The sequence below is a fragment of the Lindgomyces ingoldianus genome (genome assembly GCF_010093535.1).
Source record: "Lindgomyces ingoldianus strain ATCC 200398 unplaced genomic scaffold BDR25scaffold_6, whole genome shotgun sequence".
Lineage (NCBI taxonomy): Eukaryota > Fungi > Ascomycota > Dothideomycetes > Pleosporales > Lindgomycetaceae > Lindgomyces > Lindgomyces ingoldianus.
In genome coordinates, this window is record NW_022985167.1 from 985,325 (window position 1) to 1,049,716 (window position 64,392).

The window sequence follows — 64,392 nt, forward strand, 5'->3', positions numbered from 1 at the left end:
ACTTAAAACTCTCTTTACAACGCGCTGCAGCTATTTATAATGTCTCTTACATAACACTAAGTAATTAACGCGCTAGACAGCCTTTAGAAGCAGAATGCTAGCCTAAATTAAGAAATCTAACTAAGCTTAAAAAAAAGTAGTTATTAAGTACATACTTAAGCTTATTACACACAGATTTCTTTTTAAGCTTATAGCTATAGCTAATATAGCTAATTTCTTACACGCAGAGTGTAATCTAGGCTAGGTTAGCTTAAACTAGCCTAGTATATAGGTTAAGCACTACTCTAAGTTTATAATAAAGTTTAATTATAAGTATAATTATAAAAAAGTGCTTTATAAAAATCTAGAAGTTATTTAAGGCTAGTTTTGCCTAGTAGCTAACATAAAAGCTAAGTACAGTATCTAGGATAAAGACATGTATAACTTTAATAAGTTAAGCTTTATAATAAGCTAGATATTAACTAGAGTAGTTATTATAGCTTTAAAGAGATAAAAATAGCTAAAGGTAATATAGTAAAGTAATAAGAAGTAAATAATAGTTATCTAAGGCATTAACATAATAAAGTAGGCTATTTTACTTTTTATTATTTTTAAGAGCTGCTATTACTTTTTTGCTTAGTATAAAAAAAATTTACTTTAAAACTAAGTTATTACAGTCTCTAAGAACAGCTAGATAATAAAATAAGCTTAGGCTGCAGTAGTTAAAGCACTTTAATAAGCATATAAAAAAAAGGTTATAAGTGCTTATTAGCTTTTTATTATTAATAGCTATAAAAGCTATAACTTACTTAATTTTTAGTAATACTATAAAAAAAAATTATTACTATTTATATGCTTTTACACTTATTACACCTTTTATAGCTTCTTAATATAGGTTGTTTTGCCTCTTTAAAAAAGGCATATAAGTGCTAAGCTAAAGATCTTATGTATAACTAAATTACTTATATTATAAAACTTAAGTTCCTACTATACTTTATACACGCCTATAATGTAGTAATTACTTTTAGTAATATCTAAGAAGAGTTTTAAAGCGCTAGTTTAGTCTTATTTAACTTAGAATAAGTTAAAATAGCCCTTAATATCTAGTTATGTACTTTATTACTACTACTACTTATTAATAATAAGCCCTAGCAGTTATAAACTCTAAGTAATACCTTTAAATTTAAGTTATAATTAATGCTTGTAAAGGTAAAAATTTAGAAGCATATAAATAGCTTACTAATGTTTATAGTAAAAGCTTTTAAAAAAGGTTTAAAAGGGGCAGCAATTATTGCGCATAAGCTAGTGTTAGTGTAAAAGAAGATTATAAAGCTTTAAACAGTAAATAAGGCTGCCACATAATGTAGATTATATAAAAGAAAGTAGATTTAGGCAAAAAAGACTTTAATAGTTAAGGATAGAGCTTGTCTAACTGCTCTAAAGGAGTTTAAAGCGCGTAGTAATAGGAAGAAGCTAAAGACGCAGGTGCGTGCTAAAGGAGGTAAGCTAAGTTAAAGGCAATATAAGCAGTGTAATTAGACTAGGCATAACTTGCGTATGTGTAAGAAAGTAGTAGAAGTAGACTTTAAATAATATCTTATGTTGTATTGCTCTATACAGGGCTAAAGTAGGCTGTTTTGCGCTAGAATAGGGTGGTTTTAGTAGGGGCTTGGCAAAAGTAGCCGGCTAACCTGTTAGGTACGTTATTACACTTTACATAATAAAAAATATAACCTTATATAAATATAGTTTAATACTACTAGAGTATAGTTTACTAACACATGTGTAGGTTCTTTTTTATTATAAAGAGAAATTCTTAGTCCTTTAAAGCTATCTTAATCTATAGGTAGCAGCCTAAAATATAAAAAGTAAAAAAAAGAAAAAAAAAGCCTTTAAAGCTATTTTAAAGTTTACTTAAAACTTAGCATAAGTAGCGTAGGTTATAAAAAGCTAGAAGGCTAAGCTTTTTATAGCTAGTGTCTAAGTAGCCTTATTCTACTAAAACACTAAGTTACTTTATTAAGTTTTAGCTTTAAAGGCTTTAGTGTTTAACCTTTAGGTAGACATTACAGCGCTCTTAAGTAGCTAAAGATAAAGTAAAGAAGGTTTAAAAAAGGTCTAGAAAAGAAAAAAAAAGAAAAGAAAAGTAAAAAAGAAAGTAAAAAAAAGTTTAAAAGTGTCTAATAGCTTACTATTAAACCTTCCTAGCATAATGTCTATAAAGTTATAATACTATTATGTATAACTATAAATTTACTTTTTACTTTTATACTTTATTATTTACTAAGTAATCTATGCCTTTTACACTAGCTTTAAAAGCCTTAATTTACTTATATAAAGCTTTTAAAAGTCTTAGCTAATTTAAATACTTATTATAAAAAGCCTTTAGTTTATAAGAAGAACTTATAAAATTTAAAGCTTTATACTAAACTAGATTAAAGTTATGTTTTACTTATTTTACCTAGTACTTAAGTATTTTTTAGTAAAGCTTACTAGTAAGTATTTTTTTTACTTTTTACTTCTTTACTTTATTAATAGTAATGCTAAGGGGTTTTAAAGGTTTTTATTTTAAAAGTAGATTTTAAAGGTCTTTATAAAGTATATTTAGTATAAAGATGTTATATATCTTTAACTTTAAAAGTAGCTTTAAGTAGTATAAGTTTTTAACTTATTTAAGTACCTTAAAAAAGCTTTTTTATTATTTAAATAGTTTTTAGCTAAGTTTTTAAACAGCTAGGTTTTTAGTGTCTAGGTAGACTATATTACTAACCTTCTAGTTAACTAGCTAGTAGTAGCAGTTAACTATAGTTTACATCTAATCCTAGGCCTTTTTTATATAAAACTTAGCTAACGCCTAGGCTGCGTGCATATAAGTTGCTAATGCTAGAGCATTTTTATAATTTAGCTTATTTATAGCTATAATAAGTTTTATAAAATGTTTCTAGTTCTATCTTTAACATAGTTTAGAGCTATATAAAACTTAATATAAAAACATTTTAATTATTATATAAAGTAAGGTTATCTAAGCCTAATTAATTAAAGGTAGTAAGAAACTCTAGTTATTTTAGTAAAAAAATATAAAAAGCTTTAGTCTTTAATTAATATACTTATTTATAATTTTTATTTAGCTATTTATTTTTTTATAATAAGTAGTAAAAAGCTTAACTTTTATACTTAAAATTTAATAAAATTTAAACTAGAAACTAAATATAAACTAAGGTCTCTAGTTAAAAATAATAGTTTTAGATGTGTAGCTAAAATAGTATACTTATTAAATAAATAACGTACCTAACGGGTTGGCCGGCCACACAGGTTGGCCGGCCACTTTTGCCAAGCCCCCACTAAAACCACCCTATTCTCTCGCAAAACAGCCCACTTTAGCCCTATATAAAGTAATACAACACAAGATATTATTTAAAGTCTACTTCTACTACTTGCTTACACATACACAAGTTATACCTAGTCTAATTACACTGCTTACATTGCCTTTAACTTAGCTTATCTTCTTTAGCGCACACCTGCGTCTTTAGCTTCTTCCTATTACTACACGCTCTAAACTCCTTTAGAGCAGTTAGACAAGCCCTATCCTTAACTATTAAAGTCCTTTTTACCTAAATCTGCTTCCTTTTATGCAATCTATGTTATGTAGCAGCCTTATTTGCTGCTTAAAGCTCTATAATTTTATAGCCTACCCTATTACATTAATACCCTAAATAACTATTGTCTACTTTTTATTACCTTACTATATTACCTTTAGCTGTCTTTATCTCTTTAAAGCTGTAACAACTGCTCTAGTTAATATCTAGCCTATTATAAAGCCTAACTTGTTAAAGTTATACCTGTCTTTATCCTAGATACTGTACTTAGCTTTTATGTTAGCTACTAAGTAAAACTAGCCCTAGATAACCTCTAGATCTTTATAGAGCGCTCTCTTATAATTATACTTATAATTAAACTTTATTATAAACTTAGGGCAGTGCTTAACCTACATACTAGTCTAGTTTAAGCTAACCTAGCCTAGATTGCGCTCTACAGGCAAGGAATTAGCTATATTAGCTACAGCTGTAAGCCTAGGGGGAAATCTGCGCGTAATAAGCTTAAGTATGTACTTAACAACTACCTCCTTTTTAAGCTTAGTTAGATTCCTTAATTTAGGCTAGCATTCTGCTTGTAAAGGCTGTCTAGCGCGTTAATTGCTTAGTGTTGTGTAAGAGACATTATAGATAGCTGCAGCGCGTTGCAAGGAGAGTTTTAAGTCTTATTTAAGAGCCTAAAGAGCAAGCTATATCTAACGTTTTTTAGAAGATTTAATCTAGTGTTGTTGTTAAGGCATTATGTAGATAGGTAGAGGTTGGTGGGGGCTTGGCAAAAGTGGCCGGCCAACCCGTGTGGCCGGCCAACCCGTTAGGTACGTTAAGGTAGCTATTTTTTAGGTGTTAATTATTTTATAGTAGGGAATAAGAATAGCTTATTTAAACATGTAATTAATTATAACTATAATCTAGTTATAACTAAACTTATTTTTAAAAAATCCTTAAAATTAATACATAAATGCTACATTAGCTAATTAAAAATTAAAAGAGAGTAAATAAACCTTAAAGTTTAAGTCTATTTTAGATAAGCTTTATAATAAAAAAGGTAATTTTATATATATTATTTATAAGTAGCCTCTATGCCCTTTTAGTAGTACTTTTAGAACAGTAACTAATAAGTCTTAGTAGCACTAAAGTGTGCTAAAGATACTTAATTATAGACTTTTTAGATAAGTTAGGTACACAGCAGTAAGTCTACTAAAACACATAAATAGTTAGTATAAAGAAGTAGTCTATTTTCTATCTAATAATAGCAAAGTAAAAGTTTTTACTTTTATATAAAAAAAGCTTAATTTTCTTAAAGTAATATATTAATTAATTTTAAAAAATTTAAAGACATAACTTAGTCTAGTCTTTTTATAATATTTAGTAAAGTTACTTAAGTTATTATTTAAGTAATATAGTACTAGGCTAATTCCTTATTAATTTAAAAGTAGAGTTAGTGTAGTCTAAGTAAGACTTTTAACTAGTTATTAGTTTAAGCTACTTTTAAATTTTCTATGTCTTATTTATAATAGCTAAAGATGTCTGCCCTAGTATTATTTTTACTAGAGGTGTACTTAATTTAGAAGTAATACTAAGCTAACTTTTTAGCCTAACAGACCTAATAAGCATTTAGCACTTTAGTTATTATAAAATACTTTAATAACTAATAATTAGCATATACTAAAGTGCTTATTATTACTAATATAAGCTTAGCCCTTTATTATTTAAACATAGTAATAATTATAAATAGCTTCTTATTAACGTACTTCACAGGCGAGTTGCTCACACACCTAAGTTGCTTACTTTTGCTAAGACCCTACTAAACTACCCTTCCTACACTAATGCATTCCCCACAACACTACTTAGACGCGCTAAAAGAATGTTAGATACAGCTTACGCTCTAAGCTTTTAAATAAAACATAAAACTTTTAAAGAAATGTGCTGTAGCTATGTGCAGAGTCTTATAAAAGATAATAAATAACTATAGCGCTAGATAACCTTTACAAGCTAATTCTACAGCTAAATTATAAAGGCTAGGTAATAAAAAGAAGCAGGTAATTATTAAGACTATACTTAAGCTATATGCGCAAGAAATTTCCCCTTAGATAGCATTTATAGCTAATATAGCTAATTCTTTACGCGCTAAGTGTAATCTAGGCTATATTTACATAAACTAGCCTAGTATGTTTATAAAGCGTTATTTAAAGCTTAAAGTAAAGTTTTAAGTGTAAGTATAGTTAAGAGATGTTTAGCTAATTATAAACTCTATCTTGCTAAAGTTATACATGTTATTATTCTAAATGCTATACTTAGCTTTAATATTCTCTATAAGGCTAAACCTGCTCTAAATTACCCTAGAACTCTTATAAAGAGCTCTCTTATAGTTATACTTACGCTTAAATGTTACTTTAAGCTCTAAATAACACTTTATAAATGTACTAGGCTAGTTTATGTAAACATAGCCTAGATTACGCTTAGTGCGCAAAGAATTAGCTATATTAGCTATAAATGCTATCTAAGGGGAAATTCCTTACGCATATAGCTTAAGTATAGTCTTAACAATTACCTGCTTCTTTTTATTGCCTAGCCTTTATAATTTAGCTGTAGAATTAGCTTATAAAGGTTATCTAGTGCTATAGTTATTTATTATCTTTTATAAAACTCTGCACATAGCTACAGCACATTTTTTTAAGAGTTTTATGTCTTATTTAAAAGCTTAGAGTGTAAGCTGTATCTAACATTTTTTTAGCGCGTTTAAGTAGTGTTGTGGGGAATGCATTAGTGTAGGAAGAGTAGTTTAGTGGGGTCTTAGCAAAAGTAAGCAACTTAGGTGTGTGAGCAACTTGCCTGTAAAGTACGTTATATATTTCTTAGTTTAGCTTTAAACTAGATAAGACTTTACTATAAAATAAAACAAAGCACTAATTTCTATTAGCATGTTTCTAAGATAAGACTTCTGCTACTACTTTATTAAAAGCATTAGTTTTAATTTTAGTTTATAACATAAAGTTAAAATAGTAAAGTGTAGGTATTTTTAGTAGCTTAAACTTTAGCTTTTTAAAAGCTATATTACACTCTAAAGTCTATATAAAAAAGGTAGTAAAACTTTAAAGCATAATAATTAGTTTTACTATATAAAAGAATTTTAAAACAAATTATTAATAGAATTTAGTAAAGCCTAGAAAAGATTTTACACTTGTTATAGTAGTAAGCGCTTACTAGTTATGTAACACCTCTACCTTTTATAAGTTAACCTTTAGTCCTTTATTTAAAAGTATATAGCTAAGATACTTTAGTTAAGTAATATAAAATTTACTTTTTTAATTTTCACTTATAATTTTACTTACTAGAGCCTCTCTAAAACTTTTTTAATATAAAAAATATAAGTTACTTTATTTTTAAAGTAGATAAGAATGTTATTTAAATAAGTAATATAAAAGTTGTTTAAGTAGTTAATTAATATATTATTTATATAGCACTAGTAAGTTACTAGGCTATTACATAATCTAAAAAGTAAGACTTTACATTTATATGTTTTATATTATATCTAAAAGGTTATACACTTTTTAGAGCTTAGGTCTATTCTAATCTTATTAAAGGCTGCGCAAATATTAAACTTAGTAAAGATAGCTGCCTTTATAAGTCTTAATAGAAGTTTGTTTATGCATAGTATTAGATACACATTTTTACAGGTAATAGCATTAAGTTTGTAGTAATTAACATAAATACATAAGTCACTATTTAGTTTTTGTATATAAAGAATAGAAAATATAAAAGGGCTCTAACTTTACTTAATAAAGCTATATTTTAGATTATTTATAACATACTTTTTTATTACCTCTAGTTTCTTAACATTTTGTTTATACAAGGGGCTATAACTGTTAGAGAGAGGTTCTATAAGAACAATCTTATAGTTATATAAGCAATGTGCTAGTAATTAGTAGGCTGCAGTGTAGCTAAATATGTCTTAGTACTAACAGTATTTAGATAGTAATTAGAGGTTTACTAATACTTTAGTTTTATATTTATTATCTAATAGTAAAGCTTACTTATCTTTAATTAAATGCTTAATTTTATAAATAAAAGTTAAAAAAAACTTTTTTTTTCTTTTTATATTAAAATAAAAAGCATTTACTAAGATAAAAGTAATAATAAAAAATAAATATTCTTTAGACTTATTCTAGATCTCTTAATAAATAAGTAGATTAATAATTTAAGTGTCTTTAAACTATAAGTAATAGAAGATTAGTATAATTTTAGTAGCCTTAGTAAACCCTTAATGCAGTTAATTGTTAAGCTGCCTAACTACTAAATATAGTCCTTTTTTTATAGTGTGTTGCATTATCTAATATCTAACTCTACTTCTTTGTTGCGTGGAGGCTAGTTTAATTACATAAGTAAAGGCAGTAAAAGTTTATAAGTAGTAAAATACTTACTAGGCTATATAATCTAATTTTTTTTATATCTAGTTAAAGTTTAAAACAACATAGCTATTTAATACTAATAATATAATTTTATAAGCTAAAGTTTATAATTATAAAAGGGTAGTTTTAGATGCTTCTACTATTAATTTGCATATGTAGGCAGATATACTAGTAGACAGGAACTTAGATTTAGTCTTAAATGTAATAAGGTAGGCGCCCCGCCTGCTAAGCTAATACTATACAACTTTCCCTACTGTACTAAAAGGTACGCACAAGAATACTTAAGCTAAGTATTCTCGCATAGTATAATATATATATAGGTAATGCTAGGGTAAGCACTAGCACTAGCGGTTGTCTCTAGCCTAGCCTAAACCTCTATAAGTAAGAGAAGGCTATGTAGTTAACTGTGCTAACCTTGTTACATTAAAAGCCCTTAACTATAACTTTAAAAGGTAAACATTAGATAAAAATATAAAAGCATTAAAATAAAAACTTAGTAGTTATTAAGTTAATAAATAAAAAACTATGTACACTAGTATTAACTAAAAGATTTAATTAAACTCTAATGCTTTTTAAGCATAAAATAGTAAGAACTTAAAAATGTTTTTTTTTAAATAAGTATAATAAGTTAATATTTACTAAGTTATACTTATTTAAGCCTAAAATAAAAAGTTTTTTTTAAGTGTTTTTATTTCTTATTTAAAAAAAATTTAAGTTATAATTATTTATATTTATAAACTTTTTTTTAAATTTTTATTACTTTACCTTAATTTTTTATACTTTAAGAATAAAATAATTACTAGTAAAATATTTTAGTTTACTATAATTATAATAGTTACTAGAAGTTATTTATCTTTTAAAGGCAAGTGTCTAGCTAGGTTAATAGTAGGTAGCTGGGGTGGATTAGAGTACTAACATAGGTGCAGGTTAGAGTGCACTAGAATATTATACTGCCTTAGATGTATTACTAGAAACCTTCTAAAATTAATCTATAATAAGTTTAATATTAGAATATTAGGTATAGTTAATAGTTTACTTTAAAATAGTAAAAGTGTTTTTTCTTTTTATATTATAAGCTATTAAGTAGGCTACTATTAACTTAAAGAAGCCTTTTTAAGTGTGTTTAAAACTTAAGTTTAGTACTTTTAAGCTAGGTAGTATTTTCTTTTATAAGTAAAAGTGTCCGTACGCAGCAGCAGCGTCGCGGCCTGGATACAAACGATCGCGCACAAGCAGGATCACGTATCTATGTCACATAATGCTTGTGCGCGAACCTCTGTGCGCAAACATCTAGATATCCCTCTTTTCCTCTATATAAAAGAAAGACAAGAGTAATAGAACTAGAAACATGTTGCCCTTACTTTACCTACTTTATACACTGTGCACACTGTACACTACTCTTACTCTTGCTACTTAAGTGCTTATACTATAAGTAGCTAGCTATTAGAGCCTATTTAACACTAATTAGTAGTTAATTTAATTAACTATAAATTAGTAAGAGTAACAATAGAGTACCTACGCCTTATAAGGTACTTTATTTTATTACCTATTTCTTAGAAAAAGTAACAGCAGAGTACTTACACCTTATAAGGTACTTTATTTAGTTACTTATCTTTTAGGATAGCAGATTAATCCTTTACATTATACAGCAAGCTCTGCTACTGTACAAAGTAAAAAGAAGATAGTGTAAGACGCACACTAAAGCTACTAAAGCTGCACAACTTAGCAGCTAGATAATAGCACATTAATCCTTTACATTATACAGCAAGCTCTGCTACTGTATAAAGTAAGAAGGAGATAGTGTAAGGCGCACACTAAAACTATTAAGGCTGCACAACCTAGCAGCTAGATAATAGTAGTACCTGCATAATCTACTGCACAAGCAATTAACTCTACGCCTTATAAGGCACTTTGTTTTATTACTTATCTTTTAAGAAAAGTAATAATAAAGCACTTACGCTTTATAAAGTACTTTATTTAGTTACTTATCCCTTAGAATAGCAGATTAATCCTTTACATTATACAGCAAGCTCTGCTACTGTACAAAGTAAGAAGGAGATAGTGTAAGGCGCACACTAAAGCTATTAAAGCTGTATAACCTAGCAGCTAGATAATAGCAGTACCTGCGCAATCTACTAGAAAAGCAATTAACTATACTATTATAATAAAATTCTATTAGCAACTAATAACTTTATATAATAATAAAAAGAATAAGAAATAATTTTTATTATATAAATAACTTATAAAGGACATAAGAATATTAAAGATAACACTATAAAACAAGACTAGCCTAGAGTACTAGAATAATAAGATTAACATGTTAAAGGCTTTAATAAGCTTATAAACTTAATTATATATAAGTTACATAATTACTAATCTACACATAATAACTTAAAAAAGCACTACTCTTTTAAGTGCGTACATAAAGAATTTTAAAAAATAGATACTATAAAACTTTTTAGCACTTAGCTGCGTGTTTAAAAAGAAGCTTATATAAGTACTAAAAGATAAAGAAATTACACTACAGCTAAGCACTAAAGGTACTTAAGCCTAGAAGCTGTATAATATAGCATAAAAAAAGTAATTATACTAGAAAGGCTTTATATGTAACTTTTATTACTATATAAAGCTCTACATAGAAGTAGACTAAACATAATGCTGCTATTAACACTAAATATACTAGCATTACCTGCTTCTACACCTTAGCTAGCACTACACTAATTACTGTATAAACAATACATGCTATCCTACCTAACGCCTGCTCCACACTCTTAATTGTACACACTACTGCCTGCAGTAGTGTATGCACTACTAATACTACCTACATAATCTATACTACATTATAACCTGTATAAACTTCTACTTTAAAAGAAAACTGCTAAAGAAAAACTTTTAGTAAATAAAATTATATAATTTTAAAAAGCATAAAAAAAAATAATAACTATATAAGTTAACTATATAACATCTTTATAAATAAAATAAAAATTATTATTAATTTATATTAACAGCTAGATATATAAAAAACTTAGTATATAAACATCTTTCTAGATATCTTAGAAGGTTAAGTAAATATATACTATATATATAACATAGGCCTTAGATATAACTAAAAGCATTTATACAACACCTTAAGTAGTTACTTTAACACTAATGTAAACTATAGCTAGTACTAGACAAACTAGATAATAATAACTTTTATATAATACTAATAAAAAAACTTTAATAAAAGTTTATATAAAGTTTTTAAAATAATAATTAATAAGCTTATACTTACATAAAGGGCACTAAGAATAGAATTCTAAGGAGATGTTCTACTGCACACTACTGTTATATAAGCTTATTAAGAATAACTAGAACTAGAACATGCTATGTTTACTATTAAGCCTTTATGTAAAGCCTTATTTAGCAACTTATAGGCATTACTCTAAGTTACTATAAACTAAAAGGCAAACTAATACCTCTAGGAACTGCTTAATGCATACTACATAGACTGCTAATATAACTCTGTATAACAAAAAAAAAGCTTTTCTCTATGTAGAAAAAGACAACATAAAAGACAACATAAAAGATCTCTATCTAGGTTTAGGCCATAATCTAGAGACAACTGCATGTAGACAAAAAAGTGCTTTATCTACTATAAAAAAAATGTTAGTTATTAAACTACTCTTATAATAACTATACATAAGCAAAGAACTAGTACATTACCTTATATAAAGATTTTTATAATAAGACTTTATTATATAAAGCTATTACCTTATACATCTAAAACTTTAAAGGTTACTTTAAAGAAAAGAATAATTTGCACAATGCAAAGAAAATAAAATAAAAAAGTAAGAATGCTAAAAAAGCTATTAACTACCTTACCTCTACTACTTATCTACACTATGTAATAGAAGAGGACATCTACAGCATTAAACCTAAAGAATATGCTAAGCAGTTTATCCTTAATAACTAATACTATATAGTATACTAAGGTAAACTATAAAACATAAGCGCAGTAAAGATCTCTACTATTAGCAAGTCTTAACTTAAGGTGTATATATAAGAGAACCTATGTACAGAAATTAATTAGACACTTAGCTAAATAAATATTAGCTTTAAAGGCTAGACACTAAAAAGATTAATTAGTACTATATAAATTTAGAACCTAATTAGTCTAGTTATATACTACATTTTAGAGACTCTAACACTATTTCTACTATTACTAGTAGATGCTAACTAACTTAGAGCATACTTTAATAATATTTTAAATGTTATTATATATAAAGACAAAAGTACTGTCTTTATTATATAAAAATAAAGACACTTTTTTTTTAATATTAGTAAGAAAGAATCTATGTCTTTCTTTACTAAATTAAAACTTTACTGCCTCTACTGCTAATTTAGACACCCCTATATAAAGAAACTCTAGAAGATGCTAACTAGCGCTAGCTACAACATTAATGCTGCAGTGCTAGAAGAAATTAAGAAGTTCTGCCACCTCTACTAATTATACAACTAGGCTCTATAAAGATTTAAGTTTATAATTAAAAATAACACTTACTTTAACTATAAAGTTATTATTAATGTTATATAAATTAATAATAAAGATGTTTTACATGTTATTAATGTAAACACATTATTTTAGGCTGCTACATTTCTAAAATTTATGTCTACATAAGATACCTAAGATGCACTATGTAAATGCTAGATTAACACTTATTAAGGACCTTTAAACTATATTATGCATAACCCTAGTACAAACTTTACTTTAAAAGATTTTTAAGCTTATGTAAAGATTATAGAAGCTACATGTAAGCAGATGCCTATAAAAGCATATTAAGTAGTTAGAAAGGTTAAACGTGTGCACACACCTCTCTAACAAGCGTTTAACATTCTAAAGACTAAGCTAGGTAACTGTACAGATAATAAGGCTATTCTATAGATAGTAGTTAAGGCTCTAAACAACACAGCTAGCCCACACAGTCTAGTACCTACACTGCTAGTCTTTAGAGCATACTTAAAAATTAACCTAAACTTTTTACTATTACTAGACATTATTACATAAGCAAGCGCTGTATAAAAGGTAATAAAAATACTTTAAAAAGACTGTGTAAAAGTAAACATTAATTATATAATTAACACTTATAATAGCCTTATAACATATAAAGTTCTTAACTTTCCTCTTAGCTTAGAGATTATAGCATAAAGGGAGAAGAAAGGCTAGACTAGCCTGTACAAGATTAAGAGCATTAAAAAAAGAGATATTATTATTAAAAGAGAGAATAGCCTACTAAAGCTCTAATGTACGCAGGTTAAACTGTACTATAAAGAAAAGGAGGAAGACAACTTACTTGCAATAGATAACTGTTACAGCTAACAGTCAGACTGTAATAACCTAACTAGCTGTCCCACACAGCCTAAACAATGTCAGATGGAAGACGCTTAGCCCCGCGCTAAACAAGTCACGTGACAGGACAGATAAGAAATAGCTTCAGCTTTTAGACAAAAGCCTCGCGGAATGCACCGTCTAATAGGGACTTAGGCCTTGCAGGCAGTGCAGGTATTGCAGGCTGTTGCAGGCAATGCATGCATTACCTGCAACACATGCAAACGCATGTAAACCTGTGTATATAGTCTTAATCACAACTATAGTTAGAAGGTTGTAATTACTATTTAGTTTATTATCTAGTCTTTACCTATTTAATAGACTAAGAGGTGTTAAAACCTTTACAAAGAGGACATCACCGCCTTGTATATCTTGCACTATATATACCTCTACTCCTATCCCTATAGATTAGGTTTACTAGCTCTCTATACAGCTGCTAGGTTAAACTACAAGCCTGCCTACCCTTTATCTCGCATTACCCTGTACTCTGCTTAACAGACTGTACACCTAATCTAGCTAAGTCCTTTCCCTTCCTGCTAACATTCCACTATAGGCTAACATACTCCTAAAAATACTATTTTACTAGAGTAAGGATTGTAACAGTAATCACCACCCCTGCAAAGTATAGCTACTACCACCTTAGACATCAGCATAACAAGAGCTTTAGCTGCTAGCACTAGCTAGACTCTTACAGCAACTAAAGAAGCATAAAATTAGCAAATACTTTATCTTTAAAATAAGCTTAAACAGCTTAAACAGCACCTCTAGCTATAAGTATAATAAGGACTTTTAAATGTTTACTAGATCTAAGCCCTTTAGCTAGAAGTAGTAAACCTTAGAAACATTACTTAAAAAAAAACTAGTATTAAATCTAAAAAGACCCTATGCTTAGCCCCCCCTAAGGCATTTAATAGCTCTGCTAAGGACCTAAAACTTTTTTTTACTAGATATTACCTTTACATGCAATATAATAAAGGCGCCTTTAAAATAAATAAAAAAAGAATTTCTTAAATAAGCCTACACTTAAAAGGATTACCTACTATTTAGTTTTAACTTTACACTAATAATTAAATAAACTATAAAGTAAACAGCAAATTTTTACTACTAGAAATATAAAAAGTCTTTAACAGCATTAACTTATTTAAAGTAGCCTTAACTGTAATTTATAGGCTAGTTAATAAAAAAAAATAAGTAGTTAATTAAATAGACGCTTTTTAACAGGGCAACAGCTCTGTCTAACAATACGCAGCCTGCTTTAGGGAACTGCTAGCTATCTACAGATAAATAGATAAAAAAGCTATAAGACAAATGTTTTATAAAGGGCTTTTAAACACTATTAAAAATAAATTTACTTATACTAGAAAGCTTAAAAGCTTTAAAAATTATATTAAGAAAGCACTTACTTATAATAAAAAACATGCTAAACGCTGTAGTAAGAAAAAAAAAGGCTAGACAACTAAAAAGACTAACTAGTTCTAGAAAAAAAAAAGTTTTATAGGCTAACACTAAACTTATAGACCTTAGTTACGCTAAACACACGTGTAGCTTCTTAAAGAAAAAAAGTTATACTTTTAGAAGTGTAAGGCCACCCCTAAATAAGAAATAAAAGAAATAGCTTAAAAAGAAGGCATGCCTTAACTATAAAAAAGTAGGTTACTTCTGTTAAAAATGCTTAGACTCTAAATAACTAAAAAATAAAGATAATAAATTAACTATAAAAGCAATGCATATAGAATAAGGCCTAATAGAATAGAAGATCTTAGACTAACTAGATAAACATCTCTGCTAGTAATGCAGAGACAATTATAAATCTAAAGGATGCCTAATAAAGTACTAAAAAGTTAAAGTATAAGACAGTAATAAAGTTTTTAAAGCACTAGAATAAGCTGCTACTTATAAGGGATAGTAAGGCTACACTTAAGCTACAACATACATTATAAACGTTAAAAAAGGGAAGGAAAAATTCCCTTTAAAATAACTAATAACAGAAATCTCTACTTAAGAACTAAGATATAAATTTACTTATAAAGACTGCTAAAAATGCAGCAACACACACTAATAAAAGAACTATAAGAAATTAATATATAAAGTACACATTAACAATAACACTAAAACTTATAGTATATTAAAAGAAATTACTAAGACACATTATACAGTTATAAATAAAAAAGAATAATAGAAAATGTTTAAAAAAATCCTTAATAAAGGCAAAAGCCTTAAGTAGTAGTGTACACTACTGTTAACACTAGATCTATGCTAGAAACAGAGTAATACACCCCCCCTAGCACTAGCTATTACCTGCAAGGATCTTAAAATATAGTAAGATAAGAGGTACTGCATTTCTTATAGTAGTAAGCAACATAATAAGTTTTAATACACTTACTAAAGCTACCTATTACAAATTGTTAGAACTAAAGAATACCCTAGATAGACATAAGTCTAACTAATACTAGTACAGAATAATCTTAGGGAATGCCTCTATACCTAGTATCTGTGTAGTAATAAGTACTGCATTAAACACTAGCTAACTAAGCATAGGGCTAGCTAGTAGCTACACAGAACATAAGAAAGCGCACCTAATAGCGACACGCTAGCTAGCATAGCATCTACCTGTAAAATGCTACACTGCCTTTATTGCAGAAACAGCATAAATTATAGACAAAAACTATAGACAGAATGCAATAACAAAGTAGCATACATGTTCTATTATTTTTAATAAAGGGCACACTAATAAAACAATTAAACACTATACTACTATAAAATAAAAGATGCTTAGTGTACTGTAGCAGAATGCATAATACTAGGACATTAAGAATATAAAATAAGATTAGACTAAATTACAGAATATAAAGACTTAGCTACAACTGTTAAAAAGAATAATAAAATAGACTATAAAGAAACGCTCTACAAGCTCTGCGTTCTTATTACAGTAGAATAAGAACTAGAATAAAGCCTAATAACTAAAATTACCCTCTAATACTTAGGCTAGGAATAGACAGGACTTGCTCTAATAGATAGCAGATGCACGTTTACAGCAATTAACTTAAAATAAGTTAACTAAGAAAACATACTCTTCTAAAGTAAAAAAAACCCCTTTAAAGTATCCCTAGCTAACGCCTTATTAATAGAGTACAGTGTAGAATAAATTTAACTTAAAATAAAAAAACTTATTACTAAAGCAGAAGAAACTAAGGACTAGATATCCTTTAACATACTGCCACTAGAAAGTAAATACTAGGTAATATTAGGCTATAATTAGCTTTATAGGCATAACCTAGTAATTAACTAACAAACTATGTCTCTAACTAACTAAAATAATGTAGAAGCAGTACAATTAGTATCCTATTAACAAGAAAAGCTAAAAATGTTCCCCTGCTAGGAACTAGAAGCTTAGGCTGTCTGCCTAATAAAAAAAGAACTAGAAGAAATTTTTTTTAAGAAATTTAAAAAGAAACAAGACCTTAACTAGGTTAAAATCTACTAAATAGCCTAAAAAGTAAATAAAATACTAAAAGAATACTAAGACTACAGGGACATGTTTAAAACCCTAGAAGATCTAGAGGAACTGCTGCCACACTAGCCCTAGGACTATGCTATAAACCTTAAGCTAAACTTATAATTAAAAACTTATAAGCTACAACCTCTAACAAAAGCTTAAAAGAACACCCTGCAAGAATATGTAGACAGGATGCTAGCTTAAGAACACATTAAAGAAAGCAATAGCCTAGTTGCATTAGCTATAGTCTTTGCAAAAAAGAAGAATAGTAAAATAAAAGTGTGCTAGAACTACTAAACTCTAAATAATAATACTATTAAGAATTAATATCCCCTACTAATTATTTAGGACATTATAAACTAACTTAAAGAAACTAAGCACTTTACTAAGTTTAATGTTTAAGATAGATTTAATAAAATAAGAATTAAGAAAGGACATAAATAGATAACAGCCTTTTAAACCCTAAAAAAACTATATAAACTCTTTATTATACTATTTAAACTTACTAATGCCTTTACAACTTTTTAACAAGTTATTAACACTACACTTAACCCCTACTTAGACATATTTGTACTTGTGTATCTAGATAACATTCTAATATATACTAAAAAAGACAGAACTAACTACATATCTAAGGTAAAACTTATACTTAATTAACTCTAAAAATATAGACTCTACCTATAGCTAGAAAAATGTAAGTTTAATGTATAAAAAACTAAATACCTAGGATTTATTATTAACAAAGAAGAAATAAAGATAAACTTTATTAAAGTAAATAAAGTACTTAACTAGCCTACACTAGTAATAGTAAAAGAAATTAAGGGATTTCTAGGCCTTACTAGCTATGTACAAAGAATAATTAAAGACTATTTAAAAATAGCGCTCCCCCTTACTAACGCTACTTTAAAAGAAAAAGCAACATAGAAATTCTAATAGACAGTAGAGATAGAAGAAGCCTTTTAAAAGTTAAAATAGATAATAACAAGCTACCCTATTTTAAAGATGTATAACCTTACACTTAAGACAAAAGTACACATAGACACATCCTTAAAAGCAGAAAGAGCAGTACTCTTCTAAAAATAAGAAAACAGTTAATAGCATCTAGTAGCTTACTACTTTATAAAATTTACACTATTAGAACAAAAATATACTATCCTAGATAAAGAACTAAAAGCTATAGTTAATGTATGTAGAAATTAGAAAGTTAAACTTTAAAGCTTTAGTTAATAATTTATAATTCTTACTAATTATGTAAACCTTATTACTTTCCTTACTACTAAAAAAAACTCTTACTAATACATGTATAATAGGCTATAGAACTTGCTTAATTTAACTTTATTATTAAACATGTAGCAGAAAGTAGTAACTAATAAGCTAACACTTTAAGTAGGCGCGCAGACTACTTTAAGGCTAACAAAAAACATTTTAAGGAATTTACAGTTTTTAAAGAAACTCTAGAAGGATTAGTTTATAAAGGACCTAACTAAAAAAAACTACTATGTTCCTTAATAATAGTTAAATAAGGATAGAAAAACTTAATAAGAGAATACTATAAGGCCTTTATATTTAGACACTTAGAAATTAGATTACTATAAAAGAAAATTAAAACTGCTATACTCTAGGAAGTACCCTAGTTAAAACACTTATGTACTAAAGTCTTATAGGAATATAACACCTATAATAAAAATAACCTTTAACACTATAAACCTTACAGATTACTTTAACTAATAGAGGCACTAAGCTAACTATAGACTATAATAACTATAGATTTTATTACTAGACTACTACTATTATAGGAACCTAGCACTAAAAGGTTATGTAATATAATTACACAAGTTATTAATAAAACTACTAAATTTGTTTACCTATAGCTATTAGAAAAAAAGCATTATAGTAAAAAAATTTATGTTTAAATTAAAAAAGAATATCTTTGCTACTTATAGCTACCTAAAGATTATTATCTTTAATTATAATAAATTATTTACTAGCAAATTTTAGACTACTTTTATTAAGCACCTTAGAATTAGCTATAAACTCTTAACTACTTATTACCTATAAATAGATAAATAAATAGAAAGAGTAAACATAGAAGTAGAAAAGTTTTTACATAAATACATCTCTTATAAATAGACAGATTAGACAAAATAGCTGCCTATAGCATAGTTTGTTATTAATACTTTAGAATTAGCTACAACTAAGGAAACCCTATATAAGGCTAACTTTAGATATTCTCTATAATACAAGCTCTATAGCACGCAACCTATAGACCCTTTAGAAGCTGTAGATTGCACAACTAAACTTCTAGAACTACATTAGAAACTTATAAAAAAGGCCTAATTAGCTAAAGAAGCTATAGAAAAGACAGTAAACTAAAAAAAAAAACTAGCGCCTAAAATACACCTAAATAATTATGTATATTTAGATATAAAAGATCTTAAGACACTAAGACTTTTTAGAAAGTTAGTAGAAAAACGCATAAGACTATACTAAGTAATATAAACACGCCCTAGCATCTGCAAACTTAAGCTGCCTAAAGAAATGTAGATACACCTTTAGTTCTATGTCTTTAAACTAGAACTTGCACTAAAAACTATTCTACTTACAACTACTAGATAGAAAGAAGAAAAATAAGAATATAAAGTAGAAAAAATTCTAAACTATAAAAGAAATAAATACTTAGTAAAATAAAAATAATAGCCTACTAGTAAAAACACTTAGGAACCTATTAAGAGCTTGTTAAACACTCCTTAGGCCCTTTGCAAATACCTAGACTGCCTTTTAGACAAAACTATTTTAGAGAAAGCTTCTTAGACTAGAAAACACTATTATTAGTTAAAACTATAGCAGTAACAGCTAGCTACAATGTAGGAGGTCTGCGACCCTTTAACACAAGTTAAGGAGAAGAAAGACTAGCTACTTTTGCCTTAAGCGCTTTAAGCTTATCTAGTAATAAAAAGTCTTTTTTTAGATACTTTACTCTTTAATCTACTAGAACTTTTAACTATTTTTAAAACTATTCCTGCTAAGCTATAAAGAACTAAAGACGCCTTAGGGACTTAGCCTGTTCCTACATCTCTCTTTTTTTTTCTCTTGTTTCTTTTTCTTTAGCTGCCTCTAGCTCTCTAAGTAATCTTTTCTTCTTACACTCTAAATAATTCTAAGCTGTGTTAGAAATAAAAGCATTATAATAACTACTCTTTTGCACACACTCTACACACTTGTTTAATAACAAGGACATTATGTAAGAAAAACTATAAAATTAGTAAGAACTACAAGGACGCATTTTTATATAGTAAAATAGATTAAGATAAGCAACAGTATAAAGGCAACATGCAACAGCAGAAACGTAAGAAACCTAATAAGGCATAGTTAAAAAAGATAAATATTAAACTAGCCTTTAAAGACAAGAATGTACTAGCTAAAAAGAAAATCTAACACTTATAATAAAAGAAACGTAACAGCAAGGACGCTAACTAGAAGGAAAGCCTACGTGTTACAGCTAATAGTTAGACTGTAATAACCTAACTAGCTGTCCTACACAGCCTAAACAATGTTAGATAGAAGACGCTTAGCCCTGCGCTAAATAAGTTATGTAATAGGACAGATAAGGAATAGCTTTAGCTTTTAGACAAAAGCCTTGCAGAATGCACTGTCTAATAGGGACTTAGGCCTTGCAGGCAGTGCAGGTATTGCAGGCTATTGTAGGCAATGCATGCATCACCTGCAACACATGCAAACGCATGTAAACCTGTGTATATAGTCTTAATTATAACTATAGTTAGAAGGTTGTAATTACTATTTAGTTTATTATCTAGTCCTTATCTATTTAATAGACTAAGAGGTGTTAAAACCTTTACAAAGAGGACATTGCTGCCTTGTATATGTTGCACTATATATACCTCTACTTCTATCCCTACAGATTAGGTTTACTAGCTCTCTATACAGCTGCTAGGTTAAACCACAAGCCTGCCTACCCTTCATCTCGCATTACCCTGTACTCTGCTCAACAGACTGTACACCTAATCCAGCTAAGTCCTTTCCCTTCCCGCTAACATTCCACTATAGGCCAACATACTCCTGAAAATACCATTTCGCCGGAGTAAGGATTGTAACAATAACCTAGATAAACTAATCCCTATATAAAGAAATCTTTTAAAGAAAAGAAAAAAAAGACAGCTTTATAAAAATGTTATAAAGGCAGAACTAGAGCCTACTATAGACTAAGCCCCTTAGGATAGCAATGCCGCACTAGTGCAAAGAGAAGATATAGATACTAGAAAAAGTAAAAAGCAAAGGAAACCTGCATAAAGTCTAGACTAGGTATTCCTAACTTAAAAGGAGAAGGATAATTAGGCCTTGTTTATTAAGCTTTATACAGATAGTGTAATTACTACACCTAAAGAACTATTTAAAAAATTAGACTGTATAAAAATAGACACTTTAATTACTAATAGTACTTTTAAAGTTATAGTGTATAACTTAATAAAGTATAAAGGTTAAATTTTTAACCTTTGCTTTATATAAAACGTAAAAGGCAAAACAACTTAACTATATAAGAAATCCTGCCTAGTGTTTACTAGCTACTTAGATAAAGAGAAGAAAGAAATCCTTACCTAGTTACTAACTATCTAAAGAATAAGCTAGAGACTACTTTTAGCTATAGAAGTAAGCCTAAAAGCTATATATAAAATGCATTTTAAACTGCGTAATATTACATAAGCATATATTTAATTAATAGATAAGCTTATGCGCACACTATACATAAAGCTACTAAAGAAGATGCGCTAGAGCTTTCTACTAAATACAATACTCTAGGTTGTACAACCTTTATATAGAGCTGCTAAATTAGGACTGTATTAGTTTAAGACATACTATAACTACTATAAAAAAAAGCTGTGCATGTATATCTTTTTATATAACCTTTACTTTTTAATTACTAATAAAGAAGAGCACACTTTTAGTATTACTAGTTTGTAAATAGACAACACTTTAAGTATTATAATAAAGAATTTTGTGTAAAAAGAAGAGGAGGAACTATAGAAGGCAAAGTTTTATATAAAAGGTAAAACTATTTTAGTAAAGAAGCAGCCTATTAAGTTTAATAGTAAAAGGATTAAACTTACACACAACATAGTAGTTCTTACTTAGAAAAAATAAGTAAGCTACCTTTATATAATTAACCTAGAGAATAAGGATGCTGCATAATAATATGTTAAGTAATGTGTAAAAGAAGTATATATTGCATTTATGTGTTAACTAAAGGCAGCATTTAACCTATCTATTACTACATAAACTATAGACCTTTTATATAATAACATTAACACACTTAACACATAAATCTAATAGCAGATAGATAATAGTAAGTGTAGTCTTACCTTTTTACTATTATAACTTAATTATGCAAAGCTGTTTATTTTTATAGATAGATTATTTACTAACAACAGAGACCTTAGCTTACAGCTAGAATTCTTAATTATATTAAGTAATAAAAACTATACAAAGCAAAGTAACTGCTTTAAAATACTAGGCAACATTATACACTAGAATTCTACTAAGTGTAAAAGAGTAACTAGGAGTGTCTTTACTAGTAAACTATATAGAATAGTTAGAAAGTTTAATAATGCAATTACTTTTAGTATAACTCTATAGTAAATTATATAAATACTTAAACTGCTACTAATTCTAGTAGTAATTTACACAGATTTAAGGTCTCTATATAATTGCCTTGTTAAGCTAGGCACTACTAGTAAAAAGTAACTTATAATTAACATTATGTTACTCTGCAAATTATACAAGAAAAGGGAAATTACTAAGATTAGGTAGATTAATAGTAAAAACAACTTAGTAGATGCATGTATAAAGAAAACACTAAACTAGGCTTTTTAATTATTAGTCCTAACTAACTGCCTCTCTGTCTAGATAGAAGCATCTGTGGACTGGCTAGATCCTGTGCGCAAAGATGCCTTAGACTAACTAGACTAACAACGCCTTTGTATAAGGCCTATTTCCTTTTTTTTTATTTTTTTTTTGTATTATACACACTTATTTTTCTTATTATAAGTATCTGTTACTGTTAGTACTGTACAAAAAGAGAAAAGAGCTAGGGAATAGTACAGTAGGGCTTAGAGAGTGAAGGATAAAGAAGAGAAGGTAAAGGAGGAGGGGAGACCTTATTATATACACCTCCCTACGCACCTGCCTACGCAAAGATCCCACACTATTCTAGCACAAAACCCTGCATAAAATAGTTTATACACTGCTAAATCACTTACAAGGCAAGCGCATAAAGGCTAGATAATAATAGCCTAAAACACTCTACACTATTTATAGAGCTATCTATATAGTGTAACTAGCCTATTTTAATGTACAGCATTACTAAGGCAAGTCTTAATAAATAAGGTAGAGTAAAGGCAGAACATAATTAGATAGACCTATATAGACAGAAGGGAGGTAACGCGTACAGAAGGCAACTCTTTAGACAAAAAGAAAAGTTGCTAGTGTCTGTACGCAGCAGCAGTGTTGCAGCCTAGATATAAATAATTGCGCATAAGCAGGATTATGTATCTATGTTACATAATGCTTATGCGTAAACCTCTATGTGCAAACATCTAGATATCCCTCTTTTTCTCTATACAGAGGAAAGACAAGAGCAATAGAACTAGAAACATGTTGCTCTTACCTTACCTACCTTATACGCTGTGCACACTGTACACCACCCTTACTCTTGCTACTTAAGTGCTTATACTATAAGCAGCTAGCTGTTAGAGCCTATTCAACAAAAAGAACTATTTTAACTTTAATATAAACTTTTTAATAGTAGCGCTAATAAAGTAAGCTTTAAAAGTAAAAAACACTTCTTTTTTACTTATTCTTAAAGTTTAAAATGCTTATTACACTTTTATTTTTTTATTACTAGTAATAAAGTATGTTTATAAAAGCTTAATTATTTTTTTTATGTTCTTAAACTAAAAGTTGTCTAATTTAGCTAGGTATCTAGGCTCTAGGTATTTCTTTGTAATACTAGCAGTGTGTCTCTATACTAACACTATATGTGTCTACTTACTCTAATAGTAATCTAAATTAATGTTAAGTCTATCTATAATAAAGGCTTACTATTATTTAAATATAAGTTCTTTGCTGTTTATAAAGTTCTTAATTTTAAGTATATATTTAGTAAAGTAGCTTTAAGAAAGCTTAAAAGTGCCTAAAAAGTCTTTTACTATTAATATAGTAAAAGTAATTTAAGGCATTATTAAAAGTAATTTAGTAGTTAGTAAAGGTTAATTAAGACTAATAGTTTTTAATTTAGTTAGCTACTTAATTTATACTTTTAATTAAGCAACTTAGTTTTTAAAGGCTATACTACTAGAGTTTAAATTTAAATCTAGTGTGTTTTTAGCTTTAAGTTCTATATAAAAAAGTTTAGCTATTAAAGTTAGTAGTTATTTAGCTTTAGTAGTAAGCATTTTACCTTAGCTATAGCTAAAGCATGTTACAAGCTTTATACTAAGGTCTAAGAGTAGTTAAAAGTTAGGCATTAGTAGTTATCTCTAATTTTAATAAGTTATTAGTAGTCTTTAAGTTTCTACTTTAGCACACTTTTTATAACTTTTTTAAAGGTAATTTTAATTATAAAGGATAAAAAGGTCTAAACTTAAAAGCTTTAGTTAATAAAAAGTCTTTAAAATCTTATTTATAATAACTAAATAATTTAATATAATAGTGTGTAAAAACTATACTTTAAACTAAACTAAACACTTTTTAGAGTTAAATATAGTTAAATAAATAATTAATATAATATTATTAATAAAGCTGTTACTAGTAAAAGTAAGTTTTTTAATATAATGTAACAGCGCAGGCAAGATAATAGGTCTAAATGCAGAGGGAATCTACTTAGAGGCATATAAGAGTGCGTGGGGACTCTAAACCTAGGAATGCCATTAACACCTATAGGCCTTATATAAAAGGATATTAAAAAACTACTAAGCTAGCTACAGGGGCAAGGTGCAACTAAATATATAAGGGAATAGGGGTAACTGCAGGGGACTAGGTCAAGTCATGGTCGGGGTCGATACGGGGACCCTTCGGATAGGATCCGAGCGACCCGAGATAGAACAATTCGTAGAATCGTTACACTTAACATACTACATCTCTAATCTTTATGCCTTAACAATGCTTTAGAAGGCATCTCTTAGCTTAGCATACTTTTAACTTCTTCTTAGTTTAGGGTATTGTCTAGAAGAGGGTTTAAAGATTAAAGTCTAATTGTAAGGCTGCAAAGTGCTACAACCTTTAGTAACAGTGTATTAGTGCTGTAAGAATGCTAAAATATCTAGAGCAAGCTCTAAATTGTCTAAGATCTGCTTAGCTTAATAAATTAGTTTATAGAGATTTTCTTTAGCTTTAAGGATTAAGTCTGCAGACAAGTCTAAAAGCAATAACTTGTTGTTACGTATTTAAGGTTCTATGTAGTAAATAGTCACAATGTTATTCACAGGATATATGTATGTGTATGCAAAGAGCCTACTAAGCGAGAGAGCAATTATTATACATTAATGAATGTGGTGCCGATGGGGGACCTGTTTTGAGACTACTAAATTACTGAAATGATTGTCTAAGAAGGGCTTGAATACCAGCCCCCTGTAACCTAGCTTACACGGCGACGTAGGGGGGATAACATAATTGTTTAAAACACATCTTACTTAAGAGTTCTACTATTAATCCTACTTTAGCTAAATTTATAATATTTCCTTATTGTTCTTATTGTTACATAGCGTTATTGCCCTATACTGCTCACAAAGGCCAGACATTGAGGCCGCAGAGCTAGACGTGTTTGTCCTAGCTTAGGTATAAGTAAGGAATTCTAAGAAAGATTTACTATTCTTTTTAGCTAGTACACAATCTTTTATATTATAGTCTATCTGCATTTTATAGAGTTGTTTACTTAATGCTGCGTGTGCAACAAAATTTCGCAAATGCAGTTCTTTATGTAGCTTTTTATTAACAAGGTCTTAAAGATATAGCATCTTAAATAGGTACATGTAACGGCGCAGGCAAGACAATGGGTCCGAATGCGGTGGGAGTCCACTCAGAGGCAAATGGGAGTGCGTGGGGACTCTGAACCTAGGAATCCTATTAACACCTATAGGCCTTGTACAAAAGGATATTAGAAAACTACTAAGCTAGCTACAGGGCAAGGTGCAACTAAATACATAAGGGAATAGGGGTAACAGCAGGGGGCAGAGTTGGGGCCAGGTCGAGTCAGGGTCGAGCCGATACGGGGACCCTTCGGATGGGTTCCGGGCGACCCGAGATGGAACGAGAATCGTTACAGACATAAGTGTACACTAAAAAAAGTAAGCTAAGTTAAAAGTAATATAAGTAGTGTAATTAAACTAGGCATAACTTATATATATGTAAGTAAGTAGTAGAAGTAGACTCTAAATAATATCTTATGTTATATTACTTTATATAGGGCTAAAGTGGGCTGTTTTGCGCTAGAATAGGGTGGTTTTAGTGGGGGCTTGGCAAAAGTGGCCGGCCAACCTGTTAGGTACGTTATCAGTTTTAGCCGCGATTGGAATAACTCACATCTCCATGGCATGGGACACATCACGCACATTGCTATGACATGGCGCATCTCACGGCGACATGGCATGGTATTAACACTCTAGGCTAGCCATTTCGACGCTTTGGACGCAATCGTTTACAGAACTGATCGATTGAACGCCGCATCCGATCCTGATCGCCTTGAAGCCTCCAAACGCCTCCGAGCTCTGCGATGCTCAGAGTTCTCGCTAGGCGCTGCATCTCCTTTATGATCTCTAGCCTGTACTAAAAAGAAATTGAAATTCTTTTGCAAGTTAAAAGATGTTTAATTTTAAAGGTCTAGGGCGCTATCCCCTGAGTTGATGATGGTCATGTGCTCTAAGGAGATTTCTACTGGCGATGAGAATTGGCACATGAATATGAAGTAGTACTGCGGCTGAAAATGATGGACAAATGCCTGCATTGATATGGATTCGAGGCTTATTGGTACCTGCGGTTCTCTTGAGAACTCTTTTCTCCTCGGAGCTTTCCTCTCCTGTGAGCTTCCCTCTCCTAAGAGCCTTCCTCTTCTCTGAGCTTTCTTCTCCTCGGATGAGTTCTTCGCGGAGTTCATTCTACTCGGAGCATGGTTCTCCCATGAGCGTGCTCCGAAGCCCTTGAGCCGCTGCTGAGAGCTGCTACGTCCTAGTTAAGCTTCGCTTCTCAGAGTTACTTCCTTCGTGTCAACTGCAGTTCAGTATTCACTCTGCATTATTTTGTCACAATCTATATACTTTTCCGTCTATGAGTACAATTAATGGCACCTCTCTGAATTATTCAAGGGGCGCCGTCTTAATCACCACCTTGGCTCCCCGTACTGTCCTGCCATTTACGGACCGAGCCTAACATCCGTACATGAAGTTTTGCCTGTTCATGTGCTTTATCGCTAACCTGTGAAAGAAGTGTTCCAGTGAGAATTGCAAATTAGTATGATCCGAAAAAAGACCCAAAATCGGGCACTATCCGAGGGGTCTGAAATGGGATTGGTGTGGGGTGGACATGGACTCGATTGGCGGTCTCTAAGCGTTTTCATTGATCAGGCCGAAGCCGCGCTGCTGATGGACAGTAAGCTGTGAGTGTAAACGCTGAATTAGTGAACTAGTCCTGGATTTGAAGCATGATGGCTAGAATTGGGAAGGCCGCAGCACGTTCCGCTGCCCTACTTCCCGTGGCAACTATCTCTCTGTTACTGTTACTCGTCCCTTGCAACCATATTTCAAGTGCTTCAAGGCAATCCCATTACCACCAGACCAGCTTGCCTTGCCAATCTCAGGCCAAAGCACCTGCCATACGACCTTTCCCGCCTCGCTGCCGCCGTCAGTTTCACAGACAAGTCCTTTACATACAAGTCCTTTCCACGCCCACAGGTTCTCCGCCCACATCCTCAAATGCCCGAGTCCCTCGCCATCACTGCTCAACTATCGCAAACCATCAGGCATCGGATCAACCCAATCGCTGGCGATTGTCTGGTGCCGCGACCCTCTTCATAGTCTCAAGTTACCAATGCCTTCTCTCGAAGCACGGCATCTTCAAATGCGCCAATCAGCTCATCATACAACGCATTAGTAGCGGCAACCGAACCATCCGTTCCAGTCCATAGCTTGCCATCTTCTATAGGAAACAAAAGGCTACGCATTTTCTCAGCAAGTGGCTTGAGCGATTCATACTCCGGTGCAAACTCTGACAGGATCATTCTTCCAAAGTTGGCTTCAGCCATGTCGTATTCCTTGTCATCTGCAGATTCTTCCCAAGTTCCTCGATTCCACATCTTAAGCCTGCTTCCAGGTGGTGGGCTTCCCTTGTCTTTCACAATAAGAAGCCATATCAAGACGTAGAGAAAAGATTCCAGATCGTGACGGTAGGTATGTCGCCGACTGTGGAGAATGCCAATGGACATGAATGGTCGAGTGCCGACTACTTCGCCTTCGCTCCGCGGTCCTATATCCAAATTCATGGACGCGTCGAGGTCGATCAGAATGCCATGTGGTTCGCCTGGGCTTCGCGGGGAGACAATGATGATATTCCAGGGCGAAATGTCTTGGTGCAGGATTCTGGCATCCTGCAACAGGGAACGATGAGCGCGGATGGCGTCGCGCATTGCGAGCAGCAACTCAAGTCGAGTTGTGAATAATTCAAGACGCCGGCCAGCTGGAGAGGTGACGATACAGACCAATTCACGGTTTTCAAACTGCGTTTTAGTGACCCTGGTGTGCTGTGCAATGTCCTGTTCCTTTTTCTCATCTGTTTCCGATCTGTCCGACTTCTCTGGCTGACGAGACTTGGGGAGAAATTCGCGGTACGGCCCAAATTTGAGAGATCTTCGCAGATTGGCGGTACTGTTGATAACTTTGTGGCAGTGAAGTGACAGAATACCCCAAACTTTCTTGTCCATCGCAAACTTGAAAATCTCTTCCTCCGGTCGTTTAGTACTCGCCCGCCAGGAGAACTTGACCACGTAGTCCCATATACCCGAGTCCGCTAACCTAGAACGATAGCAAGTCGTTCCTTGGCCAACCATGTCCTCTGAGGACGCAATAGTTTGATCGTCAAGGTACAACTTTCGTATTGATGACTGGGAGATTTCATCCAATATGACAAAATTCCCATTTTCGTCGTTTTGGATGATTTTGCTTCGCCCCAAGTCCTGGTCTGACATCAGTTGGTAGCTGAAAATGAGAGAAAGGAACCGCTCTGGCTCGTGCTGGATGTTGAATGCTTGACAGCACCATATACCAGATCTGTCGAACATCCATAGCTCTAGGTGTGATTCGCGAACGTAGAAGCCGTACAAGAAAAGCCGAAGCGGTTGGCTGATAAATACTTGGCGTGCAAGAAGCGAGAGATCCAGCAGTCCGTCTCGGTAGCCAGTAGAGTCATCTTGAGAAAAGTTTCCAATAGCCCGGACATCTCCCCAGATCTCTTTGCCGGAGCGAAGCGTTTTCGAAGGTATCAGGAAGATATGCGCTCCGCCACTGGTAACATTCATGTGCCACAAGCTTTGGGAGGGCTCGGATTCTACTGCGCAGACATTTGCGAACCACGATAGAAAGCGATCCGGCAGAACAAAAGGTGATGCCCGGAGAAAATGAAATGCTCTCGTCTTTGCCGCAGTTTGAATATCTTCGCTAGCACATGGCTCAAAGTCTCCGAGTGGGCCATGGATGCGATCCTTGATGTTGTCGAAGACATCCTCGAGGATCTCTAAATTTCCACTTTCTCCGCCCACATCAAGCGAATAGTGGGACAGCTGCGGTTGAGATTGCTTGGACATGTTCAATACCATAGGAAGATATTTGGTATGAGCTAGCTCGTAATTTGGAGAAAGGAAGTGGTTGTTGTCATTCGGCTTGGAAGAAAACCCAGAGAGTGATTGGAAATGCCAAACTCGCGCTGTTAGCGGGTTCGTGGTTGAGACTTGGATCACGCATAGCAATTTCTCTAAATTCTGCCTGTCTAACGCGAACAAGGAATAATAGCAGTCTTGGCATGGCGCCCTGTGGTTACCAACAAGCGTTAATGGCGCTAATACACATGCATACCGCCAGGCAACCTTGAGTTCTCAGGCGGACGCGTCTGGCCAGTCCCTGCGAATTCATCAATCATTGGATAGGGGAATCTCGTCGCGCTTCCATCAACCCGCTCGTCTTATCAAGATGCATACGGAGGCGCCAAAAGTTGTTGCGCAGGCCCGTGCACCAAATGCCTCCTGTAAAGCTGATGAAGAGCTTATTTTTAATAGTAATTCACTTAGAAGATTGAGTTTAAACTAGGCTCTTAAGAAGTAGCTACTGCATCAAAAACTGTATCACAGTACATGAAGCACACCGCGAGGTCCAGGCGCGGACACGACTGGCTGATTTTGGGCCGAAAAAGCTGTCCTGGCGTCTGGCGCCTGATTCTCCGGTGCACGGGCCTGCGCAACAACTTTTGGCGCCTCCCTCCGTACTCAGCACCTTGTTAGCTTCATTCACTGGTCAGGATAAGGATACCGCGGCTACCCGCCCCGATCAAGCCGTGACGACTGCCAATCGACTCCATAGACTCCGCGCTAGAAGCAAGCATGATCTGTAGTCGGCTCTACAAACTGATTGAGATGATTGAGATGATTGGATGCCGCATCGAAGGAATCAGGTCATTCGAGGCCATTTCGTCGACCTCCACCCCAAAGCAACAAGTCGGGGCTCGAATTTGTCATTAGCGGTTGAAAATCAGAAAATGGTCGGCAGAAATATAAATATGGAGCAGGTTCTACTGGTTTGGCTACATTGAATTATCGAACAAACATCGCCTTCAACTTCAAAACCAGCTCGCAACAGCAGCAGTACCTCTCTGCCTTAACAACAACATCGCACACCATCATGGCGTCTTTGACTGAGACTCTCGTCCCATTCGCTACCTACAATAGCTTACCGCATATCAGGGACGTTGCCAATGCCCCTGAAGACCACGCGGACGATCTCAAAGATCTCCGCCAACTTCTCGACAAGCACAAGGTTCCCAAGGGTGTCAGCATTCGACTTATTCACAAGCACTTTGACACTAAGGACGGAGAAGTCATGATCTTTGATAAAGTCACCATCCTGGGCCACGGCATTGCGCAAATCATGAAGCCTGTCGTGCCGGGAAGCATTCATTAACTTCACGGTCTCCATTACTTTGTCAACGACCAAGGTTCCCTTTAGGCATACGAGTATTCAAGCCATGTCGCGCCCGACATGGCAAACTTTGAACCCTTTCTGACAGAATTCTGCGCTATTGTCTCTAAGCGTAATTTGCGGTTCAAGTTCGGACTTAGAATTAAGGCTGAGGATGAGCTAGACAACGTTGGCTGGACTGAGTTCGAATTCCATGAGAAGCGAGGTACAATCATGCTACAGGATGGAATGCCAATGCCAGAAGGAGACTCTGACTTTACTGTTTCTACGGAGTGGAAGAAGTTGATTGGGGATGTCTGGCCAAGAGACTGCAAACACACCAAGACCTGCTGCCACGGGGCTACAACTTGCAAGCATTGCACTTATTGCAAAGCCTATGATGTTGAAGAGTGTGGTATAGACAAAGAAGGCTCCTGTACAGAGGCCTTCTGTCTCGGTGGACAGAGAGTGCTACCAGGAACCTCGCTGTTCGACATTGTCAATACGATTGCTGTACAAGCATTCTGATGTGCAACATGCATCTGCGAGACTGGGACTTTTGACGATAATCCAAAGTATGTTTGGGTTAAGAACCAGGTGCCCAGCCCAGGCGCAGAGGCTAGGTAGCTGATGCCAGAATGTTTTGCTTGAACCAAGGGGTATAGAAATTAGAGACCTAGTCTTCTAGATAATCAATGCCTGATACAGTCTCTGCTGGTCCCTTCTCTTGGCGAGATTGTCCAAAATTAACTCCCCCGTGATGAAATTCTGAAGAAGAATCAGCAAGGCCAACATGGCTGGGGGGCCGGGCTCACAAAATGAGTGGTTTGATCAACCATGAAATGCAGACCAACACAAGTGCCAAAGAATGATAACAGTGGAAGCGGTGGTAAGCGAGTCTGAGAGCCAGGCGGCAGGAAGACAGTATTGCCGGCACGGGTTCAAGGAGCTAAGCCATGGAAGATTGTGGTCCGAAACTGGGATCACTCAGTCCTTGACACCTCACATTCCCACAAGCTGATTAGGCCCATTTTCAGACCCTCTTTATGCCACGTTGGGATGAAATCAGGCATAATTAGAGAGGCTTAGGCTTAAATCAAGCACGATCACGCCGGCTCACGTTGGCTCAGAGCGAGCTCATGGGCCTGTTGGATTTGTTCAGGGTGGGGCTCAGTCTTGCTCAGCCGTGCATGAGGGGGTCTGATTCAGGGGCCTCGTTGCATGAGCGGGTTCTCAGATTAGAGCTTTCGTCAAGGATTCTTAGGTAGAAAGGCAGACAGTAAGAAAATATTAATACGTTTGTATTAAAAAGCTATATACATTCTGCCGCCATTTTCAGCGGCATATGCCACCCTTTTCGTAGGGCTTTGTCGTCAGTGGTGAGTCTGTATAGTGCAAACCCAACCTATACTTGCGACAACATTAACTTTGTTTAACTACTTACGTGACCTGTAATTTTTACTGCTTAGCTTATTTTTTAGATTATGTATAGTCTCTTTGTCTAATATTTAAAACCACCTATTTCTAGAAACTTTAGTGGAGGCACATCTCTGTAGTTAGGCTGCTTAGGCTTAGGGTCTGAAATTGCCCCCTTCTTCTTCTTACTTATGTGAGAGAAGTAAAAATAACTTACTAGCTATAAACAAGTATAACTCCTTACTATAGCTAGAAAATAACTGCTTTTTTACTTAACTAGTTCTTAGTGTTTTTAGTACTCCTTTTAAACTATTACAACTATAGACGCCTATCTAAAAAGCCTTATTTTTTTAGAATAACTATTTAATGCTAGACGCTCTAAATTATAGACTAATAAATGTTTAAAAATACTTAGCTACTCTAGTTAAAAAAAAAAATTTATTAAAAATAAAAGTAAAGCTTATTATTAATAGCTTATAAAAACTTAGAATAAGTAAGTAAAACTATACTCTAAAAAGCTATTAAAGACTAACATAATATTTAAAGTTCTTTAATGCATATAAAATAAACCTAAATATAATTTAGTAGAGGCTTTACCTTAAAGATCCTATAGCTATTACATAGAGCAAAGCCTACCTATTAAATTATGTTAAAAAATTTATAAAAAAAGTTATAGTTCTTAGGCTAAAAAAGTATATTAAAAAAAAGAATGCTTAATAGTATAAGTATAGTCTTTACTATATAGCGTGCCTTAATTAAAGAAGCTAACCTTATAGTTTTAAGAGATAAAAAGCATAAAAAGCTAATTTTAAGTAATAAATAAAAGTGTCTGTACGTAAGTACAGCTGAATTAGGTTGCCTGAAACGTTGGCTATCTGGCCTGTGCGTTAGGGGCTATGTGTACTTAAGAGCCCTCTTTCTTTGTACAAAGAGAGAGGGCTCTTAAGTACACATAGCCCCTAACGCACAGGCTAGATAGCTAACGTTTTAGGCAACCTAATTTAGCTATACTTATGTACAGACACTAGCAACTTTTTATTTTGTAAATTAAGTTGCTTACCTGCCTTGCCTTGTTTTTTATCCCTCTTTGTACTATCCCCTGCATCCTTTCCTCTTCTTCTTTGTACAAGGCCTATAGTGTACTGCTAGTTTGCAACACCTACTAGCTTTTTAGCCTGCGTACAGCATCTCTTTCCTACAGAATAGATCCTGTGCTTAGCTAGAGCATAAAGGAGCTCTTGCCTAAACGCACAAGATAAGTTGTTAAAATCCTGTTATGTCTAGCCTTTAAAGTCTTTTATAAAGTTAGATAGACTGTACCCTTTTATACACATAAAGACAAGAGTATCTGCTACATATAAGGTTTGTTATACTTAGAAGGGATTTGTTAACATGTTAAGGTAGTCTACTAGAAGGGTAAGGTTAACCTTCTTTTATAGTATTGTTCTAGACACATAGGTTATCTCTACTAGTTTATTATACAAGTATTCTATAATAAAGTAAAGGTTTGCTAGTTGCTTTAGTTATATAGCTGTTGTCTAGGGGGGGTGCTAGTTGCATTTGTACAGCAGTTGTCTAGGAGGGGGGTGTTACAATCCTTACTCCGGCGAAATGGTATTTTCGGGAGTACGACGGCCTGTGGGAATTTAGCGAAAAGGGGGTAGGACTTAGCTAGATCGGGTGTACAGTCCGTCTAGCAGAGTGTAGGTATAGCGGGGTAAAGAAGGCAGGTTGTGGTTTGGCCCAGCGGCTGTATAAGGAGCTGGCAAACCTGATCCGTGAGGATAGGAAAGGAGGTATATACTAAATTTAATCTGTTATATGCATTAATCGGTGGATCCTTGGCGCGTCATCAGCAAATTCCCTCCGCCCCCCCAAATTTTGCAGTAACTACTAAATATGCCTATAACGCGCTTAGTATCAACATAATCTGTCACTATTACTACTATGTAAGTTAAGGCTGTAAACTTACTAGTATATAGCCTATACTAACTTTTTTTTTAGTGTTGTAGCTACTTTTAGTTAACCTTAATAGCTTAAACTAGTGCCTAAGCTGCAGAGAGCGTCCTAGGGGTAGCTACGTGTATAAGAACTAGTACTTTTTATTAGCTAACAGCTAAGCAAGCTAGTGCTAGTAAGGCAACAGCGCGTTAGCGTAAGTTAGTTAGCTAGCGCAGGCCTGTAGTAGTTGTGGTTACTTATAAGAGTCCTCTAGCCTAAAAGCAGTCTCGCGCAGCCCCTAGGTTAGCTATACAGCCTGCTGCTACTCTATTAATTAAGCTAGTATCTATCCCATTGTCGCCGCTCCCATCATCTCCCCTAATAGTTGATCCTACTCTGCCTGCTCCGCCTGCTCTGCTAGTTGCTCCACCTGCCTAATTAGTTCTCTAGTTATCCCTGCTACTAGATAAACTTAAATATAAGATTAATATAGCATATAACCTACGCGTAAATAAGGTAAGCATAGTAGATAATTTAAAGTTAGTTAATTACACTTTCTTTCTTATACTAACTATAAAGAATAAGGTAGTGTCACGGTATCCTCCCCGGATCCCAGACATAACTGTATTAGACGCGTACTAGAGTATTATTAGTGCACGTCTAACACAAACACAACACAACACAGATATAAACTTAAGCATAAACTGCTTTAACACTAACTAAACCTAGAACAGGCTTAATTTATACCTAAAGTGCTTAGACTTCTAAGCTAAGTATTTAATTACTAATTTCTTCTTAAACCTTTTTATTTCTTACACAACGTCTTATACTTACTATAATACCTTATGTAGTAATTAAACTAGACCTCTGTAAAGCTTTATAACCTTACTTATACATAATTATAACATTATGTTGTGTGTAAACTTTAGCTAAGAATAGCTTCTAAATCTAATCTAATAAGCTTAGTACTTATACAACTCTAAGCTATTAAAGTAAGCTAAGAAGCCTTTTAAAAAGCGCTTACTTTATAGAAAAGCTGCTATATTATAAGCTTTAAAGCTTTTTAAAAGGACTTTAAAAAACAGCTTTGCGTTATTAAGCAGTCTGTTTCTGCCTTAACTTTTATTATAGTAGTAGGAACTAAGAACTTACTAGCCTTAAAGCCTACTTAGAAGTCTAGAGATAGCTTAACTCTCTCCTGCCTAACGCTGCCTACAACCTGTAACCCTTTTAACTTAGTAATAAAATCTAACTAACTTTCTAATCCCCTACTGTTTAATAAAAAATAAAAAGACCTACTTTTCTTCCTACATAAGCTTTAATATAAACTTAAAGGAAATATAGACTAATTCCTCTTTAAACACTTCTAGTTACTATATGCTTACTCTTAACTTAACTATAATATAACAGCCTTAATTAACTTACTAATAAATAAGAATATTATTAACTTAAATTAATTTATAGTGTTCTTATAAGTAACTTATAAAGACTTAAATAAAAAGTTAACAGCCCTAAGTTGCCTAAACACCTTATAATAAAAAAAAAAAAGCTTTACTTTACACTTTACTAAGTTCTACTAACTTATATTTAATATAGGCCTAAATAAAATAGGTCTAATTATAGCTTTATGTAACTCCCTTTTAACTAAACTGTAACGCGCTATAGTAGAAGAACCCCTTCTAAACAACCTTAACGCGTATGCAAACCTAATTACTACCTATAATAATAACATAAGGTTCCTCCCTATATAAGCTCTAATACGCCCCTAAACTAGCGCAGTTACAAATAAAGACTCTAACATAATAAAAATTAATTTAAATTATGCTTTAGTTAGTTCTAGAAAGTGTAAAGATTATAAAAAAAAAAGTTAATACTTTAAGTGTAGTAAGTATAGTTATATCTTTTAAAACTACTTTATTTTTTTTTCTTAAGTCTGCGCAAGTAGCGCTGCTAGTACTTATTAAAAATTTTTACTATTTTAATTTTATTTTTATAAGAGCTTTAACTTATATTTAAGCTTTAATTCTTCTTACTACTTTTAACATAGCTGCAGCTATAGCAGTAGAAGCCTACAAAAAGGCTTGTTTTAGGGCTAAGTTGCCTCTTAGAACTAATTTAACACTAGATCTTTGCTAACTTATAAGCTAAGTCCCTTACTAATAACTAAAAGTACTAAGTTAATATTTCTATATGTTTATAATAAAAAACTGTATTAGCCCTAATATAAGCTTTTATTAACTTAGAAGTAAATAGCATAAGTTATATTAATAAAGAACTAGTGTGTAAACTAAATCTTTAATTAACACTACTTACCTAAACAATTTACCTAACTAGATTTAATAGAAAATAACTTAAAAAAAGTTCTATTTTTTATACTATAACTATTATAATTACCTACTAACACTATAAGAAGTAGATTAAACTCTATATAATAAACATAAAATGTTATAACCTAATTCTAAGACAACTATAGCTATATTAGCATAAGGTTGCCTTTAATTACTAAAAGTAAGTTCTAAACTTTAACTCTTTCTAATGCTAAGATGTATACTTACACTTACACTTAAATAACACCTAAATAGCACTTAATATAGAAGGTCTTTAGACTTACTTTTTAATAACTTAAAGAAGAACTACTTAAGTAAGGCTAATAAGCTAGGCCTTTTACTAAAATAGGCTATATAAAATAATTTAATAACTGCCTAAACCTAAAAAAGAGAAAGCCTTTAAGAAACTTTTACTTACTTAATTTAGACATAAACTAGGACTTAAACAGCAGATAGACATCTACTATATAAGACCTGCCCTATTTATAACCCTAGCTTAATAACTAGATTATAAAATCTATATAGTTATAATTTCTAATATAGACTAAGCTTTAGCTTTCTAAAAACACACTAACTTAAAAATAATAGTCTTTTAAAACTACTATAACTTATTATATGTCTTTTTTTAAGATAAGTTTAATAAGCTTTTAATACAACGTCTATATAATTACTAGATAACTTTTAAGCCTAGTAAACAACCTAGTTATAGGCTACTATATAGAATGTTACTAAATAAATTAAAAGTGCTTTAAAAATACCTTAATAAGAACTTAAAAAAAGGGTTTATTTAAGCTAGCTTCTTACTAGTAGTGTTACCTATACTATTTATAAAAAAACCTAAAAGTAGGCTTTAATTCTATGTTAATTACTAAGGACTAAATACTATTACTATTAAAAACTAATACTTAATTTTTTTTTTATAAAAAACTCTAAGCTAACTAAGCAAAGTAAAGTATTTTATAAAGTTAGATATTATTACTGCCTTTAATAAGCTAAAGATAGTAAAAAGTAATAAGTAGCTAACAGCGTTTTAGACCTAATATAGACTATTTAAGTACTTAGTAATACCCTTTAGCTTAGCTAACATGCTTAGTACTTTTTAATATTTTATAAATAACTTACTTTAACCCTACCTAGACATGTTTTACACTATGTATATTAATAATATTCTAATCTATAGTAATAGCTTTTTAGAGCATAAACAGCATGTACGCCTAGTGCTAAAGGCTATAGAAGAAGTAGGTTTATAACTTAATATAAATAAATATAAGTTCTACTAATTAAAGGTTACATATTTAGGATATGTAATCTTTATAAATAGCATTTAAATAAACCCTATTAAGGTTTAAACTGTGCTAGATTAGCAATACCTAAAAAACATAAAGAATATTTAAGCTTTTATAAAATTTACTAACTTTTACTAATAATTTATTAACAACTTTTTATAGCTAGTAAGCCTTATAATTACACTTACTAAAAAAAAGGTTTAATTTAACTTTAACTTAAATTACTAATAGTCTTTTAACTAGCTAAAAAAAGCCTTTACTAAAGCCCTAATACTCTGCTACTTTAACTTTAAACTACTAATACTTGTAGAAGCTAATGCCTTAGACTATATAGTAGCAAGAGTTCTCTTCTAGACTAAGCTAGACAGGACTATTAGGCCTATTACATACTTCTTAAAAAAAATAAGTTTTATAAAAGGTAATTATAAGATCTATAACAAGGAATTACTTACTATAGTACACTGCTTTAAATAATAGTAACCTAAACTAAAAAGTGCAGCGCATCTAATACAGGTCCTATCTAACTATAAGAACTTGTAGTACTTTGCAACTATAAAATAACTTAGCTACTAATAAGCTTATTAGTTTAAATACTTATTTTATTTTAATTTTAAAATTACTTATTATTCTAGTTAAAATAAAGGGAAACTAGATGCTCTTATAAGGCAATTCTAAAATGTCCCTACTTAGAAAAAAGTGTAAAAGGCTTAACACTAAACTTTACTTTAACTTAAGCTATTTTTAGACCTTAATCTAAATAAAATAAATTAGATAATTAATTAAATTATTACTAATAAGTATCTAAATAATAAATTTATTTAAGAAACTTTAGACCTGCTCTAAAACAGCGCTAGTTAGTTAAAGAAAGTAACACTAGCTAACTATAAAAACTAAAATAGTAAGCTATATTACTATAACTAACTTATAATTTTTAATTCTAATAAACTAAAAATTAAACTACTCTAAATTATACACAACTTGCCTGTTAGAGGACACTTAGGTAAAGAAAAGACTCTTAACCTACTACAGAGAGAGTACTACTAGCCCTGCATGTTCTATACTGTACGCTAATACATATTATGTTGCTATACTTGCTGTAAAGTAAAGGCCTTTTAAAAAAGGTATAATAGCTTACTTAAACTGCTCCTAATTTTTAAATAAGCTTAAAAAGACATATTAATTAATTTTATTATAAACCTACCTTTATCTAAAGAGTATATAAATATTATAGTAGTTGTTAATTACTTAACTAAGTATTAACACCTAATATTATGTTTTTTTATAACTACCCCTAATATAGCCTAGTTATTCTACTAATATGTATAAGTTTACTATAGCCTGCCTAACATAATTATATTAGACAGAGGTACGCAGTTTGTCTTAGCCTTCTAGAATAAACTCTATAAATAGCTCTAAATTATCCTCTATTTATCTATAGCTTTTTACTTAGAGACTAACAGCTAGACTAAAAACATAAACACTATAATAAAATAAGTCTTATAAGTGTACATAAACTACTAGTAGAATAACTAGGTAAAATAGCTAGCTATAGCATAGTTTAAAGCTAATAACATAACATCTAAATTAACATAAGTATCTCTGTTTTTAGTAAACTATAAATACTACCCTTAAATAAAATTTAAACTACTTATAAATACCTTCTAACTAACTTATTAATTTATATAAGTAATAAATGTAAACAGACTTATTAATAAAATCTAAAATATATCTAAATATGTTTATAAAAAGCTTACATAGGCTTAAGCTTTTTAATAAGAGTATGTAAACTAATTCTAAACCTCTGCCCCTGTGTATGCAGCTAGCAAAAAGGTCTAGCTAGACACTAAAAATATCTAAATAAACTAATAATTAAAGAAACTTAATTAGAAGAACCTTAGCCTCTTTATAGTAGCTTATATAGTCTTATTACATGCTTACTAATTAATTCTACCTAACAGTATAAAGATACACCCTGTGTTTTACGTATTATTACTGCGCTAAGTAGCCTCTAAATCTAACTATTTACCTAGACAGCTAAACCTACTACTTAAACCTATTATTATAAATAATAAACTAGAATATGTTATAGAAAACATTAAACAGATTTAGTTTAACAAAAAAAAATGTATTTATAAATACTTTATAAAATAGACTAGATATAATAAACTGTTGTAGAAACCTGCAGAAGCTCTGTAAAAAAACTCTGCAGTAACCTAATTCTACGCCTAATACTTATCTAAACTAAACCTGTACCCTAATAAAGACAACCTAATGCTAGAACTACTAATGTAAAGGATTCTTTTCTTAATAAGAGGGGGGGTACTGTTACAGTATCCTCCCTAGATCCTAGACATAACTGTATTAGACATGTACTAGAGTATTATTAGTGCACGTCTAACATAAACATAACATAACATAGACATAAACTTAAGCATAAACTGCCTTAACACTAACTAAACTTAGAATAGGCTTAATTTATACTTAAAGCACTTAGACTTTTAAGCTAAGTATTTAATTACTAATTTTCTTCTAAACCTTCCTATTCCTCACACAACGTCTTGTACCTACCATGATACCTCACGTAGTAATTAAACTAGACCTCTGTGAAGCTCTATAACCTTACTCGTGCACAATCGTGACAGGTAGATGCTATAATTATTAACTCTATGTTAAGTATTAACAGTAGGGACTATAAAGTGTTAAGTTGCGCTGTTAGCTATTAAGTAGACTAATTAAAAAGTGCTTATTAGATGTTAATAATTAACAACTTTAGCTTTATAACTAAGCAGCGCCTATTAGAGTAAGCAGACTAATATATACATTAGTTTAGAGAGATTAAGCACTTTAAAATAAAAGTAGAAGTAAAACTTAAAGTATTTACCTTATAAAAAGTCTTTTTATATAATAGATTAGTTAATAAGCTGTTATCTAATATTTTAAAAACACTTATAGATCTAAGGCGTACGCAGCAGCTACTTAAGGAGGCTAAAAAGATAAAACAACAGGAGGCTATATTTACAGCTGCAGACTATGTTAGCTTAATTCACAGCTGCTAGGTCTGTATTAAGGCGCTCTATAATAACTACAGCTACTAGTGCTAGGTTAATCTACTTACTTATAAGCACTTTAAGATCTGCCCTACTAACACTAAGACTTAGGTAAAGCATATTTTTAAAAGCATAAATAGTGTAAGCATTAAATATCTACTAACCTAGCTTATTAACTACTAAAGGTAGAATACAGGCAATAAACTATGTGTAAACTCTTATAATTAGAAAGGTAAAAGTAAGAGGCCTAAGTTATTATTAAACTCTAGTAAAAAAAGACTGTAAAGGCTAAAAAGGCAAATAAAACTTTAGTATGTAAAAAACTAAATATAAAGGATAAAAAAAATAAGATAAAGCGCAAAAAGTAGAAAAAGTAGTGTAAGTTTAACTATAAGTTGCGCTATAGCTAGCTATTTACTGCTAAAGGTAGTTAGCTATACTCTCTACCCTATAGCTAGTTTCCTAGTGTTTTCCCTCCGCATGTCCTGTTCTTGCCAGGCCTACCACCTACTGCTCCTTTAGCTGCTCTGCTAGCTACTCTGCAAGCCCCTCTACAGCAGAGTACACTAACTACTTAACAAACTGTTAACATACTAGTCCTCTTATTAAGCCCTATAACTAGTAGTAGACATAATAATACATAGGAAACTATAAAAAAGTTTTTTAAGTAGTTAATTACTTAGTAACTAAAAGAAGACTAAAATAACTATAGTAGGGCAGCAGAAGTAGTAATTAAGTAAAAATAAATAATTAAAGATCTCTGCTAGATGTTAAAGCTAAGTAGAAAGCTTTACTTTATTATAGTAAGTATGTTTAAGTTAAAAGATAAAATAGTTTAGCATCTAGTTAATAATATATATAAGTTTAAACTAGTTTATTATACTGCAGTTAGTCTAGCAGTGTTATGTAGTATAAGAGGGGAGTAGAGTAGCATTAATTATAGTTTATAGTATACACTAATAGTATCTTAATCTTAAAAATTAAATAGTCTATAGAGCTTCTGCCTTATGCGCTTTAACACCTTCTACTTAATATATAATTTACTAGCTATGTACTTAAAGTGTTTTATAGTAAACTTATTACATTTACTCTTTTATAGTGCTGCCTTTAAGAACTCTTTAAAGCTATTAGAACTAAATTAAGCTTTTATATATATATATAATTTCTACAAATTTACACCTTTAAAACTAAAAAAGTAAGCTTAATTAAGTTATAGTTAGGCAAGTATAGCAGTAAGTACTACATAATATACCTAGCGCGCTTTAGAACCTACTAAACCTTATTATTTATATAAATTAAAATGTTATTAAGAACTATTACTATTAGTTTAAAGCTGTATATTATCTAAAAGGTAGGAATTAGTTACAGCTCTATCTATTATATAAAGTCCTCTTAGTTAAAGTAGCCCTTTTTAATTCTAGTACATAGCAGGTATCCTCTTATTGTATAGGCAGGTAGGATTGCCTAGGTAGCGCCTCACTTTATATCCTAGGTATACTAAGACTTGTGGCCTACTAGGCTGTACGTGTAGTGCCTTTACCTAGTCTTTTTATTAAATATTAACTTGTCTAAAAACACTAAATCTTTAGCTATAAACTGCTTTATTTTAACATAATATGCCTAGCGTAAATCTTTATTATAATTAATTAAAAAAGGCTGTAATGTGTAATAGTTCTAATTTATTTAATTAAAGTATTATAAGACTATAAACTAGTTTACAAACACGCCTTTTTCTACTTTAAGCTAGCATACAATCTTGTCCTAGTACATCCACCCACTCTATATAAGCTTATTAAAAAGAGCCTGCCTATCTGCCTTACTAATTTTTATAGGCTGCTCTAGCACGCCTTAAACTAGGCGTTAAACGCAGCTGTGATCTTATAGATTTAATAGTACATTTTCTATAGCTTACTTACTAACGTACTTCATAGGCAAGTTGCTCACACACCTGAGTCGCTTACTTTTGCCAAGACCCCACCCTAACAAACTCTATTATGGCCTATAACAACCCGCTCTAGCACTATATAGTACAGTACAGCCTAGAATATTATTTAGATACTACTTCTGCTTCTTGCTTACACATTTGCGCGTTATACCTAGTCTAATTACACTGTCTGCAGCGCCTTTAGAATAGCTTACTTACTTTAGCTTACACCTACTTCTTTACCTTCTTTCTATTACTGCGCGCTTTAAACTCCTTTAGAGCTGTTAAGCGTAGGCCTTTTTAAATTATTAAGGTTTTTTCTACTTTAATTTACTTTTTTTTATGTAATTTATATTACATAGCAGCCTTATTAGCTACTTAAAGCTTAGTAATTTCTTATTACACTAACACTAGCTTATGTGTAATTATTGCTGCCCCTTTTAAAACTTTCTTAAACGCCTTAACTATAAAAGTTAGTAAACTATTTATATGCTTCTAAATTTTATTTTTATAAGCATTAATTATAACCTAAGTTCTAGGGTATTACTTAGAGTTTATAACTACTAGGGCTTGTTGTATATAAGTAGTAGTAGTAATAGAGTGCGCAACTTTACATTAAGGCCTATTATAACTTATTATAAGTTAAAAAGAACTAATTTAGCGCTTTTAAACCCTTCTTAGATATTACTAGAAGTAATTATAGCATTATAAGCTACTTTAAAGCATAGTAAAAACTTTATTTTTATAATATAAGTAATCTAGTTATGCATAAGGTTTTTAGCTTAGCGCTTATATACTTTCTTTAAAAAAGTAAAATAACCTACATTAAGTAGCTATAAAAAGTGTAATAAGTAAAAAAGCATATAAATAGTAATAATTTTATTATCTTTATAGTATTACTAAAAATAAAGTAAGTTATAGCTTTTATAGCTATTAATAACTAGCAGACAGTAGCTGCTAACAGTACACTTCTTTATATGCATGTTAAAGTGCTTTAACTAGTCTAGACTAAGCTAATTAGTAGTCTAGCTGCGCTTAGAGATTATAATAACTTAATTTTAGAGTAGATTTTTTTTTGTACTAGTTTAAAAAGCAGTTACTACTCTAGAAAATAATAAAAAGTAAAATAGCCTACCCTTTAGCATTAATGCCCTAGATAGCTGTTGTCTACTTCTAGTTACCTAGCTAGACTGCTTTTAGCTGTCCTTATCTCTCTAAACTTATAACAACTGCTCTAGTAGATATTTAGCCTATTATAAACTTTATTTTATTAAAGTTGTATGTGTTGTTATCTTAGATACTATACTTAGCTTTAATATTTTTTATAAGGTTAAACTAGCCTTAAATTACTATAGGATTTTTATAAAAAGCTTTTTTATAGTTATACTTACGCTTAAACTTTACTTTAAGCTTTAAGTAACACTTAATAAATATATTAAGCTAGTTTATGCTAATATAGCCTATATTATGCTTAGTGTGTAAAGAATTAGCTATATTAGCTATAGCTGCTAGCTAGAGGGAAAATCCTTACACATTTAGCTAAAGTATATGCTAAATAATTACCTGCTTTTTATTATTATCTAGCTTTTATAAGTTAGCTGTATAATTAGCTTAGAAAGGTTATCTAGCATGTTAGTTACTTATTATCTTTTAAAAAACTCTATAGATAGCTACAGCGCGTTAGTTAAAAAGTGTTATATTTTATTTAAAAGCCTAAAGCATAAGCTACATCTAACATTCCTTTAACATGTTTAAGTAGTGTTGTTAGAAATGCATTAGTATAAAAAAAGTAGTGTAGTAGGGTCTTAGTAAAAGTAAGCAACTTAGGTGTGTAAGCAACTCGCCTATAAAGTACGTTACAGCCCTTATGCTTTGTAATTACTTAAGAATGCTACCTAAGTAGCATAAATTAATATATATTAAGGCGTGTATAATGTAAGAGACTATAATTTAAAAATTACGGACTAGGTAGTTAATAAGGTGGTTAACAAAGTAGGTAAGCAGAGACTCTATAGGCGCGATACATGTAGGAACTAACTAACTACTACACTAAAGAATTATTACTATACACCTTTTGCATAGAACTGTATAGCTTTATGTATATACTTACTATATAAGCAGGTATTGTTAGTTGCTAATGCTTTATTAGCAAATTTAGTAGTTACTGCAAAATTTAGGGGGGCGGAGGGAATTTGCCAATGACGCGCCAAGGATCTACTAATTAATGCATATAACAGATCAGCCGACGCACGGTCTCGCCTAACGCACGCACACACTAGATTTTGCTAATTTTTAACATTATTGTAACTCTACTAATATAGACTGTATTAAGGACGCGCTAGCATATTTAAAATTGCTAAAACTAGAAGAATTAATTAATATCACTATAATAGCTAAAAAGTATAGTGTTAAAAGAACTAGGCTATTAAAGCGTTAGCAAGGCGTCTAGGGCTTCTATGTAGAGCAGTATAAAAACTAACAACTACTTAATAAGCAACAAGAGAAGGAGCTTATAAAGTACATTAAGTAGCTTTATAAGCGTAGCCTACTACCTATAAGGCAATAGCTACGCAATTTTGCTTTAGAACTCTGCAGTAAAAAAGTAAGAAAAGTTTAGCCTAATTACTTTCTTTAACAGCATTAAATCTCCCTAGTTACCTACTAGACTTTTAGCCTAGATTAAGATAGAAAGTAAGCTAATTTAGCCTTTAAATATAAGCTCTATTTTAAGCTACTACAGCAGAAGATTTAGGAGTACAAGATAAAGCCACAGCATACATATAATATAGATAAAAAAGGCTTTTTTATTAGTGTACTATTAAGAATAAAGCAGATCTTCTCTAGGCAGAGATATAAAGAAGGTGGCCTTAAGCAAGCTATACAGGACAGCAATTATAAGTAGATAACCTGTATAGCTTATATCTGCGCTAACAGCTCTGCGCTCTCTCTAGGCCTTATCTACTAAGCTAGCACTAGCAACATCTAAGATAGCTAGTTATAGGATTTTAACCTAGCAGTACATAAGTGCTTCTTTGCCTTATCTTCTAGTAGCTAGACAAATAATAATTTAGGCCTATGCTAGCTTAAACAGCTGTTTAATAAATAGACAAAAAAAAAGCTTATTAAGCGTATAGGCTATTAATTTTAGATAGCTATAGATTTTATGTCTTTATAAAGTTTATTAACTACTATAACTAAAACAGAATTTTACTAGCTATCTATCTACCTTATTTAACCTATACGCTACAGCCTTTTAATGTTAGCCTGTTTAAGCTACTAGTAATAGCTTATTTAGACAAACTAGCTAGTTTTATGTATAAATTAATAAGGTTTATAGCTATTACAAAGTAAGACTTCTTTTGCCTATTTAATAAAGCCTAGTAGACCTTATTTACTAAGAAGAATATACTCTCTAGCTTTAAAGCTTATAGCCTAGCGCTGTTTAACCCTAAAAGAGTCCTTACTTAATTTAGTACTACTAGTACTAGTAAACCTTTTTCTAGTAAGAGCTCTTAGTTAGCTCTTACTACTTAAGATTAGAGACACGTAGACAAGCTTCTATATAAAGTAGTTAGTAATATCTATAACTAACAGGCTAAGCAGCTTAGTAATACTATACACAGTTTCTTAATATAGGTTATAACTTTCTAGATAGAGAATTAAGGCCTTATAAAAGCTCTAGTTAATAAGAAGAAAAAGTAGAAGCATAGTAAACCTCTTCTACTTATAGCTCCTAAGCAGTACTATAGTAGGGCTGTATTCTATATGTTACGGTCTACGGTTGGACCAGCGTAACTCCACCGGCAGTGCTCCACAATCTAGCTGGGTTAGGACAGGGCTCGCTTATGGACCAGTCGGAGGGCACAGAGGCAGCGCAGCTGCCTGCGATAACAGAAGAATGCGTTGTCTAGTAGGAAGACAGGACGCAAGGTAAGGAGGAGCTTAGCAAGTTTAGACAAGCTAGGACAAGTTAGCAGTATAGCTAATTTATAGAGCTTATTTAAACTTACCTAAACTTATCTTAACGCCCTTAAATATGTATATAATTTCTGCTTTAAACAACCTTTAGAAAGTATGTTTAACATTTAGTTTATTCTTTACATAGACTAAGTAGCATTTAGCTTTCTAAAGAGCTGTAATACTATTTATATATCTTGCACTATATATACCTCTAATTTTGTCTAACAGGACTATTTAACCTAGCCTTTTTACTGCTACATTAAGGGTAAACTATAATCTAGTTACTCTACCCTTCTTTATTAGCCTATTAGCCTGTACGTAGGACTGTACACCCTACTAGATTAGCCTCTATTCTCTGTCCTACTTCCCTCTTAGGAACGTTATAAGACCTAAGTGCTTCTATAAAGTAAGAATTATAACATTAAATATTACCCTCTTTAAAAAGTATAGATACCTTTTAATATAACTTAGATTCTAACATAGCCTACACAGCTCTATTAAGATCCACAGAAGTTCCTAGCTAAAATAAAGCTATTTTAGTAGGATAAATTAATATAATCTAGAACAACATTAAAAAACTCTAGTAGATTAGCAAAGAAGTTAGTAAACTAGTAAAACTTAAAAAAAAAAATTACTAACTTTTACTAAAAAGCAGCAGAATTATAAACCTCCCTAAGATCTTTAAGCCTCTAGGAAGCTACTAATTACGCCTATTAAATACACAAACTATAATTAGAGCTAGCTAAAATATAAAACATTTTAACTAAAAAAGCAAGTATTATAGCTAAAAAGACTTTAAGACTAGCTTTTTTAAAGCCTTTTAAAGAATTACTAAAAGACCTTTAACTATTCTTTATAAAATGCCACCTCTACATGCAATATAACAAGGGTGCATTTTAAATAGACATAAAAATAATATTCTAGATAAAATTACACCTAAAAGGCCCCTTTATAATTTAGTTCTAGCCTTATGCAGATAATTAGATAGACTTTAGAGCAAATAGTGTAACACTTACTTCTAAAACAGAAAAAGTATTTAGTAGTGTTAAAAACTTTAAAGAAGCTCTAATAGCTATTTATAAAACTTTAGATAAAAAGAAAATTACAGCTAATAAATTAGACACTATAAAACAAGGCACTAGCCTAGTCTAGAACTATGCAGCACACTTTAGAGAACAGCTAGCTATCTGCAGATAGATAGATTAGAAAGCCCTTTGTTACATGTTTTATAATAGACTAAGTAAAATAGTAAAAGATAAATTTATGTACAGTAATAAGCTAACTACTCTTAAAAACTTTATTATATAAGTAATAACTTATAACAACTGTTATAAAGAGTGTAAAAAAGAAAAGAAATAAAAAAAAAATTCTTAAAAACTAAAGTTTATTTCTAAAAAAAAAAAAGCTTCTATAATATAATAAAAAACTAATAGACCTTAGCTATGCAAAGCATATATAAAGCCCCCCCCCTAAGAAGAGCTAAGTTCTAGGACGCAATAGGCCGCCTCTAATAAAGGAATAATAAAAGTAGCTAAAAGATAAGGCCTGCCTAAACTATAGAAAAGTAGGACACTTCTACTAAAATTACCTAGACTTTTAGAAAGGGGAGAATAAAAATACTACTGCAATAATAAAAGCTATTACTGCTAAATATAGCCTTATAAATAAAAAAATATTAGAAAAATTAAATAATAGACTTTACTAGTAATATAAAGAAAACTATTCTTTAAACAACTACTCTAAAGTGTATTAAGAAGTAGTTATTTAAAACTTTAGCAGCTTAAATATAGTATTACAGGACCTTATAATTTTTAAAAGATATAAAGAAAAAACTTAGATCTAAAGATATATTATAAATGTTTAAAAAAAAATAGTTCCCTCTTTAAAATTAGACCTTTAGTACTTTAGTAAGAGAACTCTCTAAACAGTTCTAAAAATGTAAGTGCTAGAAGTGTAGTTTATAACATAACTACCTAAGCTATTACATAGTAATGCTTTATTAGGTAAATATTAGCAATAACTACCTAATATTTAATATAATATAGTAGATAGCTAAAGTTAAATATAACATTATAGATAATAAAAAGTAATAGCAGTTTTTTATCTAGATCTAAGACTAGAAACTAGGAGGACTAGGCAGACCTGCTAGGTTTAAAGTTCTAAAGCTAGTACCTAGAAAGCCTAAGACGCTACTCCTAAGCCTTGCAATTAGCAGAAAGGCTTTAGTAATATAATAGAGCTATAGCTAGTGTACACTCTATAAAAATAAAACCTATAGCACTAATAATTACTAATAGAAAGGACACCCTGTTTAGATAGTACAAACATAAGAATACTCTTAGTAGACTTAGAAGAGTCCCCTTAATACCTTACATAGACCTAATAATTGTCTATACCCTTAGTACTAGTGCACACAATGTTACTGCATTAACTACTAGAACAACAAGCACAGAACAGGCTAGTAGCCTACATAGAAAAGAACTATAATAGATGCCTATAGTAAGGAACAGCCTTAGCCTGCAAAACTATAAACTGCTATACATGTTAAACTGCCTCTTCTTATAAATAAAAGAGATAAGCAGCATGTAAAAAACAAGACAACTATAGGTTTTACTACTTTTAGTAAAAAGTAGTAAGAAAGGAAGACTATTTAATGTTACATTACCTAGTTAAAAATTATAAATATAAAGTAGCTAACTACTATAACTAAAAACACTAGATTTATAAAAAAAAAAGAATAAATTTAATAATAACCTATAAAATGTTAATCTTTACCTCTTTTTAAATAAAAAAGTCCTTTATAATATATTAGCCCTAGTTATAGTAAGATAAGAGATAGGACATAGTCTAATAACCACCTTTACATATAAAGGATAGCCTAGACTAGCTCTTATAGACAGCAGATACACGTTCACTGCAATAGATAAAGATTAGGTAGATAAATAAAGCATTCTATTCTAAATAAATAAAAATCTATTTAAGGTAACCCTTACTAACACATCTTTAATTAAGTATAGTAGAGAATAGATTAACTTAGAAACTTATAAAAAAGACTTTAAAACTTTAAACACTAAAAACTAGAGGTCTATAAATATACTCTAGTTAAGAGGCAAGTACAATGTAATTCTAGGCTATAATTAGCTTAAAGCATATAATTCTGCAATTAACTAGAGAATAATAACTATAAAAACCTCTAATAACTACGCACACATAACCTAGTGTCACGGTATCCTCTCCGGATCCCAGACATAACTGTATTAGACGCGTACTAGAGTATTATTAGTGCACGTCTAACATAAACACAACACAACACAGACATAAACTTAAGCATAAACTGCTTTAATACTAACTAAACCTAAAACAGGCTTAATTTATACCTAAAGCGCTTAGACTTCTAAGCTAAGTATTTAATTACTAATTTCCTCTTAAACCTTTCTGTTTCTTACATAATGTTTTGTACCTACTATAATACCTTACATAGTAATTAAACTAGACCTCTATAAAGCTCTATAACCTTACTTATACATAATTATAACATTATGTTATGTTAAAACCTTAGCTAAAAATAGCCTCTAAATTTAATCTAATAAGCTTAGTACTTACATAACTTTAAGCTATTAAAGTAAGCTAAGAAGCCTTCTAAAAAGCGCTTACTTTATAAAAAAGCTACTACATTATAAGCTTAAAAGCTTTTTAAAAGGACTTTAAGAAACAGCTTTATATTATTAAGCAGTTTATTTCTGCCTTAACTTTTATTATAGTAGTAGGAACTAAAAACTTACTAGCCTTAAAGCCTACCTAGAAGTCTAGAGATAGCTTAACTCCCTTTTATCTAACGCTGCCTATAACCTGTAACTTTTCTAACTTAGTAATAAAATCTAACTAACTCTTTAATCCCCTGCTGTTTAACAGAAAATAAAAAGACCTAACTTTTTTCTTATGTAAGCTTTAATATAAACTTAAAAAAAACATAGACTAATTCCCCTCTAAACACTTCTAGTTACTATATGCCTACTTTTAACTTAACTATAATATAACAACTTTAATTAACTTACTAATAAATAAGAATATTATTAACTTAGATTAATTTATAGTATTTTTATAAGTAACTTATAGAAACTTAAATAAAAAGTTAACAGCTCTAAGTTACCTAAACACTTTATAATAAAAAAAGAAAAGCTTTACTTTACACTTTACTAAGTTCTGCTAACTTACATCTAATATAGGCCTAAATAAGATAGGTCTAATTATAGCTTTATATAACTCCCTCTTAACTAAACTGTAACACGCTATAGTAGGAAAACCCCTTTTAAATAACTTTAACGCGTATGTAAACCTAATTGCTACCTATAATAATAACATAAGGTTTCTCCTTATATAAGCCCTAATATGCCTCTAAACTAGTGTAGTTGCAAATAAGGACCTTAACGCAATAAAAATTAATTTAAATTATGCTTTAGTTAGTTCTAAAAAGCGTAAAAATTATAAAAAGAAAAGTTAATACTTTAAGTATAGTAAGCATAGTTATATCTTCTAAAACTACTTTATTCCCCTTTTTTAAGTCTGCGTAAGTAGTGCTGCTAGCACTTATTAAAGATTTTTACTATTTTAATCTTATTTCTATAAGGGCTTTAACTTATATTTAAGCTTTAATTTCTTTTACTACTTTTAACGCAGCTGCAGCTATAGCAGTAAGAGCCTGCAAAAAGGCTTGTCCTAGGGCTAAGTTGCCTTTTAGAACTAATTTAACACTAGATCTCTGCTAACCTATAGGCTAAGTCCCCTACTAATAACTAGAAGTACTAAGTTAATATTTCTATATATTTATAATAAAGAACTATATTAGCTTTAATATAAGCTTTTATTAACTTAGAAGTAAATAGCATAGGTTACATTAACAAAGAACAGGTGCGTAAACTAAATCTTTAATTAACACTGCTTACCTAAATAATTTACTTAACTAGATTTAATAGAAAATAACTTAAAAAAGGTTTTATTTTTTATACTACAACTATTATAATTACCTACTGTTGCGTTTGCTAAAAGGTTAACCTCCTAGCTAGCACAGCAGAAAGATATATGTAGACAGATAGCTGTACGCAACACACCCCCCAGCTTAAACTGTAGAATAAGAGAGGTAAAACATAGTAAAACAACCTTAACACACTCTTCTTTTTTTGCCTAAGCAACAGAACTTAGAGACAGATCTAGTAAGGTAGCCTTTGTAATAGGTGCACTGCCTAAATGCTTTTTGCTAAGCGTAGGAATTAAACACGCAGTGCTCTAGGATAATGCAATCCTATTAGTAGAGCAGGGGTGCGCAAATTTTTAAGCGCTAACTATCTACACTATGCTGCAAACTAGGCTTATAACTGTTATGTTTGCTAAAAGGTTAACCTCCTAGCTAGCACAGCAGAAGGATATATGTAGACAGATAGCTGTACACAACACCTACTAACACTATAAGGAGCAGATTAAGCTTTATGTAATAAACACAGGATGTTATAACCTAATCTTAAAACAACTATAGCTGTATTAGCACAAGGTTGCCTTTAATTACTAAGAGTAAGTTCTAAACTTTAACTCTTTTTAATGCTAAGATGTATACTTATACTTACACTTAAACAACACCTAAGTAGCACTTAATATAGAAGGTCTCTAGACCTACTTCTTAATAAACTAGAGAAAAACTACTTAAGTAAGGCTAATAAGCTAGGCCTTTTATTAAAATAGGCTATGTAAAATAATTTAACAACTGCCTAAACCTAAAGAAAAGAAAGCCTTTAAAGAATCTCTACTTACTTAATTTAGACATAAACTAGGACTTAAACAGTAGATAGACATCTGCTACATAAGACCTACTCTATTTATAACTCTAGCTTAATAACTAAATTATAAAATCTACGCAGTTATAATTTCTAATATAGACTAAGCTCTAGCTCTCTAAAAACATACTAACTTAAAAATAATAGTTTTTTAAGACTACTATAACTTGTTACATGTCTTTTTTTAAGATAAGTCTAATAAGCTTTTAATACAACATCTGTATAATTACTAGATAACTCTTAAGCCTAGTAAACAACCTAGTTATAGGCTACTATATAAGATGTTACTAAATAAATTAAAAGTGCTTTAAAAATACCTTAATAAGAACCTAAAAAAAAGTTTATTTAAGCTAGCTTCTTACTAGTAGTGTTACCTATACTATTTATAAAAAAACTTAAAGATAGGCTTTAATTCTATGTTAACTACTAAAAACTAAATACTGTTACTATTAAAAACTAATACTTAATTCCCTTTTTATAGAAAACCTTAAGCTAACTAAGTAAAGTAAAGTATTTTATAAAGTTAAATATTATTACTGCCTTTAATAAGCTAAGGATAGTAAAAGGTAATAAGTAGCTAATAGTGTTTTAGACCTAATATAGACTATTTAAGTACCTAGTAATGCCCTTTAGCTTAGCTAACACGCCTAGTACTTTTTAACATTTTATAAATAACTTACTTTAACCCTACCTAAACATGTTCTACACTATGTATATTAATAATATTCTAATCTATAGTAATAGCCTTTTAGAGCACAAACAGCATGTACGCCTAGTGCTAAAGGCTATAAAAGAAGTAGGTCTGTAACTTAACATAGATAAATGTAAGTTTTACTAATTAAAAGTTACATATTTAGGATATATAATCTTTATAAATAGCATCTAAATAGACTCTGTTAAGGTTTAGACTATGCTAGATTAGTAATACTTAAAAGATGTAAAAGATATTTAAGCCTTTATAAAATTTACTAACTTTTACTAATAATTTATTAATAACTTTTTATAGTAAGTAAGCCCTATAATTACACTTACTAAAAAAGGGATTTAATTTAACTTTAACTTAAATTACTAATAGTCTTTTAACTAGCTAAAAAAAGCCTTTACTAAAGCTTTAATACTTTGCTACTTTAACTTTAAACTACTAATACTTATAGAAGCTAATGCCTTAGACTATGTAGTAGTAGGAGTTCTCTTCTAGACTAAGCTAGACAGGACTATTAGGCCTATTACATACTTCTTAAAAAGAATAAGCTTTGTAGAAAGCAATTATAAAATCTATAATAAAAAATTGCTTACTATAGTACACTACTTTAAATAATAGCAACTTAAACTAAAAAGTGTAGCGCATCTAATATAGGTCCTATTTAACTATAAGAACTTACAGTACTTTGTAACTATAAAATAACTTAGCTACTAATAAGCCTATTAGTCTAAATACTTATCTTATTTTAATTTTAAGATTACTTATTATTTTAGTTAAGATAGAGAGAAACTAGATGCTTTTATAAAGTAATCTTAAAACATCCCTACTTAGAAAATAGTGTAAAAGGCTTAACACTAAACTTTACTTTAACTTAAGCTATTTTTAAACCTTAACCTAAATAAAATAGATTAGATAATTAATTAAATTATTACTAATAAGTATTTAAATAATAAATTTATCTAAGAAACCTTAGACCTGCTCTAAAATAGTGCTAGTTAGTTAAAAAAGGTAACACTAGCTAACTACAAAAACTAAAATAGTAAGCTGTATTACTATAACTAACTTATAATTCTTAATTCTAACAAACTAAAAATTAAACTACTTTAAATTATACATAACTTACTTGTTAGAGAACACTTAGGCAAAAAAAAGACTCTTAACCTACTACAGAGAGAGTACTACTAGCCCTGCATGTTCTATACTGTACACTAATACGTATTATGTTGCTATACTTACTGTAAAGTAAAAGCTTTTTAAAAAAAGTATAATAGCCTACTTAAACTACTTCTAATCTTTAAATAAGCTTAGAAAAACATATTAATTAACTTTATTATAGACCTACCTTTATCTAAAAGGTACATAAATATTATAGTAGTTGCTAATTACTTAACTAAGTATTAACACTTAATACTATATTCCTCTATAACTGCCCCTAATATAGCCTAGTTATTCTACTAATATATATAAGTTTACTATAGCCTGCCTAACATAATTATATTAGACAGAGGTACACAGTTTATCTTAGCTTTTTAGAATAAACTCTATAAATAGCTCTAAATTATCTTTTATTTATCTATAGCTTTTTACCTAAAGACTAACAGCTAGACTAAGAACGTAAATGCTGTAATAAAATAAGTTCTATAAGTATACATAAACTACTAGTAAAACAACTAAGTAAAATAGTTAGCTATAGCATAGTTTAAAGCTAATAACATAACATCTAAATTAACATAAGTATCTTTATTTTTTAGTAAACTATAGATACTACCTTTAAATAAAATTTAAACTACTTTTAAATACCCCTTAACTAACTTATTAATCTATATAAGTAATAGACATAAATAGACTTATTAATAATATTTAAAATATATCTAAATATATTTATAAAGAGCTTATATAGGCTTAAGCTTTTTAATAAAAGTATGTAAACTAATTTTAAACCTCTGCCCCTGTGTATGCAGCTAGCAAGAAGGTCTAGCTAGACACTAGAAATATCTAAATAAACTAATAATTAAAGAAAATTAATTAGAAGAACCTTAGCCTTTTTATAGTAGCTTATATAGTCTTATTACACACTTACTAATTAATCCTACCTAATAGCATAAAGATACACCCTGTGTTCTACGTATTATTGCTGCGCTAAGCAGCTCTTAAATCTAACTATCTACCTAGACAGCTAAACTTGCTACCTAAACTTATTATTATAAATAATAAACTAGAATATATTATAGAAAATGTTAAATAGATCTAGTTTAATAAAAAAAAATATATCTATAAATACTTTATAAAATAGACTAGATACAACAAACTGTTATAGAAACTTGTAGAAGCTCTATAAAAAAACTCTACAGTAACTTAATTCTACGCCTAATACCTATCTAAACTAAACCTGTACCCTAATAAAAACAACCTAATGCTAGAACTACTAATGTAAAGGATTCCCTTTCTAATAAGAGGGGGGTACTGTTACAGTATCCTCCCTAGATCCTAGACATAACTGTATTAGACGTGTACTAGAGTATTATTAGTGCATGTCTAACATAAATATAACATAACATAGACATAAACTTAAGTATAAACTGCTTTAACACTAACTAAACCTAAAATAGGCTTAATTTATACTTAAAGCGCTTAGACTTTTAAGCTAAGTATTTAATTACTAATTTCTTTCTAAACCTTCCTGTTCCTTACACAACGTCTTTTATCTACTATAATACCTTACATAGTAATTAAACTAGACCTCCGTGAAGCTCTATAACCTTACTCGTGCACAATCGTGACACCTAGTTAGCATGCTATAATAACTAATGCCTAGTTTATAAATAAGCAAAGCAGGGTAGCAGCTACTACTTAAAGAAGAGAAAACCTTAGAAATTCCCTTGCTAGAAGCTAGAAGCCTAGGCAATAAAAATTATAAAAGAAAAGCTTAAGAAAGTTTTTTATAAAGAAATTAAAACTAATAAAGATGTAGATTAGATAGAGATCTTTAAAGTCTAAAAAAAAGGCAGCATCCCTGCTAAATATAAAGATTATAAGGACATGTTTAAGACGCTAGAAGATTTAGAAAAACTGCTACTACACTAACCTTAAGACTATGCTATTAACCTAATAAAGGACTATAATCTAAAGACCTATAAGCTTTGCCCTCTAATAAGGACATAAAAGGAAGCCTTATAAGAGTATGTTAACTAAATGTTAGCCTAAAGCTATATCTAGGAAAGTTATAGCCTAGTTGCTTTAGCTGTAGTTTTTATAAAAATAAAAAATCTAAGTCTGCTAGGACTATAGAACTTTAAATAATAACATAGTTTAAAATTAGTTTTCTCTACTTATTATATAAGACATTATAAACTAACTAAAAGGAACCTAGTACTTTATAAAGTTTAATGTACAGAATAGATTTAATAAAATAAAAATAAAAGAAAGAGATAAGTAGCTTACAGCGTTTAAGACTCTATAAGGACTTTATAAACTGCTAGTAATGCTGTTTAGCTTAATAAACGCCCTAGTAACATTCTAGTAAATTATTAACATAGCTTTTAACCTATATCTTAATGTCTTTACCCTAGTATACCTAGATAACGTCCTTATCTACTTAAAAGACACTCTAAAAAACTATGTACAGAAGGTATAAAAAGTCTTAGAATAGCTAAGAAAGTATAAACTCTACCTACAGCTCTCTAAATGCAAATTCTACATTACAGAAATAAAATATTTAGAATTTATAATTAATAGTAAGGAAATAAAAATTAACTTAGCTAAAGTATAAAAAGTACTTAAGTAGCTAGAACTTATAATAGTTAAGAAAGTTAAAGAATTCTTTAAACTATTAAAATATGTTAAATAAATAATTAAAAACTACTTAAAAATTACTATACCTTTAATAAACACTACTACTAAGAAAAGAGTAGTAGTAAAGTTTATCTAGACTTTATAAATAAACAGAGTGTTTACAGCGCTAAAATAAGCTATAACAGCTAAACTAGTGCTAAGGATGTACAACCTATAGTTAGATATAAAGATCTACACAGATGCATCCTTAGGAGCTAGCAGAGCCGCACTTTATTAGAAACAAGAAGACAGAAAATAGCACCTAGTAGTGTACTATTTTGCTAAGTTTTTAGGACCTAAAGCAGGCTATAGCATACCTAATAAAGAACTTAAAGCTATACTAAACACAGTAAGAGTATAGGCTACAGAGCTACACAGAATAGTAAAACCCTTCTATATTATAACAGACTACATAAACCTAGTTACATTTCTAACTATAAAGAAATTATTACTAATGCACATAAGATAGGTAATAAAGCTTGCTTAGTTTAACTACATTATTAAACATGTCCTAAGAACACAAAATTAGCAGGTAGACGCTCTTAGCTAAAGTCTAAATTACTTTAATAAAAAAGAAAAAAAAACTAAGGAATTTACTCTTTTTAAAAAAAACTAATAAAGGATAGATCTATAATAGGCCTTAACTTATAAAAGAACTCTACATGCTTATAGTAAATAAGTAAAGATAGAAAAATCTAATCTAAGAATATTATAAATCCTTAATGTTTAGACACCCTAGAATAGGCACCCTTTAGAAGAAGCTAAGGACTGCTATACTATAATAAATACTAAAAATAAAGCAATTATGTATAGAGGTGCTTAGAGAGTGTAACACCTGCAATAAAAATAACTTATAAAGGTATAAGGCCTATAGATACCTTTACTTAATTAAAGCACTAAAATTACTCTAGATAATAATTATAATAAACTTTATTATAGAACTACCCCTATCTAAGAAACTAGGCACTAAAAGGATGTGCAATATAATTATAGTAGCCCTTAATAAAACTACTAAATACTTGTACACTTAGCTCTTAAAAAAAAACAATAATAGCTAAAAAATTTATTTATAAATTAAAATAAAATGTTATATTAGTGTATAAATGTCTTAAGATTATTATCTTTAAGAAAGATAAACTGTTTACTAGCAGATTCTAAAAAGCAGCTATGCAACACCTTAGTATAACGCACAAGCTATCTACAGCCTACTACCTACAGATAGACAGTTAGACTAAGAGAGTAAACGCTAAAATAAAAAAGTATCTTAGAAAGTATGTCTCTTATACCTAGTATAATTAGGCAGAATAGCTTCTAATAGCACAGCTAGCTATTAATAATGTAGAATTAGCTATAATAAAGGAAACACTATATAAGGCTAACTTTAGGTATAACTTTTACTTTATGTTACAAGAAAACTAACCTACAGACTTATAAAAATTAATAAATTAGTTATTAAATTTATAAAGTATACATAAAAAGTTAGCAATAAAAGCCTAATCTAGTAGAAAAATAATAGAAAAATATATAAATAAATTATAGTAACTAGGACTAAGAATCTGCCTAAAAGACTACACATATTTTAATACTAAAAACCTTAAGATATCTAGACCCTCTAGAAAACTAGTAAAAAAAAGGATAAGACTATATAAAGTCCTCTAAACTTAATAAGACAATTGTAAACTTAAGCTTCCCCTACATATAAAGATACACCTATAGTTCTATGTTTCTAGATTAGAAAAAGCACTTAAAGAAATTCCCTTATCTACATAAAAATAAGAAGATAAAGAAATAGAATATAAAGTTAAACACATTATTAGTAATTAAAAAAACTAAAAGAAATTTTTAGTAAAATAGAAAAGGTAGCTTACTAGTAAAAACATATAAAAACTAGCTAAGAATTTGCAGAACGCGCAGCTGTTAGTACAAGAGTACCTTTAGGCTTATCTAAAAGAAACTAGCTAGGCAATAAAGCATCTATATTAAAGAGAATAGCTATATTATTACTAAATAGCAGCAGCCTTTAAAGATAAGTCTTAGCTAATAAGAGCTGCAGAGAAAAACAACTCTTTACTTTAGCTTTAAGAGCTTCTATCTTATCTAAGAAAAAAAGATCTCTCTTTAAGTACTTTATGCGCTAAGCTTCTAGCAAATCTAGTAATTTCTAGATATAGTCCTACTTAGAGCGCTTTTTATCTTTTACCTCTAAAGTTTTCTAGCTCTAACGCAGCATCTTTTCTTGTAAACAGAGTTACTTTTAATTCTAAACTAGTTATTTATCTAATAACATGTAGTCTCTAGCCTAAAAAGCTTTAGTAGACTAAAGGAGTTTCTCTCTCTCTCTCTCTAAACGCTTCTACGCAGTGTTAGACATAAAGGTGTTACATCTATTTTTTTTTTTACATACTTAACGCACTTGTCTAAAAACAACATTAATATATAAAATAACTTTAAAAATTAGTAAGCGCTATAGGGCCTTATCTTTGTTTAGTAAAAAAGATTAAAATAAAAAGTAATATAAGAATAATAGAATAAACAGGACTAACAAGCTATTTAGTTTAAGAAAAGTAGATGTTAGAAATGCCTTCTAGTAGGTAGATACTTACTTTATAAATAAACTTTTACTAATATAGTTATGTAAGCAGAGCAGTAAGGACGCTGCTAGAGAGAAGGGGTAGCGTGTTACAGTCTATAGTTAGACTAGCGTAACTCTACTAGCAGTGCTCTATAATCTAGCTAGGTTAGGACAGGGCTTGCTTATAGACTAGTTAGAGGGCACAGAGGCAGCGCAGCTGCCTGCAATAACAGAAGAATACGTTGTCTAGTAGAAAGACAGGACGTAAGGCAAAGAGGAGCTTAGCAAGTTTAGACAAGCTAAGACAAGTTAGCAGTATAGCTAATTTATAGAGCTTATTTAAACTTACTTAAACTTATCTTAGCGCCTTTAAATATGTATATAATTCCTGCTTTAAACAACCTTTAGGAAGTATGTTTAACATTTAGTTTATTTTTTTATATAGACTAAGTAGCATTTAGCTTTTTAAAGAGCTATAATACTATTTATATATCTTACACTATATATACCTCTAATTCTGTCTAACAGGACTGTTTAACCTAGCCTCTCTACTGCTGCATTAAGGGCAAACTACAATTTAGTCACTCTACCCTCCTCTATTAGCCTATTAGCCTGTACGTAGGACTGTACACCCTACTAGATTAGCCCCTATCCTCCGTCCTACTTCCCCCCTAGGAACGTCATAAGACCCGAGTGCTTCCACGAAGCAAGGATTGTAACACTATAGTCCTAGGAAGGTTTAACAAGCATGTAATTAATAAGCTAAGAAGGAAGCTACTGTAAAGATTTTATGTTAATAAAAAGATAAAAAAACTAGGCGTAAAAAGGCTAAGAAGCGTAAGAAAGCTTATATAGCTAAAAAAAGAAAGCATATAAAGGCAGCTACTAAGGACGCTTAACTACAAAAGGCTAAAAAAAAAGGCTTTAGAAAGAAGAAAAGCAACTGGCTAAAAAGGCTAACTGCTAACTCTAAAGCAACATTAAAACTTCTAAAAAGGCTAGGAAGACTACACAGCCTATAGCTAGTAGGCTAGAGCAAGTAGTTAAGGATTAATTAATTGTTAAAGTGGTAGAGCTGCTATGCAAGCAAAATTGCAGAAGCAGAGCTATTAAGCTTCCTGCACGCTTCTGCGACTAGCTAGTAGCCTTAAATTAATTACTGTAATTAGCTTCCTAATCTACTAAAAAACTAGGCCTATATTCTATTTATATGTTGCCCTGGAGCTTCAAGTCGCGGTGCCGCTGTACGGCAAATTCCGTGCGTCAGGCGAGACCGTGCGTCGGCTGATTAAATTTAGTATAGTGCAAGATATACAAGGCGGCAATGTCCTCTTTATAAAGGTTTTAATGCCTCTTAGTCTATTAGGTAGGTAAAGACTAAATAGTAATCACAACCTTCTAACTGTGGTTGTGATTAAGACTATATACATGGGGTTGCATGTTCTGCATGTTTGCATGCTTGCATGCTGGTGTGGCCTGCATGGCCTGCAAACCTGCAAACCTGCAGTTTCTATTAGATGATACATTCCGCCAGGCTTTTGTCTAAAAGCCGGAGCCATTCCTCATCCGTCCTGTCACGTGATTCGTTCAGCGCGGGGTTAAGCGTCTTCCATCCGACGTCGTTTAGGCTGTGTGGGACAGCTAATTAGGTCATTACGGTCTGTCTGTTGGCCGTAACAGGGGGGGGGGGGTGGGTGCTGGTTGCGTTTGTACAGCAGTTGTCTAGGTGGTAGTAGTTAACTGTACAGTAGCTCTTAAAAAGCAAGCTGTTGTGCAGAGTAGCAGGTTAGCTCTAGGGCGGGGGCTAGTTGCTTGTTTGTACAGCTGTTAGGAGAGAGAGAGGGGGGGGCTAGTTGCGTTGGCGAGGCGGGCTGCCGATGAGGAGCCTTCTCTATGTAGCTACACACGCAGTAGGTTTCTAATTATGCAGCCTGTATTGTCTCCTCTGCGTAGCTACACACGCAGTAGGCAAGTAGTTGCACAGCCTGTATTAACAGAAGGCTCTAGGGCGCACAAAGGCTTAGCAGTAAGCCCTCTTTGCATAGCTACGCACACAGCAGGTTGCTAATCTTGTCTTTATGTAATTAGTTAATCTAGGGGCGCGTATAATGCTTATCTAAGCCCTCTCTGCGTAGCTACGCACACAGTAGGAGTAAGCTGTTTATATAGTAGCAGTTTTATTAATCCTTATAAATCTGTCTATTAAGGATAATATCCTTTGCGTAGCTACGCACATAGTAAATAGTCTATTAATAAACTAATTAGTATTAGTTAACTTAGGCTTAATTAAACAAACATATGCCTAAAAGGCGTACTAAAAGGTAAGTAAGTAAAGATCTTTTTATTATTAACTACTGCCCTTTTTCTTTGTATAAAGAAAGAGGGCTTTTAAGTACACATAGCCCCTAACGCACAGGCTAGATAGCCAACGTTTCAGGCAACCTAATTCAGCCGTACTTACGTACAGACAAAAAGCTTTAATTTTATAACTATAACACTAAACCACCTTTTTTATTAATTAGTGTTTTTAAAATCTCTAAAGTAAGTACTATACGCTAATAAATATTAAGATCTTTATTACTTAACTTTTTAAAAGTAGATTTAGTCTAACCTAGTAGTAAAATATAGCTTTTTAAAGAAAATTACATTTAAGAAGCTAAAAGTAATAGCTAAAAATGCTATTATTATTCTTTAAACTCTTTAAAAGCGTGCAGCTAAATTAAGAATTAATATAAAAATATAAATTACATTTTATGCTAATGTTCTCCTTTTAGCAATAGGTAGCTTCTAGCCTAGTACTTGTAACGATCCTCATGAATCGTTCTATCTCGAGTCGCCCAGAACCTCTAGAAGGCCCTCGTATCGGCCCTGACCTCAACCTGGCCCCGACCCCTGCTGTTACCCCTATTCCCTCATGTATTTAGTCGCACCTCGCCCCTGTAGCTAGCTTAGTAGTTTTCTAATATCCTTTTGTACAAGGCCTATAGGTGTTAATGGTATTCCCAGGTTCAGAGTCCCCACGCACTCCCACATGCCTCTGAGTGGATTCCCACCGCATTCAGACCTATTGTCTTGCCTGTGCTGTTACAGTACTCTTAAAAATGTTTACTACAGAGATGTTCTACTCTCTATAATGCAAAATCTAGCAGATACTAAAAGGCTAAAGCATGCATTAACTATTATAATCTAGAGGAACAAGCTTAAGAATTTACTTTATGTTAAAAGTAAATAGTAAGTTAAAATGTTTTTGCTTAAAATTAAGGCTTACTTAATTTAGTCTAGTTTTAAGTTTTCTGCTTTCTTTATACTATTTCCGCTTATATGCCTTAGTTGTCTTATTATTGTGTGTAGTATATAAGATAATGCATTTAAAGCTAGTTATACAAAAGTAAACAAGTTCTTAAATATACTAGCGCTTAGCAATGTTAACTATATTAAGTTACTATAGAAAGAGAAGAAACTAGACAACTTTATTTTCTAGCTTTTATATTAAAAATTTAATAAGATATAGCACAAAGTATGCATTGCAGCTAGCTTTTAAGAAGTGCTCTGTCTTTATTTACTTTAAGTTAGTGTAGGTGCAAGGTTAGATAAAAATTGTAAGTTGCTAGCGTTATTTACTATTTATGTATCTATTTAACTAACTTTTATCTTAGCTCTTTTCTCTTCTGCTTTTTGCAATTAGATTATAAGCCACACAAATACAATGTTTAAAGCTTAATATTAGACATTACAGCTTTAAGAGGACCTTTTACAAGCTGCTTTTAGTTAACAAATTAGGTGCAATAACACTTATCTCTTTGCATTCCTTTAAAACATGTCCCTTTCTTAAGACAAAGATGCTTCTATAGACCTAAACCTAGGTGACTGGCTTCAATTCCACCAACGTAGAGATGTGACTAAGCTGCAGGATGCTCTACGCACCTTTCAAGCGTCTAAAGATTAGGCTACCAAAGATCACGCCTTCTACAACAACGACAACAACAACGATAAAAAAAAGAAGTTAGGTGCTTTAACAGAGCTTCTTAGATTACTGCGCTTAAGACTTTAAGCTCTACGTTATACATAGGGCAAGTTAAAGTTAGCAGATATACAACAGCAATACTTTAAAGAAGCAGATTAAGCTTAAGCATTAGGAAAAGAACTACCATAGATTAAGAGAATTGTTTCTAACATAACTGCTAGAACACGTGCGCTTAAAAGCAATTCCTAAACAGCAGATTAAATCTTCTAGCACTTTGTCTGCAAATAGAACATTTTGCAGGATAACAAAGATCTAGGACAATATATATATCTGCTTGTTGTGTATAGTAAAGAATGTTTAAAAGCAGAGCTTAATCTCTAGAAGAATAAATACAAAAGTTAGGAAGTAAATAACAAACATAATAAGAATAAAGATAAAAAGAACAACAAGGACAACAGTAATTATAAACACAGTAAAAATAATAATAGTAAGAACACAGCAGTTAAAAAGATAGAGGAGAACTAGAAAT

General features: G+C 31.0%; 3 protein-coding genes across 3 annotated transcripts; 1 reads left to right on the forward strand and 2 right to left on the reverse strand.

Moving 5' to 3' along the window:
- Positions 1-27,925: 27,925 nt before the first annotated feature.
- On the reverse strand, positions 27,926-30,790 carry BDR25DRAFT_322882 (FunK1 protein kinase; the record flags this gene model as incomplete). Its single annotated transcript, XM_033692065.1, has 2 exons — positions 27,926-29,623; positions 30,788-30,790. 2 exons carry the CDS (start codon positions 30,788-30,790, stop codon positions 27,926-27,928), a joined length of 1,701 nt encoding a protein of 566 aa, XP_033551543.1.
- On the forward strand, positions 30,423-31,595 carry BDR25DRAFT_332077 (uncharacterized protein; the record flags this gene model as incomplete). The annotated part of the gene is made up of 2 exons (XM_033692713.1): positions 30,423-31,049; positions 31,116-31,595. Exons 1-2 carry the CDS (start codon positions 30,792-30,794, stop codon positions 31,593-31,595), a joined length of 738 nt encoding a protein of 245 aa, XP_033551544.1. The 5' UTR covers positions 30,423-30,791.
- Positions 31,596-31,751: 156 nt separating this feature from the next.
- Positions 31,752-32,490, reverse strand: BDR25DRAFT_351226 (uncharacterized protein; the record flags this gene model as incomplete). Its single annotated transcript, XM_033694820.1, has 6 exons — positions 31,752-31,864; positions 31,904-32,044; positions 32,074-32,109; positions 32,188-32,267; positions 32,388-32,432; positions 32,486-32,490. The coding sequence occupies 6 exons, from the start codon at positions 32,488-32,490 to the stop codon at positions 31,752-31,754; spliced, it is 420 nt and encodes a 139-aa protein (XP_033551545.1).
- Positions 32,491-64,392: the final 31,902 nt, after the last annotated feature.